Here is a 63,542-nt window from a genome sequence, read left to right on the forward strand (position 1 = left end):
GCTAATCTCATGTATGGACTGACTATGGACTGACTCAGTTTGCTCACTATCTAGCCAAATTTTATAGTTGTCTGTAAAGCTGCTGTCTTGCCTGCAAATCCCAGAGCAATGGGATAGGTGCCAGTGCCCCATATGTAATATCCAAGAGTGTGTGTTCTTCTGCTTCCTTTTCCAAGTGATTGTATGTAGTCTCCAAGAAGTGCTTTACACAACAGCATCAGTACAAATATTTTATTGAATACATGTTCCGCTAAAGTCATTCAGCCTTTTAAAGAAACAACCTATTTTACATTCCGTAATCCACAGTTAATAATATATAGCGGAGGGACCTTTTATTTACGTCTTCTGTAGAGATTCAAATCAGTGATCCTCTCTGCAGACTCTGGAAAACAAATTGATACTCCGGTTAGAAAGGAAGTAACGAGGAGACAACACCAAAAATCAGATAACTCCTAAAGCTCACTGGACTACTCAATGAATGAATATTTAAAATCAACTAATGAAGCAGCAAAATTAAAGGATGACGATGTAGAGAAGACATTTAATCCCCCTGTGGATATTGTGATAATTTTCAAGGTATAATTTACAAGAAACAATGTTTTATATAAAACCAACAGTCTATACAAATGTTGCAAAACAGAATATATTTCAGGAAAGAGACTTATGGGTGGTGACTTCTTAAATGAATATTCCTCCTTTTAGTAGGTAGGCTCCCCTTACCCTACCTGTGGGGCCGGCCCCATCTCTGAGCCCCCATCCTCTCTGGTATCCTGTAAGATAAATCAGTGTTCAAGTGGAAGTGATGAGATGACAGGGGCAGAAGATCCAGCTTGCGGCCTACTCTACTCTAAATCTGGCCCTTCTGTGTGAGGGCAAGAGTCCCAAAGACGGGATCCCCACAACTAAGGTCAGAAGGGACAAGGTGTGTGGGTTACTTTTATAAATTTCCCACCCAATCGGTGTAATTGTACTGTAAGCCTCTGTCCATGGGCACATTTCGAATGGGTGGCCAAAATGTCTGCATCCAATTGCATGGCGTATGATCCAAGCAACTGGGCAACATACGTCAACACACTGACAGAATTGGGGATCCTCGTTCACAGGATCCCACCCACTGCTATATGTCATGTTGACCAGCACCAGTGGTGAAACTACCACCAATGCGGTGCTAATGTCAATCCTCCCGCTTTGCTCTTCTGAACATGCGTGGAGACCTGCATGTGTGCAGTGAGACCCCGTTTGAGGCTGCACTGCTCTTGCGTTAATCGCCATGCACGCACAGAACAGCAGAGGAGGGACCGGTATATGTGTATAGAAGCCCCACATGGCAGCGGCCTCGGGAAGTTAGACCGACATCGCTGGCCCTGCAACAAATTTTGGTATGGGGCACGTGCAATGATGTGAAGCCAACTCCGTCTAAAAAAATAAAAAATGGCTATCCAAATCCCTGTATAGGCAGCATTTGATACCTGTATACAAACTACAATACAGGACCAGCAGTTATTACGCGAATGCTTCTTAACAGGATCGTTGTTTGCAAAGGACACTGTGATGTAGGAAAACAGATATTTTTAACTATTTGCAAGTTCATCCTTTGAGGAAATGGCCAAAACGGTTAAACATGTTTTTTATTTATCCAAGCTCTAAGTCTCACTCATTGCTCATTGGTTACTCTTTCTATAAGATACTCCCAAATAAAAGCCCTATCGCTGTCCACATAAGTGGGTTTGCAGATTGGGGAACATCTGGCTGCTTTGCAGTTTGTTAGTGTGGCCAGCAGATGACCCACAGGCCGATTATGATCATCCTCCGGTGGCTTTTTCCAACGCGCCCTATAATAATCTGATAGATATCATTGCACCATTACGTGGATATTTAACAGTGATCACATGATGTGATCACATGATCACATCAATGACATCAGCAATATCATGTCAACAAAAACTGTTTACTATCGTTTGCTTTTTTTCAAATTGCTTATTCTCACTATATACGTATATGAAGCACATTTCTAATAATAGAAGTCGTCCTGCATAAGTAAAATCCCCTGGGGATTTTTTTTTATGTTCTTTGAATTTGACTACAGTACATATGTTGTCATATGTTCTGGCTGACATTACATTGTGAACAAATAACGTGTGCCCTTTGCTTGTTAGAGTTAATTTAAGCATGTGATGACTTTTCTCAGTATTAATTAGCAAATTAGGCTCTGAATGAAGATAATTATTTGTATACACTTTACAAGCATGTTATTGTCTTCAAAAGGGCAATCCTTCATTGAATGTGACTTATTTCGGGCGTTGTTTTGATCATGTTGGAAAATCCAATATTCTGAGGCTTTTGTTATAACAACAGATGGTCTTTCCCAGCAGCATTGTCTGTTATATAAAGAAAATACTTCTCCCTCTCTCTTTCGAAATCTTGGATGTTTTTCTACATCAAGAAAAAAAAAAAAGGCCACTCAGAATACTGATTCTTATAGTAATTTCATGGAATGGATCTCTCCTCCTTATTAGGTTGTACTAGACACATTCTCTATACAGAATAGGCTTTAAACAAGATATCAAAGGGCATTAACAAGAGCAAAATTACCCTGTCTTCTTGGATGCATGGGTAATGTATTTTTCTGTCGTAATAGCCCACCCGGAAAGAAGAAAGGTTTTAACATTTAGGTTTGCAATTTCCTCTCCTTGCCTACTTGTTGTGCTCTTGACATACATGGGGTGATATTATTTTAAAGGAGAATTATTCCACCCTGGGAAACCCTTATGATTCTAGAACTCTTTGTTGTATAGTAGGATAGTGAAATACAGATCATGGAATAGGTGAAATTTAGGATGGGCATTGGTCAAAAGTAGTTTATTAAGGCATCAAAATAAATCTGCATCTTCCTGACGTTCTAAGTCTCCTTGTAAGTTCACGTACATTATGTATCTGTTAGATTTAAAGGATTGCAACATTTACAATGGGAGTTATAGAAGAAAAAGATGTTAATGACTTTTGGTTTTAACAAAAATGAAAGTAATGGCTAAAGCCACTTCCCAAAAAATCTGTGCTTATTCCAGCTAAAGACAATGGATATTGCAAGATAAATAATAATGACATTAATAATAATAATAATAATAATAATAATAATTTATCCTCTCTAATCTAAAATGCCAAAATACCCCATGCATCATTCATCATAAAGCTTGCAACGTAATGCAATCATTTGTAATGCAATCCTCCCCTGCTCTCACCTCGCCCCCCCTTCGTTCTATTCTCAATGCGGCTACGAGACTTATCTTTCTTTCTCACCACTCCTCCTCTGCCTCCCCTCTCTGCCTTACACTGGCTCCCCTTCCCTTACAGAATCCTTTTTAAACTTCTTACCATCACTTACAAGGCTCTCTCCCACTCTACTGTCCCCTATATCTCCAACCTCCTCTCCATCCACACTCCCGCCCGGTCCCTGCGTTCAGCCAATGACCGTCGCCTCTCCTCCACTCTGATCACCTCATCCAACTCCAGAATTCAAGACTTCTCCCGAGCTGCCCCCCTGCACTGGAATGACCTCCCACGCTCCATCTGTTTGTCCCCTAACTTGTGCTCCTTCAAACGGGCACTCAAAACTCATCTCTTTCACAAAGCCTACCAGCCTTCCACTTAACCCTCTCTCCATGCTCTCTCTCTTCACCTCGCTCCTCCTCAGAGCAAGTGCTCCCCTCCTCTGATTCCCTTTGTGCCGGCCGTCTGTCTCCCCTCCCTTTAGGATGTAAGGTGTTATGAGCAGGGCCCTCCTCCCTCTCTACCTTCTCGTCTGCTCCAACTTCAATATATTTGCCTTGCCTGGAGCCTCTGAAGTCTTGGTACTACTCGTTTATTGTTCTGAACTGTTATTCCCTGTACTGTCCATTGTTTGTACTGTGTACGGCGCTGTGGAAACCTTGTGGCGTCTTATAAATAAATGATAATAATAATTTGTATTAAATGAAAAGTAAGGCTAGGAAATGATATCCCCCAAAACCGAGACTCCCCTTCTTATGGACAATTGGGAGACTATGAAGCCTTTAGCAAATTCTTTGTACTCAAACTAATAAATTAAATGTCACATTAGGCAAAACAAACAACAACGCATATTTAGTATTATACAATAGAAATGCTACTTGGTACGTCAAAATCCCTTGAAATCTGAGTGTGTCTTGTATGTTAAACAATAATAAAGGTCTAAAAAGCTTATTGTTGTTTATGATGTGCTAATATCTATTGTCAGTATTTTCCTGGGGAAGAGAAAATTGTTTTAATTTGAAAATGCATCGTAAACAATTAGGAAATATATCTATAATTATTATCAACAGGATTCAGATTTTATAGTGTTTTTTTAGTGACATTGAGTTAAATGCCCACCGCGACTTTTAGCAGCGATTGACTTGGAGAAGTTTGAGAGGGTGTGTGTTCCAGGCCAGAGGAGGCGGGTTGAGAGCTGGCAAAGGCAGTATGTGATTGGTGGCCACAACTATCAATTATATGCCCTCCTCGCCAGCATAGACTACACATAGGCGGATTGCTCTCAAAAGCAGATAATCATTTTTAATATAGGGATACTCTGCAATCCCTTTAATGGGTAACCTCACTCAAAAATGATGTTCCTTTATTAAAATCATTATGCTTGGAGCTGCATCTTACTGAAATAACTGATAATTGTGCCTGAAATAACATGTACATAAAGAAAAAAACACCCTTTTGCTGCTATCGTACAGTTTATCTGTGAACAAACTTCATTAACATCATGGAAACAAACTGTGCAATGTTTTGTTTTTTTCATGGTTACAAATGTAGCTTAGGAAAGTCAGCTATTCACAACCTATATGTCAAATGACAGCAATGGTATGTTTTTGAGTTACTAACAGGCAATATCAGGCAGAAGTCAGATTTCAATTATGAGGAGTCATTTCAGTAAATAATAATACAAAGCATAGTGTTTTAAGCAGGTGAAATAATTTGTTGAATGGAATTAGCTTTTCCCAGCTCCTTGCAGATTCTATAGGAATATCAGTATTCAAAATAAAGATAGCCCAAATAAATTGCAAAACAAGGAATATTACACAAAGTTTATTTACTAGGAGCCTTGCTCTGGGCTCACTGAAGGCTCCACACCGGCCCTTTTTAAAGCAGTTTCTTCAATAATAAGGCAGGTAAAACAAATAAAAATGTTGGCCTAGTGGTTAGCACTTTTGCCTCACAGCACTGGGGTCATGAGTTTGAATCCCGACCATGGCCTTATCTGTGTGGAGTTTGTGTGATCTCCCTGTGCTTGCGTGGGTTTCCTCCGGGTGCTCTGGTTTCCTCCCACACTCCAAAAACATACTGGTAGGTTAATTGGCTGCTATCAAAATTGACCCTAGTCTCTGTGTCTGTGTGTGTATGTTAGGAAATTTAGACTGTAAGCTCCAATGGGGCAGGGACTGATGTGAATGAGTTCTCTGTACAGCGCTGCGGAATTAGTGGCGCTATATAAATAACATGATGATGATGATTATTTTATTATCTATTGGGAAATATGTTATTATAAATAAAAAATATTACTTTAGTGCATTTTGTAATTTGTTAGGTTGTTACAAAAATATAACATATCTTAACTCTAAATACATCTACATTCCAAACGTTGTATCCTTTTGCATACCATTTAAATGTTTTTTAAACTTAACAAAGCACTTACCAGAACTTAGTGATCTCTTACCCATCAGCCCGATAAAGGTACCATGTTTATACCCTAAGATACAAAACACGGGTTAAACATCTTGCAGTGTGAATATAGACAATATTTTCAGCATCTTCAACAGTATATTTTTAGACGTGTACTGTGTCTAATGATTATCTACCGGTCAATCACTCGACTATTTCCTGACAATTTGGCTGACCTATATTTTCAAATATTATGCACAATATGAACACTACAAATCTGGACAATATTAATAATAATAATAATAATAATAATAATATAATAATAAATAGATAAATGGCTATAATGTAGGAATTTCACATTTTGTGTCCTGATGATGTGCTGTATATTATTCAAAATATTTTTAACTGGTAAAACCATATTTTTTCAAGAGCCTAAATTACAAACTTAATTACATAATTATATTGTGTACAAATAGGATAGTGCAACATAGCTTTTAAATAATATTATTATCTAAGAATGTTTCAGTCATTAATCTGCAGCTCAACTTGTACAGGACATGGCTGTTAAACGGGACACTAACTCTACTCATCCTCTTGAGAAAAGTCCAGTTTCAATTTAGTTACATGCAAACATAAGGCCGCTGGCTGCTCACTATTATACGGTCCATGAAACACAGACGTGACTTCTAAAGCTGGGTACACACTACACAGTTTTTGTCCAATAATCGGCTAAATCAGCCGACATACGACCGCTCGTTCAAAAGTCGGATCAGTGCGTGCAGTGACACGATGGTCGAAAGTCTGCCCAAATGCACGATTATCTCCTCATTTGGTTTGTCGTACCGTTTAATATTTTCGTTCCAATCTCGTTTCCGCTGTGTAGTGTGTATAAACTTCCGACCGATCCACAACAGTGAGTACGAAATTACAGTCATTGCTCACAACAACATGGATGTAAAAAGTCGCTAAAGGGACGTCCGCTCTTTCCTTTATCGTCCTAAACAAGGCTAGTGTGTATGCAGTCCATGGACCGAGCGATCGGACCATCGATCACATGTAAAATCGCTCGGCATAAAAAGTTGGTCGAAATTTCTGTAGTGTGTTCCCAGCTTAATATGCAGTAGAAAGTGTATTATTTGTTATAATAGATAACTTAATTTTAAAAAACGATCACGTTGCTTATACGTGTCGATCTTCATATCCAGGTGTGGTTATCGTCACTGACCATGATGCATTCTGTTGCTTTCACACTAGAAGTGACATAGCTGATCACCAAATCTGAGTATATTGTACAACCGTAACATCATTACTCTCCAAATACAGATCATACTTGCCCACTTTTTGGAGATCATAAAGGGGAAGTCCAAGGAACTAGTGCGGAAGGAGCGACGACTTGATGTTTGTCATCACAGCCCTTCATCCCTCTGCACAATGACGCGATTTACGTCATCATGGAGTGCGGAGGCATTAAGATGCAATTCGCATTGAATCGCGCCATCAAGGCTCATCCCGCCTATTTCATGGTACAGTAAAGCAGATTTTGGGAGGATGGCCTACCCTGTCGGAAGTCCGGGAAGACTCCCCGAATTTCAGGATTCTCCTGGACATTTCAGGAGAATAGACAAGTATGTTTTAAGTCGTGACGTCACCACTCACCAAATATAAGCATATAATTTACTGGTTGTTTTACATATATTGTGGGGCAGCACGGTGGCTAAGTGGTTAGCACTTCTGCCTTACAGCACTGGGGTCATGAGTTCAATCTCGGACCATGGCCTTATCTGTAAGGAGTTTGTATCTTCTCCCTGTGTTGGCGTGGGTTTCCTCCGGGTGCTCCAGTTTCCTCCCACACTCCAAAAACATACTGGTAGGTTAATCGGCTGCTAACAAATTGACCCTAGTCTGTGTGTCTGTCTGTGTGTGTGTTAGGGAATTTAGACTGTAAGCCCCAATGGGACAGGGACTGATGTGAGTAAGTTCTCTGTACAGCGCTGCGGAATTAGTGGCGCTATATAAATAAATGATGATGATGATGATGATTCCTGTCCCCTGTGAATCATGTATGTATAATGGATGCAGTTCAAATTTCTTGGACTGTACCAGCTTACTGCTCATCTTATGTAATTACTATGATGGAATAAGAAAGTCAATAGAGTTAACAGTGAATGTTTCACCGGCTTGCAGCTGCCATCATTCCACATTGAATGACTTGTCCAGCTGGTACTGTGCCAGTCTGCCATTTCCTGCCGGAGAGATATGTCTGCTAAATGCTGCCCAGCTGTCGTTTCTCCCATACCTGTTCCGCTCGCTAAACATTTACTAATTATAATCTTTATCTTCAGCTGAAACTTCCTCACATCGGTTCAATAATTAGAGCTACAGGGAAATTTTGTTACCCACGTCAGTATCCACCCATGTTGACCCAACAGGTGAAAATCACCAACATCTGTCTAATGAGGATTTGGGAAAGCAATGCCCCCCTATCACTATGGCCAAGATCTTGTATTATGTAATGTATTCTGTTGTGCTACAGAGATGAATATAGTGTTCTATATATAAGTCCTGCCAAATGTACCTGATCTAATGTGAAGATAACAAATATTTTCTTATAGGACAAAATATAAAATAAATACTATACAGCCTCCTTTATAGACATTGGTTATTCTTCCGAATGTGTGTGATAAATCAGGAGTCTTATTATTCTTCATTTTGAATTACATACTGCGTTTATGGAAATATTAATACAGTGATATAAAATAATGTATCTGTGTTATAGGACTTTCTCGTTATTACCTTTTCTCCTCCCAGAGCTCTCTTGTCAATTGTATGAGTGTGTGATAATCCCATTATAGACAGTACAGTAGTACAAAGGTATGACCTAGTGTCAAGGGGTAGCTACTATATAACTAGGGCTGGGGTATAATGTCATAGGAGGGGTGGTCACACGTACAGAGGAATAATTTAAGACTAGCATTTGGTTGCACTAAGCACTTTTTTGGAGGTTAGAGTGCCCTTAAAGGAAGAGTGCGCTTAGAATAACAAACTGACTAATGTACATGAAGGGGTTGTTCACTTTTGTACAAAGTGGGAGATTTATACCAGGGACACCCCATAAGTACTCAACCCATTCGATCTTCTTCATTAGAATTCCACAGGGTTCTGCTAAAGAGGATTGGACAGATTGTTGCACTGTACTTGCCGCTGTGTGCTATGAAAATAAGCAGGCTTCCAGCTTTATCTCCTGACATCAGATAATAGTATATTGTAGTATATACGAGTAATAATAGTAGTAAAAGTGGACAACTATTTTATTATAACTACTGAAATAACTAATGTTTTTATTGTCTCTAGAATGAAATGTTGGGAAGCTCTTGTGCTCATAAACCTGAAGCTTCATGTTATATGTTATGCTAAATGCATTGCAATTAAATAAAAATCAGTATTTTTCTGGACCAATTAACACATAATTCTTGTTGTGCCTTTGAATTAGAATAGGTTGCCAGGTAGAAATAAAATAACTCCAGACTTGTTTTTTTTTTTTATTTAAATCTCATATTTTATAGTAAATTGATTTGCAAACTGTACTGTTTTATTTGCTGCCTTGTGGTTGAAATAAAGAATGTCTAATTTGTTTCTAATTTATCTGTTACAGAATCCATCTGACCTCTATCAAGTGAGTCGAAAAAGATAGTGCTCTGTGCTCTCCAGTGCCCAACTACTCCTATTCACTTTGATAGATCGTGTACACAGAAATAGAAAATGTGATAAGAGAAAACGACCCTTACTTACCCTTTTTAGATGATTGTTTAGTGTCTAGGAATAGAAAAAACAGTCCTTTAGAGAACATACTTATGGCTATCATAACAAGTCATTTACATTACAGGAAGGTGCAGCCATATTTTTTTAATTCATGCAGTGTCTGGTAAGAGTGTCACCAAATACTTTTATTTTTATCGTCACTAACTGTTTTCTTACCAGACTGAAGAACTATTCGCACTGCCTAATAGCTGTTTGTATTCTTGCTTTACACTGAGTGCCTGTGAGAGATCAGTGCAGGAATAACGCTACCAACCAATGCTCTCAGCGGGACCTGGTGGTGGGAGATGGATTCACGTCTCAAGTAGGACAAAAGCATCGGAGGTCAGAGCTTCAGGTTAGTATATTTGGCACCGCATATGACTCTGACATTAGTCTTAGCACCAGATATGGCTCTGTATATTAGTCTTAGCACCAGATATGGCTCTGTATATTAGTCTTAGCACCAGCTATAGCTCTGTATATTAGTCTGAGCACCAGATATGATTCTGTATATTAGTCTTAGCACCAGATATGTCTCTGTATAGTAGTCTTAGCACCAGATATAGCTCTGTATATTAGTCTTAGCACCGGATATGATTCTGTATATTAGTCTTAGCACCAGATATGGCTCTGTATATTAGTCTTAGCACCAGATATGTCTCTGTATATTAGTCTTAGCACCAGATATGTCTCTGTATAGTAGTCTTAGCACCAGATATAGCTCTGTATATTAGTCTTAGCACCGGATATGATTCTGTATATTAGTCTTAGCACCAGATATGGCTCTGTATATTAGTCTTAGCACCAGATATGGCTCTGTATATTAGTCTTAGCACCAGATATGGCTCTGTATATTAGTCTTAGCACCAGATATGGCTCTGTATATTAGTCTTAGCACCAGATATAGCTCTGTATATTAGTCTTAGCACCAGATATGATTCTGTATATTAGTCTTAGCACCAGATATGTCTCTGTATAGTAGTCTTAGCACCAGATATAGCTCTGTATATTAGTCTTAGCACCAGATATGATTCTGTATATTAGTCTTAGCACCAGATATGTCTCTGTATTAGTCTTAGCACCAGATATGATTCTGTATATTAGTCTTAGCACCAGATCTGTCTCTGTATAGTAGTCTTAGCACCAGATATGGCTCTGCACATTAAACTTTTCAAGGTATTGCTATGAGCACACTTTGACAAGGTAAGCAGGCTTACTCTTACTTGCTACACATTTACCACATTTTTTCCCTGTGTTCAAACAATGGATATTTTTTTGAAAGTATAAAATATTTAACAGACAAAGGGGTATATTTACTAAACTGCGGGTTTGAAAAAGTAAAGATGTTGCCTATAGCAACCAATCAGATTCTAGCTATCATTTTGTAGAGTGCACTAAATAAATGACAGCTAGAATCTGATTGGTTGCTATAGGCAACATCTCTACTTTTTCAAACCCGCAGTTTAGTAAATCTAGCCCAAAGTGTTTACACTGTTAAATAGTATTCTATTCTCTCAGCATATATAGTTATTGTCCATGTTGAACAAAAACTGAATTTGTAAAACAATTTAAAGTGCACACACAGCAAAAGCGGCCATTTTGTAGGGACATTGCTGCTTCCTGGTCCCATTCATATGACTTCAACCCACAAAATGGCTGCCTCTATTGTGTGTAGGCAACAAGTGATCTTTAACAATACACTTTAAAGGACTGAATAATAGGTACATCTTAGATTTAAAATTCTTAATGTAGCTATTTTAACATACAACACAAAATGAAAACGTGCACACACCCTGATTATATTGAGAGGTAATATGTAATAAAAGCTGTATACACCACTGTTACTATTAATAATATTAAATTAAATACATACACATTTAGACATATTTATTTCTTACCAATGTTTCTCTTTCCCATAGTTCCATAAAATTGATCAGGTTTCAGTTTTCTTGCAATTCTCAGCATATATCTGTCATACGTCGGCTCCTCCAGATCTGCCTGAAGAAAAGGGAATTTCAAAAAATGTTAATGTATCTGTTCATTTCTAACGCTTATAGCTATCGGGCTGATCAATATCATCATTTAATGTTATTATAATATTCAGCAGCAGTGACTGTCTTAAAATACTTATACATGTGACTGTAACCCCCCCCCCCTCCAACAGTCCCTATTTTAGCATTCATGATGATTTCCTGTGGTGAAAGGAGATGTGATATATAACTGGTCCAAGACTGTTATAATTTGGGGGTTCCGCTAGGTGGATGAGGGCATGTTATGGGAGGATTCAGAAATAGCAAATGTTGTCCCTATTTTTATTCTGGGAGGTAATTCATGTGCAAAATGAGTGGGTAAAAAGATATATTTATTAACAATGGGCCTGATTCATTAAGGAAAGTTAAGCAAAAAATTGAGTTTTCTTACTCAAGTTTTCTGGACAAAACCATGTTACAATGCAAGGGGTGCAAATTAGTTTATTATTTTGCACATAAGGGAAATACTGTCTGTTTTTTTTCATGTCGCACACAAATACTTGATAGCTTATTTGTACACTGAAATTTAAAGTTGATCTAGGACATGCCCTACCCCAAATATAAATCTGCCATCACATTTTAAATTTACCTCCCCCTCCAATGCAACATGGTTTGACCTTACTTAATTTTGCTTAACTTTCCTTAATAAATCAGGCACAATGTGTTGTAGCTCAACCGCTGCTATATTCTAAGTTATATAATTATTACTGATTTCTTTTTGCTTGCAGTTGAGGTCTTAGAACGCTGCCACAGCAGTAACACTGAGCGAATTTCCCTTTGTCAGGAGAACGCAGGACTCTTCTGAGTCACATTGACAACCATTAGGAGCTGTAATGGCTCATTCTACTCTTGTCGCTATACAGCCGAACATTAATTCACTGCGGAGCTTTTTTGTTTATCGCTGCCATAGTGAAATTGACTTTAACTTTATCCCATTTATCGTGCCAGCTGCAGTTAGGTTTCCTGGTATAAATTTCAGACATCCATTGTCTTAAAATGACACTTAGAGGTTCTGAGCTTGATGAGAAAATTCTATTCTATGACACTATGCTATTGACTTATGAAGCACAATATACATTATATGCAGGGCCTGATTATCCAATAGGCTGACTAGCCTGCAGCCTAGGGTGTGAGGCATTTGAGGGGGTGCAAAAATGTTGGGGGTGCCAAATTGTGACATGGAGAGGTATAAAGTGAAATTCATTTTCAAATATAAAAGAATAGTCGTTCTCCAAACTAAAAAGGAAACATGAAAGCATTATGTAGTGAGGTTTTAATCTTGACGTATACCCATGGTAAAGGATGAAGACAACGAGCCATCTTTGGGTGGGAGCTTGAGGATAAGCGAGTAGGAGAGACAGGGATGACGGCAAGCACAGGCATGACAGCCCCCTCACATACTCACCCTGAGTATCGCACATTCATACCTCCGGTCCGCTATACAATTCTGATTTTATTGAAAGCGAAATGAGTGGCAAAGGTTGCCTTTTTAAAAGCCAAGTGAAGCTGTAGATAAACATTGATGTGTGTGTGTGTTTGTGTGTGTGTGTGCGTGTGTCATACTTGCCAACTGTCCCGGACTGTCCGGGAGACTCCCGCATTTCGGGTGGGTCTCCCGGACTCCCGGGAGAGTTTGACAGTCTCCCGCATCTGTCCACTTCCTAGTGAAATGGGCAGAGTTCGGTCCAAAGTGCCGCGATTCTCCGGGAATCCCGGCATTTGGCCCCGTCTCCTCTTTTCCAAACCTGCAGCTTGATACATTTACCTCATAAAGCCAGGCATATGTACAGACATACATACAGACAGACATGATCTCCATATGATGGTGAGGAGCAAACAATTTAATATGAGGGGCAATGGGGCTAAAGACAGGTATGAGCTTTAAATCTAACTTATATATATTTTAGGTCTGGTGCTTCAAACAGCATAAAATTAAAAAAGCGTTATTTGGAGACTCTGAACTCCCAAGCACTGAGGGTAATAAATCCCAGACCTGTACTCTATTATTACATAACCTTTCCTTCCCTTCAGACACAGCTTCACTGCCACATTGACTGTACAATGTCATTTTGGTTCCCATTCGAGTTTGCACTGCCATTTAAGTGCCTCTGGCTTAGTAGAATAAGGTAATGTCCATTGTCACATTTTCTCCCCCCTCCTAGTTTTACTAGTTACTCCTCTGAATTACTGTGACCCCATTCCATTGGGTCCTCACACAGCACAGAATTTCTATCTCTAATCTATTCCTTTTCTGCTTCCAGAATCTCCAATCGAGCTCTATCATGTCCCTGTATGTCTATCTGCCTCCTGATGACATATCACTGCTCACTGTTACAGATGTAAGGGAGCCAAACATTCCTATCCCGATCCTCAGCTCCAAGTAAGCAGGAGCTCTATCGTTTTAAAAACCAGAGATCCCGCTAGTATGATAGTTACACCCCACATTACAATCTTGAAAATATACCTGTCATCCTAGTATAAATCCATGCTGAAACTTAATAAAGATTGTTTACATGTTGTTTATTTCATTAGGTATTAATTATGAAAATGTGTCGTGTTTTAACTTCTCCAATACTTCTGGCATTGTTACAGTGGCAAGAGCCATTCTTATTTCTCTAAACCAGGGGTCAGTGAACTTTTTTACCTTTTACCCCCAAATATATTTAGATACGCTGACGTTACCCCCTTGATATGAAAGGAAGGAAATCATATATTATTAATTATTGGAATTCAATTTTGTATTGAATCTATTCAAATTTTCTTCGAAAGCTTCAACTTCAAAACTTCAGGTTTTGGAGAAATGATTTTGCTTCATTTTTGATACGAGAGCATCAATATTGGGGCATTTTGATGTCAGAGCTATTTGGATACAGTCTTCAGCGTCCAATCGATTTCTCTGCTTTGTTTTTATGTTCATTTGAGTGGAAAATCCTTGTTCGCAAAGGTAGGTTGTTGCAAAAGGCAGCAACTTTTTGACTGCCTCCTCATGTGCAATTTTGAATGCCTTTGCAGCTGTTGACATCCAAAAATATGACAGATCTGCTTTGTTTTCAAATGCATTAGGTGCTTCATTATTGCATCGAAGCTCAAGAAGTACCTCTGCCAACCCTTGAGGCTCTTCTGGTACAACAGCAATTTCACATTTAAAGGGGTCTACAATCCAACTGACAGCATGTGAATCGGCAGCATTACCCCCAGGAATTTCATTTTTACCCCATTTGGGGTAATTTACCCCTGTTCCCTGACCACTGCTCTAAACAAAGGAGCCTGTTCCCCATTTTCATTTGCACAGTTTAACAATGGGGCACCTTCAAATCAGACACGGTGAAAAGATGAAACACTTCATAACTAAAACATAAATATTTCTGAAGTAAGCCTGCGACATTTAGTGAGTTTTTTATGTACTATTGTATCATAACATTCTAAGTTACCTTAATAGGTAATAGGTGCACTTTAAGGGACACGTATCTTCCTGTCCTGATCTGACATCATGACATGCAGAGGTGTAACTGTACACATGGCCTGCTAGAGGGGTTCCCGAATTTACCTGATGGTAATCTTGGGCCTGATTCCTTAAGGATCTTAAATGAAGAGGTATCTTATTTCAGTCTCCTGGACAAAACCATGTTACAATGCAAGGGGTGCAAACTAGTTTTCTGTTTTGCACATAAGTTAAATACTGACTGTTTTTTCATGCAGTATGTATACAGTAGTATGATAACTTTGTGTGAGTGGAGAATGGTCTGTGGCACTCAACAGGGATATGCAATATAAACAGATTTATTTCTTTCCTTATCTTTCTATACTTCATCTTCTTTGCACTTTACTCAGATCCTTTCCCTGCTGTCCTTCTCCTAGCTGCTGTCTTACAGTGCTGGACAGCTCACGGAAACAATGTCTTTTGGCTCCATATGTTCCTACACTTCTCTCCCTGTCACACGCCTCCCCTCTGCCATTAGTTGGAGGTTGTGCACATGAGGAACGTCCAATATATGAGCTGCAGCCTTGAATTAAGCTGACTGAGGTGGCTTAGTAAGCACGACCGCTTCCGTGAGCAGCCCCTTCAGGGCGTTTTGGCGTATAACATGCGCATGTGCACATACCACTAGCTTCAGAACTAGTGCTTTGTGCGCTTGCGCAAAAGTAAGAAAGCGTATTATGTGCTAAAAAAGCAATTTGGGTTCAACTCACCATGAATCCGCCAGAGCGCAACAGGAGGGAAAAATAGGATTTAAAGAATTACACCAGTCCTGTTGTCACACAACACATCTAGCTCCTGGAGCGCATGCTCCATCTGCTCTGCCCACGCTACACCCCTGGTTCTATTCATAGAAACATTGTGCTTCCTAAATTGCATTCTTCTGTCTGTTCAACTGGCCACAAATTACTCTAACAGAACATAGGCTCTTCTGCTGGTGGTCTTCTGCTGATGGTCTTCTGCTAGTGGTCGTCTTGTGGTTGTCTTCTGCTGATGGTTGTCTGTTGATGGTCCTCTGCTGGTGGTCTTCTGCTGATGGTCTTCTGCTGATGGCCTTCTGCTGCTGGTCTTCTGCTGGTGGTCTTCTGCTGGTGGTCTTCTGCTGATGGTCATCTGCTGATGGTCATCTGCTGATGGTCGTCTGCTGGTGGTCTTCTGCTGATGGTCGTCTGCTGATGGTCTTCTGCTGATGGTTGTCTGCTGCTGGTCTTCTGCTGATGGTTGTCTGTTGATGGTCCTCTGCTGGTGGTCTTCTGTTGATGGCCTTCTGCTGGTGGTCTTCTGCTGGTGGTCTTCTGCTGATGGTTGTCTGCTGATAGTCGTCTGCTGATGGTCTTCTGCTGGTGGTCTTCTGTTGATGGCCTTCTGCTGGTGGTCTTCTGCTGGTGGTCTTCTGCTGATGGTCTTCTGCTGATGGTCGTCTGCTGATGGTCTTCTGCTGGTGGTCTTCTGCTGATGGTCTTCTGCTGATGGTCGTCTGTTGATGGTCCTCTGCTGGTGGTCTTCTGCTGATGGTCTTCTACTGATGGTCTTCTGCTGATGGTTGTCTGCCTCATGGTTGTCTGCTGATGGTCATCTGCTGATGGTCTTCTGCTGGTGGTCTTATGCTGATGGCATTAGCCATTCAATCCTATGGGGAGAGGGATCTTTTGATCCCTCTCCAGCAGAGTTGCTGCACTCTCCTGCGTTGTTTCCCGCAAACGGCACAGTAATGGCTCCGGGTCTGAAAAATACATCACCGGGACAGCCTCCTATCAGATGCCCGGTCCCAACATGACTTGTTTATTAACTGCTACGTAATGTCATCTGGCATCATTGCGATGAAAGATGATAATTAATGGGGCAAAAACACATTAATTATTAAATAGGCCCCATAGGGTTTTATCAATGCTGGAACCTGCCTACCCTCCTATTTTTGCAGGCAAAGCAGCTGCCTAACCTGCTCATACATTATCCTTGGCCCCAGTGGTCATATTTACAATGAAAAGTATGCATATACAATAGCAAAATGCAAAATATAACTAGTTGGTATTGTGTGGTTATCATTGCTCAGTCTAGTGCTGAAATTTCACCTACTAACATAAAAATACTATTTACAAAGAGCCAGACTTACATAATATATATAAGTATCACAGAATAATTTGTATTTGCAGATACACTTATATGATGTGCACATTCTTCATACTATCTGATCACAAAGCATTTTCTTACATTTTACAGTGATTTCTGGGAATATTTCAACCTCTGAAGCCAAAACCAGAATAAAGCTTTCTTTAAGTTTCCTTCCACTATTGTGAAATCTCTCAGCGCACAACAGAATGAGCTTAGTTTAAGCATATTCATCTTAGACAAAGAACACTGCAAAATGAAATAAACATTAGTATAATTTAGGCCTAATGGATTTCTCATCCACTATCTCCTACTCTTCCTGCTCCCTTGATAATTTCTGTCAATTGCATCGTCTGGAAACGATTCTTCATGGTAATCAGGACCTCATTATGGCTGTGGTCTTGTCTACCCAGCCTCTGATTTCTGTTATTCGTCTCACAAGTGCACAAAGTTAGTGTTGAGACTGGTAAGAGTTAAAACAAAGGAAGATTTTTCTTATAGTGGACTTTACCAGGTCCTCTGATGTTATTTGTTTGAACAAGGCATTAAAGAGCAAGCGATAAAAATGGGGTTCCTCCGGAATCCTGTTTACCAGAGAGAGAGAACAGTTTAATCAGCTCGCTAAGCTCATTCTCCTGCTCATACTTCAGGATGCACAGCAAGAGAGCTAAAAAACTAGGGACGGTGGGGGGCAAGTACCACTATTGAACACACTTAGGAGGTAAATTTACGAAACTGTGGGTTTGAAAAAGTGGAGATGTTGCCAATAGCAACCAATCAGATCCTAGCTGTCATTTTGTAGACTGTACTAAATAAACGATAACTATAATCTGATTGGTTGCTATCGGCAACATCTCCACTTTTTCTTTCAGAGGCTTTAGTAAATCTACCACTTAGGGGTATATTTACTAAACTGCGGGTATGAAAAATTGGAGTTGGTGCCTATAGCAACCAATCAGATTCTAGTTATCATTTATTTAGTACAGTTTACAAAATGACAGCTAGGATCTGATTGGTTGCTATAGGCAATATCTTCACTTTTTTAAACCCACAGTTTAGTAAATATACCCCTCAATCTTAATTCATCAGCAGACGACCCCATTGGCAGAAGAACCTATTGCCTTCTTTTTTCATGTCCTGTTAGAGTACTTTGTGGCCACCTGAACAGACAGAAGGATTCAAGTTGACCAGGTAACGGGCATAGTGCTGTTTAAAAGCATCGACATGGAAGCCCAGTGAGCTGTCAGACAGTCGGCTTTCTCTACACCTCACAGCTGTCCTGCTTTGCAGGTTAGAGGAAGCCTGTCTAGGTGAGAGCATAGCGCTGAATGAGAATATTACCAAGAGAACTGGTTTATACACAAGGCAATATGCTGTAAATAAATAAATAAAAAAAAAACATCATTAGACCTGGTTACAGCTCCTCATGTGTTCTGTTGGTCTAAGCCTTATAACGTGGACAATAGAAAACTATCTATCCGTCCATCATATGAGGCTTTGCTTATCATGAAGAAAAGGAAGTTTGGCATTCATATGACCAGGTGTTGCTATAGAACAACAGTATATTTTTTTTGTTTGTTTTGCACTCATCGAGCAACGTATATTTTTGATGACACTTAGGGGTAAATTTATCAAAAGGAAAAGTGAAGGCTTTGCCCATAGCAACCAGATTCTAGCTATCGTTTACATTCTAGTGAACAATGGGTAGAATCTGAATGTAGCAGGGACTGATGTTAGCTCTGGGGCCCAGATGAAAACAGTATGGGGTACACATTATGTCCTAAGTAGTATGCTTGTTTGTTTTTTTGCATTTTTTCTTTGGGGGGGGGGGGGCGCACTGGATTTTAGAGAGCACCGGAGACAGACAGAGTTAAATGTACAGGTCCCCGACCAGGCTCTTCCAGTTTTCCTGGAGCAATTTATTTCCCACTTAATAGCTATTAAAATTAGAGATGCCAGCTCAGTATCTTCACGCTTTTTCGGATTTGAAAAGGAAGCAAAACGTCATTGTGACTCCGACGGATCTCGGATCTTGCGATTTTTGGATTCCATTTTAAGATCCAAAATAATGGGAGGCAGGGTAGACCCCCATTTTTCTTTTCTGCCACTGCTGTGTGCCAATGTGCCCTAGATGTGGTAGGAACTGCAGTGTGTTTGTGTCATTGCTCTGTCATTTTATCATCCAGCCAGGTCGCTGCAGTATTTGTCCAGAAGTGTTTGAAAATAATATTGTGATCTGTGAGGTGGTCAAAATTGACTACAAATGGCTTGAAATTAGTGTTATTGAGGTTAATAATAATGGAGGAACAAAAAAAGAGCAAAATGATGTGATTTTAGCATATTTTAGTATTTTTTCTCAAAAATCTAAACCCAAAACCAAAACACACTAGGGCAGTTTTGCCAAAACCAAAACCAAAATCAAAACACGAAGCTAATCCAGATCCAAAACCAAAACCAAATCCAGTTCACGGGGGTCAGTGAGCATCTCTGCAGCACAGTGGCTCAGTGGTTAGCACTTCTGCCTCGTAGCACTGTGGTCAGGGCTGCCAAGAAGAATTCAGGGCCCGGGTACAACAAATTCATGGGGCCCCCCTCATAGTCAAGTAAGCCCCAAAAACCTCAAACCTCAAAAAAATTTAGGTGTATGGTCAAATTTTGGGAGGTGTGGTCATGCATTTGGGGGCGTGGCAAACGTGCCATTGGGGCGTGGCTAACATAAAAACCACTAGGCTCTCAATTCGTCGGAGCGTCACATATGTTCAAGCACTCCTGACTTTCAGGACATCTACCACCACAGTGTAGTATACAAACAATGCAGTGTGTACACAAACAGTTCAGTCTTGGCCTACACCTTACATTGGGCACAACATTCACCAAAAATTGGTATTGTCCCTACTAGAATCACAACATTTCACACACTGTGCTGCTCTCTCCTACCTGTTCTTCTCACTTTCTCGACCTGTGGCTGCTGGTTTCTTTAGTTGTGGCTTGTCCGGATCCAGGAATGTTGAAGGACCTATTTTGAAAAAAAAATGGCTACATTTAGAAAATTACAGCCAGCCCCGGAGTTAAATCAATAGCACCCACGATTAATAATTAGGCCTTTCTCCAGCCCCAACATTAAAATAATACTATTCACATTTAATAAATAAACCTATTTCCCTTCCTGCAAACAGCCCCAGCAATACCTATTTCCCGCAACCATCACTGCCATTAAATAATTCATAGTCACATTTAATAAATAGACCTCATTCTCCCAAACCACCCCATCTTAAATTAATAGTCCCTACTATTAAATTGCCTCACCATCACCCTACAAACAAAATAGCGCCCATTAATTAGCCGCCACCTACCTCACACACACTACATTGCAACAAGCCCCCTGTGCCATCACACACACAATACTGTGCCCCTTCATCATAACTACACTGTACCCCCTTATACTCACACTGCGACCTCCATGCTGCTTTTCCCCCTTCTTTTTTACTTTGTGCCTCTCTCCCACTTTTTTTCCTCCTCTGTTCCTCTCTCCCACTTTTTTTTCCTCCTCTGTTCCTCTCTCCCACTTTTTTTTTCCTCCTCTGTTCCTCTCTCCCACTTTTTTTCCCTCCTCTGTTCCTCTCTCCCCAATTTTTTTTTATTCCCCTGTGGCTCTCTCCTTTTTTTCCTCCTCTGTTCCTCTCTCCCACTTTTTTTTTTATTACTCTGTGGCTCTCTCCTTTTTTTCCTCCTCTGTTTCTCTGTCCCCTTTCTTTATAGTAATGTCCCTCCCTGTTTTCCTCCCCTTGCCTCTCCGTTTCTTTACTTACCTTTTGTCAACTTCTTTCTTTTCTTTTCTGCTCTTCTGTCTCCTCTTCTGTCTTCTTTCTTCATGCTGGCTGCGGCGCTCCTCACTGACTGACAGGCGTGACTTGATGACATCACGCCCGGCAGTCAGTGTGAATGGAGGAGAGGAGGGACACGGCGCCGCGCGATCACGTGAGTATTTATTTTTTTTATTTATTTTTTCTTCCAGCTCCCAAGAAACCCCCCCCCTCCCCTCCCCCCCCCCCCCCCCCGCGGAAAAAATAAATAAAAAAAGTTTAAAAAAAATAGCGCAACAGAGAAAAATAAAATAAATAAATAAATAAATTTAATTAGCAGCGAGGGCCCGGCCCGGGCCCCCTGGCATGGCCGGGCCCGGGTAAACTGTACCCGCTCCCCCCCCCTCTCGGCGGCCCTGACTGTGGTCATGAGTTCGATTCCCGACCATGGCCTTATCTGTGTGGAGTTTGTATGTTCTCCCCATGTTTGCGTGGGTTTCCTCCAGGTGCTCCGGTTTCCTCCCACACTCCAAAAACATACTGGTAGGTTAATTGGCTGCTATCAAAAAATTTACCCTAGTGTGTCTCTCTCCCTCTCTGTCTGTCTGTCTGTCTATGTCTGTGTGTGAGTGTGTGTGTCTATATTAGGGAATTTAGACTGTAAGCTCCAATGGGGCAGAGACTGATGTGAATGAGTTCTCTGTACAGCGCTGCGGAATTAGTGGCGCTATATAAATAAATGATGATGATGATGATGATGATGAAAATGGCTCAGTGCTACCCAAGTAATGTTGCCAGATCTGTTACTGGGAGTAATATATTTCTTTTTTTTTTTAACTGAAGAAGCTACTTTTAGGTAATGAATATGTCAAGAGACAGGGAATTAGTTCCACTGATGCTTACATGGGCTGGATTGTAAGCTTTGGAAATCTAAGTATCTGCTTAGATGTGGAAAATAGATAAAGTAACAAAATACTGAAGAAAAGTTAAATATAGCCTCTCACAGTTATCTTATACGCATTACCTGGAACTCTCTAAACAAGGTGACCCTGAGATGAGACATGATATCCATCTTTCTAAATAGATCAATATGTTGCTGAACCTGTGGGTCTAATGTCAAAGTTAATTGTGTGCTTGAATGAAATTTTTAAAAATGAGACTGTGATGAGGTAAACAGGAATCTCATTTTAGACTAATAAGTAGGAAAACCACCAATATGAAGGAACTAAAAATGACTAGTAAGTGAATAAACAATCAAACGGCACAGAAGAAACTAAGAATAATATCTGAGATATTGTGATGTGTCTCAAAAACATACGTCTTGGGGCTAGATTTACTAAGCTGCGGGTTTGAAAAAGTGGGGATGTTGCCTATAGCAACCAATCAGATTCTAGTTATCATTTATTTAGTACTTTCTACAAAATGACAGCTAGAATTTGATTGGTTGCTATAGTCAACATCTCCACTTTTTCAAACCCGCAGCTTAGTAAATCTAGCCCTTGGGGTTAAAACTTGAGAGGTCAAGGTATGCTTATTATAAGGGTTGCCTAAAACTAAACTGGGAATAACTGTACAACTGTTTGGCACATCCTATTAATGTCGAAATCAACTTGTTTATTATTTGTAAAAGAGAAAGTTTTGATCAAATAAAAAACAATTTTTAACTACACAAATATTATTTGCCCCTCTATGTTTTCTTTATATATATATATATATATATATATATATATATATATATATATATATATATATAGGTCTTTACTGTTATCAGTATTGATAGATTCCATGTAACCTGGATCTAACAGCAGCTGGACTGTCAGTCAATGTTAATGTCAGGTTGTACTGAACCTATCAAGGGAGGTCTGGGACAGATCTCCCTTGCAGCTCCTTGGGACTCTCTACATCCTTTGGGAAATCCCTGATGATGTCCCTATGGTAACATTACAAAATCTCCTGTTAACCTAGCACTCACCTTGAGGGTGACAAAGAGCCATAAGTCATGGTATATTTACATCATGTTACATACATCTAAAAATTATTTCCAGAATACGCACATATCTCACACAAGACACTGCAAAAACATTAATTCATGCACTCATCATCTCCTGCATCGACTATTGTAATTCCCTCCTTACTGGTCATCCCAAAATGAGACTTGAGCCCCTACAATCTAATTTGCACGCAGCGGCTAGATTGATTTTACTTGCAAATCATTTTTCGTCTGCTGAGTCGCTCTGACAGTCTCTACATTGGTTGCCTGTTTTTCAACGAAACCAATATAAAATTCTTCTACTAACATACAAGGCCGTCAACAAAATTGCACCGACATACATTTCCTCACTTGTCGCAAAATATCTCCCAACTCGACACCTCCATTCTGCATAAGATCTGCGTCTCTCTTCCACTCTCATCGCGTCCTCTTATTCTCGGTTACAGGACTTTTTTCGGGCTGCGCCCATTTTATAGAATTCCCTCCCTCGCATCACAAGACTTTCCTCTAGTCTTCAAACCTTCAAGAATTCTCTGAAAACCCTCCTCTTCAGACAAATTTATGATATTCCTCAACCCCCATCTCAATCTCCCTAGGTTACCCTATTTCCATCCTGTACACAGCTAGCACAAGACAACAACCCTCTCACCATTCTATACATTTAAACACCTCTGTTATCTTATTAGATAGATGAGTGTAAGTTATTATTATTTTGGGCTCTGAGTGGCTCCTTACAGGGGCGATTAATAGAACTATAGAAAATAATTTTAAAAATATCCTCTTACTCAAAACCTTATCTCAAATAATATTATTCTGCCTGGTACCTATACAACTGTGTATAATTTAGATCTTGTCATTATTTAATGGTTTACACATCCCAATCCTCTAGTGTAGTTACCACAACATACCAAAGTACTACATGATGCACTATAAATCCACCCCACACACACCCTAACTGCTTTGTGATGTATACATGTTAGGAGTCATGAATACCGTATAGTGTTAACATACTGCAGTCTCACCTGATTGTAGTCACTAGATGGCCAATAGTTCCCTTCCGTCCACTCCATCTCTTCCGCTAGTGCTTGTGTAGCAGCCAGGAAGATCACCAAGCAAGCGACAGCGATGTTCATTGCTAAATGTCCTGATTCTGCTTGTCCCAAGGATACAAGTAACTCTCCTTAAAGAGAAATACAATATGTTATGGACATATCTGCTGCAGCTTGCTTAACATATCCCTCCTGTGTGTTATTCTTATTCAATGAGAACCCTCGCATTATTTTTACATTCAGATTTCTCATTATCCTACAAGTCGGACGTTCACACAATACGGTCAGTGATCAGCGTTGGACTGGGATATGTAACACCTGCCAGTAAATTCTATTAGTACGCTTGAAAGGAAACATATTTCATGTAACATCAATATTTCATGCCATAAATAGAATTTGGACATATGTTTAAAGGGAATTTCCACCTACTGATAACTTTAACTTATTGACTTGTGGGTGTCTTACTGACACATTTACTAAACACATTTTAGCCTTATGGCTTCATTCTGCGATTTCAGCCCTGTCTTGATATAATCAGATGGCGCTTTATATAGCCAGTGGCTTGTACATGAATTTATTATTGGGATACAGTTGTAACAAGTGCAGGAGGTATAATTACGAAATTGAGGGTTTGAAAAAGTGGAGATGTTGCCTATAGCAACCAATCAGATTCCAGCTGTCATTTTGTAGAATGTACTAAATAAATGACAGCTAGAATCTGATTGGTTGCTATAGGTAACTGCTCTGTTGTGTCCGGCAACAAAGATAAATAGCTGTGCTTCATTCTAGAACTGCATAGCTGACAAGTACAGAGGGAATAAAACAATATAAATAAAACTGTGTTTAGTGGAAGCTGCAGGAGGGGAGACAGAGGCCAAAAAATTGAAGTCATAAGGAGGTGGACAGCCCCTGTGATGATTTGTATTGTGTCATCCATCTGCCCCTTTTGGTATCGATACGATAATCCTCTGATTACTTTACTCTCATGTCCAGTTTTTCTTCCCTTTTTGTCAGACCTGTTTCATTATTACCACTTGTTTTCACATTCAGTAATCAAAGCATTTCTAATATGACTTAAACAGGCTATAAAGGGCTCACAAAAACATATTTCAGCAATAAAAATGCCATTCAAATCAAATAAACTGTTCAAATCACAGTATAACATATCTTCCAGCTAAATGCTCAAGAAAATATACCCAGCCAGGAGTAATATTGCATCTAAAGTTGGGTTTCAGGTTAGTAATGCATTTGAATCGTCTTCTATACTCACTACTTTGTAGAGAAGAGCAGATCCCGGTGTACGAGGTGCAAGTGGCTGAATCCTGGTGGCCTCTCACACTTTATAGTCTTAGGGACCATCATAGCAATTAAGGCTGATTGGTTTAAAGCTAATAAACTTGGGAATTTTTCATCCACAACAAGGAACAATGGCAACTTCCGTGTGTTTATCTTGATCAATATTTGATCAACTCCGCTCAGCTTCCAACCTCTTCATGTTTCGGACTTTAAGTTGTTTAACTTATTTCAACAGTGGAGAACTCAAATGACACGTGAATGGAGAGTCGCCGTGTAGTCACGTCTCATACATTCCACCGACTGGCTAAACATGTTCATTGAGCCGTCGATCAAAGCATCAACGTCAACGTTGTGCGCTCTATGCTATTTTACTAATAATTGCAAACATGCAGAAGCTTCCATGGAAATTCTAACTTAGTATATTAAGTTTAATCTGTGGTTAAATTACTGGCAAGGTTCCTTATTTACGTATGACCTTTTGTGTTGACCAAAAACTGTTGATACGGTATGGTAGGATATGATTTGTTTGCGTTTGTAACAATGAGAGCTGAAGAGGAAATTGGATGTGCTTTGTACAGGTACCGTTGACCACACGAAGGACGTTTGATATTCTAGTATACATATTTAATGTGTTACAGGATTACCAGGAAAAATATTAACATTAGAGCAACAGACACTTGAAATTCTATTATTGAGCTTATGAAAGTGTAACCCGAGGCTTGCTGGAAATTGGAAGTGAAGGTAAGTCGATTGAGTCTCGATTGGTGGTCGGTTGAGTCTCGATTGGTGGTCGGTTGAGTCTCGATTGGTGGTCGGTTGAGTCTCGATTGGTGGTTGGTTGAGTCTCGATTGGTGGTTGGTTGAGTCTCGATTGGTGGTCGGTTGAGTCTCGATTGGTGGTTGGTTGAGTCTCGATTGGTGGTCGGTTGAGTCTCGATTGGTGGTTGGTTGAGTCTCGATTGGTGGTTGGTTGAGTCTCGATTGGTGGTTGGTTGAGTCTCGATTGGTGGTTGGTTGAGTCTCGATTGGTGGTCGGTTGAGTCTCGATTGGTGGTCGGTTGAGTCTCGATTGGTGGTCTTTCAACGTCCATAGGGTGGGACAGTCAGATGATTGAGCCTGTGAGGGGGCGGCCTCTGGAATTTCTGTCTGCTTCGACCCTTTGTAATGACACACAATCAGGAGGTATATAAAAGCGCAAATGCGATACAAACAAGGGGATAAGGAGAAGGTGAATCATCATCATCATCATCAGTTATTTATATAGCGCCACTGATTCCGCAGCGCTGTACAGAGAACTCACTCACATCAGTCCCTGCCCCATTGGAGCTTACAGTCTAAATTCCCTAACACACACACATATACAGACATACAGACAGACTAAGGTCAATTTGTTCGCAGCCAATTAACCTACCAGTATGTTTTTGGAGTATGGGAGGAAACCGGAGCACCCGGAAGAAACCCACGCAAACACGGGGACAACATACAAACTCCTCACAGATAAGGCCAAGATCGGGAATTGAACTCATGACCCCAGTGCTGTAAGGCAGAAGTGCTAACCACTTAGCCACTGTGCTGACTAGGGTCAATTTGTTAGCAGCCAATTAACCTACCAGTATGTTTTTGGAGTGTGGGAGGAAACCGGAGCACCCGGAGGAAACCCACGCAAACACGGGGACAACATACAAACTCCTCACAGATAAGGCCATGGTCAGGAATTGAACAATGTGGGTGATGGATGCAGGAAGGTGGGACAAGGCAATAACAATCTCAGATCAACAACACAGTATAGCAATGGTGAAGGCTGCCGGAATGGGGAAGACGGTCCCTAACTCTACTCAACCCAACAGCGTTGAAGACAGAACCATTCACTTATGACCTCACACTCTCACTGTTGACTGTTGTGGCCCTCAGCCTCGGCCGCAGCAGATGACACACTCTCTCTACGTCCTCAACATTGCGTATACGCACTTGGACTACCCAGAATGCCATCTCTTCCCACAGTGCCTCTCCTCTTGCTGGCTGGTCTTCAAGAGAATAAGAAGGCTGCCAGGCTCTTTCTATTATGTTCCTCTTGGGGACCACCCTGCCCAGAGGATGATGGAAATTGTATTTCCTTCTGTAACATGATCTTAGCTTGGCTTGTTGTACTGTGTCCACTATGGGAGAGCGTGCCTAGGTCATAAAAGCATAAGTAATAATCATTTATTTACCAGCAAATATGTTCATTCTAAGAAGTGTATTAAACATTATAAACCTTACATAAGTAATTTTAGAAATCATTAGTGAACATACAGAGACCATGCTTAATGATTGCATGGCTAATTAATGTTATTTCTTGACTAGCCCTCTCTTTTCATATTTAACAGCAAAGGGAGTGGATTAAATCAGACACCTAAATTTCAGTACCCACCTTTCCCTTTCTAATGAAGGGATCAAGGACCTCTTATCTCTTCTTACTGTGTGTGTGACTCAGTGATGTCTGGTTGATGCACTTGCTATGTGTATGACATTAAAGTAACCAGGTGGGCCGTTCACGATCATGGAAAGTTGTGCAGATGCCGTTTTTAAAATTTTTGGTAGAAATGCGCCTACTTGTTTGCTAGGTGTTTAGACAGGTACATGCTCTCATTTAATTTATATTTGGAAGCAACTAGATAGCACAAAATGCCTACGATTGAAAGTATTATCCAGAGTCCGATCACCAACCCCCCCAGTTATTTGGAATTGTAGGTGATTTTTGGTGTTTCTGCACGGTACCTATGGAGTACCTCCATTCTGCTTAGCAACAACAAACCATGCACTCACTCATAATAACGGGTACACAGATGCAAAAATAAGTGCATAACATCACAAAAGAACAGCAAAAGTATTAAGCACATCTGCTATTTCCGTGTTTGAAAATAAAAAGCCCTTTGGGTAGGTTTACCAAACCTTATAAAAAGGAAAAGTGGAGATGTTGTCCTTAGCAACCAATCAGATTCTAGCTGTCTTTATCTAGTACATTCTAGAACAATGATAGCTTGGGTCTGATTTGTTGCTATGGGCAACACCTCCACTTTTTGAAGATTAGAAACATCTACCCCCTTGTCTAAACAACCTTTCCTACAACAACAATTATAATAATAATAATAATAATACAATCATGTTGTAATAACAGCTTCTGGTTGATCATTAAGCCGCTGACATCAGTTGTTGTCATGAGAAATGAAAATGATGTCCAGAAAACACATATTGCTTTATGGGTTGGAGGAAATAAAAAGTAATTAAGCAGAAGCCTGAGTTTCTGAGATAAATAACATAATATAAATATTAATTAAAAAAATACTTAACTCTTTCGTATCTGGATATTTGTTGACACATATTTGTTATAGGCCAATATGGTTATATCAGTAAGGTTAGGAGCAAAGCAAAGAAAATGAGCAACTTTGCACCTAAACAAACCATGTTATAATGCAAGAGGTACAAATTTACTTATTTTTTTGCACGCAAGGAAAATACTGGCTGTTTTTTCATGTAGCACATAAATACTTGACTTAATTATTACACTGAAATTAAAGTTGATCTCTGACATGCCTTATCCCAACTATAAATCTGTCCCCCAATTTTAAATTTACCTCCCCCTCTAGTGCAATATGGATTTGCCCAGGTGCAAAGTTGCTCCTTTTATTTGCTTTGCTCCTAACTCAAAGTCAGACCCATAATCTTCTTTTCTACCTGTTTTAATGATTTGTCCATTTCTTTTTCTGCATGTTATATGTAAATCATTCAGAAGAAGAAGGCTGTGCGCCCCTCATGTGTACACGTGGGTGCAGAAGTCATGTGATTAATCGTCATTCATCAAGGAACGCCCTCGGTCTGTCAGATGCCATCTATCGCACCCCCGCAGAGGTTGCTTGCGCTTGCAGTTCCACGCGACAGCTGATGTCATAGCGCAGTCGTTAATAAGCGATGCAGACTGTACAGATTGAACGTTTTGAAGGCTGAAGTGTCTTCAAGCCTCTGTCTATACTCTACACAGCAATCCAGAATCTCATTTACTAATTAAATATCAGTTTTAAAATATTTCTGCCATGCATGAATGAAACACTTAATTCAACACAAGCATAAACCTTTTCCTCATTACTCTCTTCCTTCCTATGTGCCCCTAATATGATTTACAAGCTATTCACCAGGAAACCTACGGTCTTTTTTGGCAAGAAAACAAAACTTAATGTGGGCACTAAATGTCCTTATGCATTTTATGATATAGAAAATTATTTTAATGAGGTATGTTTATGTCCATAGCATTCAACTCATATATTCATGCTCACTATTTAATTGAAAGAATGGTGCCCCATGGGAGTTATATTTTAATTAATGTTAACATATGATAAATTATCTTTCTTTTGCCATACAGACCTTATTCAAAGATAAATAAACCTCCATCCACTCAAATACCAGCAATGAGGGGATTTAAATCCTGTTTTGGGACTTATGTCTGCCAGCTGCAACACAATTTTTCAGTGGAATGTTGTCAATTCATTGATTGGACGAATGCTGCAGCTCAGCCAATCAGCTGCCTCGAGAGCCTTCCGCTGCATTCCGTTTCACATAAAATCTTTCCCTTGCACAAAAATCCCCCATCTATGTGGGTTTTCTTTAAGTGTTATTTGTACTGTTTTTATTTCCCTCGGTGTTATAACATTTACAAATGAAGAAGACAAATATAATTAAAACATTGTATTGCTGTAGTCACTTCCTACCCCAGTTTATTTGTCACCAGCCAATTAGAATGCAGTAAGAAAGAAGTCACTCTGACGACTAGGAACTAGGACCAGGGGCTGAGAAAGTGGGAAAAGGTGTTTGCTGAGTAAGCTTTGGGGGAGTCAGGTACTGGGTCTTATCAATAGAGATTTTAATAAAGTATTCTTTAGAAATGTAATGTTTTTAATATGCTGTATGTGTCCTATTCATTTGCATTAATGTTTGGACAGGATACATCTCTGTCTTGCAATGTTATAACATAACATATTAGCACACAATGTGAATGATGTAGAGTTGGATGGAAATCGGGCATAATTTGCGTCATACTTGCCAACTTCGGCAAGTATGGGGGGCGAGGCTTGGCGTTTCAGGTCATTGTGGCCCCGCCCCCTAGATTGAGATCACATTTCTAACTAAAGAAGTGGACCACATGTCCTGTGTATGGTCCTTGGGGTAAAAAGTTCCCATGAAAGCTCTCTGTATTGACCCCTAATGTATTTGTACATAGTAATCATATCTCCCCCTTAGACGCCTCTTTTCTAAAGTAAACATGCCTAAACTGGCTAACCTTTCCTCATAACTTAATGACTCCATACCCTTTATCAATTTTGTCGCCCTTCTCTGAACCCTTTCTAGTTCCAAATTATCTTTTTTATAGAGTGGTGCCCAGAATTGTACTGCATATTCAAGATGAGGTCTTACCAATGATTTATACAGTGGCAAAATCACACTGTCTTCCCTTGCATCTATGCCCCTTTTTATGCATGCCAATACTTTGTTTGCCCTTGCAGCTGCTGCTTGACATTGAGCACTATTGCTAAGTCTACTGTCTACGAGCACTCCCAAATCCTTTTCCATTATAGATTCTCCTAAATTAATTCCATTTAATTTATAGATTGCGTTCTTGTTATTGATCCCTGAATGCATAACCTTACATTTATCTGTGTTAAACCTCATATTCCATTTGGCCACCCAATCCTCCAGTTTATTTAAGTCCCTCTGTAGAGAAGCTACATCTTGCTCTGATTTTATTACCTTACAGCGTTTAGTGTCATCTGCAAAAATAGAAACTTTACTCTCTAAACCATCACCAAGGTCATTAATAAATATATTAAAAAGGAATGGTCCCAGCACGGAACCTTGATGTACTCCGCTTAAAACTTTTGACCAATTAGAAAATGTTCCATTTATCACAACTCTTTGTTCCCTATTCTCTAACCAGTTTTCGATCCAAGTACAAATTTTGATTCCTAGACCCAGTTCCCTTATTTTGTAAACCAACCTCTTGTGTGGCACTGTATCAAAGGCCTTTGCAAAATCTAAGTAGTCCACATCTACTGTCCTGCCCTGGTCTAAGTTCCCACTAACTTCCTCGTAGAAACTAATTAGATTAGATTAGTTTGACATGACCTATCCCTCACAAATCCATGTTGATTCCCACTTATAATTTGATTGCGTACCAAGTAATCCTGAATACTGTCCCTTAAAATACCTTCCAGTAGTTTCCCCACTATTGATGTCAGGCTTACAGGTCTATAATTCTCTGGTTGTGATTTCGTCCCCTTTTTAAACAACGGCACCACATCTGCTATTCGCCAATCCTTTGGTACTGAGCCTGATGAGATTGAATCTCTGAAAATTAAGAATAGCGGTCTAGCTATTTCCGAGTTTAACTCCATAAGGACCCTTGGGTGTATGCCATCTGGACCTGGAGCTTTATTTATCTTCATTAATAATAGTGCCCCTTTCATGGGTGTAAATAATAATAGTGCTCCCTTGATGATTGTAATTGATAATATCATACTTGCCAACCTTTGAACAGTGAATTCCAGGAGAAACCAGGGCAGGGGCATGGTTGGAGGGTGGGAGGGGGCGGGGCCTGCGGTCAATCGCGTCATTTTGGCCCCATCCCCGGGACAAAAACGTCATGTTGCGGGGGATGGGGCAAAAATTACGTTATTCACCGTGAAACGCGCCATTTTGGCGAGTAAATTGCAGTATGCGGGATACTTGCCTGCTCTCCCGGGAGTCTGGGAAACCTACCCGGATTTCGGGAGAGTTGTCAAATATGAACAATACAAGTTAACCCGTGCATGATACTCATGCATTCTAGTCAAATCAAGCTACTTAAGGTCTTAAAAAGGTTCTTGTCATGCATTTGGGCCTAGCCCAGGCCTCCTCAGGGGAAGAGCGTTACTTCCCGACGCAAGCGCCCTTTTAAATGTGTGTTCATGAGGTAAAATTAACTGACTTCACTATTCTAATTTTTTTGTCAAATAATGTCAGTATACCAAATTTCAGGTCAATTGGATGAGCCATTTCTGAGAAAATAGTTTTTTACACACACACACACACTAACACACGCCGCTAGGCTTTTACTTTTATATATTAGATAATGCTAAGAATTTAGTAGGTCAGTGTATAACTCCACCCAGCAGGTGGCGATGCAGCTTGTTTTTTTTTTTTCACACACAGACTAACACGCGCCTCTAGGCTTTTATATTATAGATGCTTACATTAGGGCTACTTTCTTCTTCTCTCTTCTGTTCCTACGCCAGAAGCAGAGAGGACATGATATAATAACACGTGTCCGAGATCAGGTGCTACCAGGGTTGTTAAGGCAGCAGTATCCGCTGCCTCAACATCCCAGAGCCGCCTGTCCTCAAACAGGTGCTGCCACGCAGTCCACCTATTGTCTGGAGGGCCCCTGGGACAGTGGGGGCCCGTGACATGTGATCCCTGTGTTCTCTCTCTTAATCCGGCTCTGGTGAGATCTATTCAGTAACTGTTTAGTGTGAGTCACACTATTAATATCGCACAACACATCACATATCCTTAGCCCAACACCACCGATACCTCTTCTGAAAATCAGGAAGATGAATTTTAAAAGAACTTCCTGAGAGGATTGTTATTGATTTTTATCAGACACATTTCATGTTGTTTATTTTCAGGCAATTAATGTGAGTGAGCACATTAGGCATTTCCATTAGGCTAAAAGACAAAACACAAGGGCCTGTCAAAGGGTTTGTGATTTGCATATATTAAATTGTCTATGCGCTTATATAAGTCGTGCAGCATTAAGCTACAATGCTGGATAGGCACATGTTTCAGAGTGTATAGGCAAAGAGCGTTTTTTATTATTTACAGAAAGTACTTTGTTTTTTTTGCACCATAGTTGAGTAAATATCTTTTCAATTTATTGCCATTATAGTAAAGTAAAAAAAAAAGGGAAAATATTAATAAATGTTTTAATGCTACTTTCACAAAGTCCACTCAGAAAAGTTTATTCTGTGAATTTGATTGTTTACAGAGATACCAAATATGTATACTGCACCTAACTTGATTCCTGGGGTAAATGTATCAAGCTGCGAGCTTCATGCGGGTTTGAAACTTGGAGATGTTGCCTATAGTAACCAATCAGATTCTAGCTGTCATTTATTTAGTACATTTTACATAATGGCAGCTAGAATCTGATTGGAAACCTCAAACTCGAATCGATGTCTGTTGACGATTGTATCTGAAACATGATCGTGGCCATCGAACTGGTGAAATTCAACCTTACAATCTGGTTCAAAATTTTCCAGCACTTATAATTGTAACACAAGAGGATAACGAGCTGTAGGAGATCATTTTCCTTGTAAAAATTTTTATTTTTTGTTGGTTTATTCAACATTTTTTTGTATCACTACTGTATACAGTTAGATTTTTCCCATTTAAAGCAATGTTTTATTTCTAGTAAAGTTTAAGGGCCTGAATCATTAAGGATCGGAACGCAACTTGCGTTTAAACAAAACGCACGCAACTTGCACGCGCGTCCGCTGTGGTTCTATGTTACTTGCTACATGCAGACAGATACAACAGACTGCAGGATACACACTATGTACAAAATAAAGTCACAGCGGAACGCATGAAAAACATTTTTTTGTAATAATTTTATTTTAGCATGAAATACATTTATCAGGATGCGCTTAAGACGTACTGTATATAAAATTAATTTGACAGTTCCTCTTAATTGCAAACACATGTTTAGATATACAGTTTATCAATTGCCACTTACACCTGCCCTGTAGCTGGAAAAAAAATGATATGGCTAAAAAATACGTTCCTGAGAGATGCCAGAGCTTGAATCGTCCTTACTGTACATTCCCTATGTTAGTCCTCCCCATCACCTCAACATTCTGCCCTTCAAATTATAGACAGTCGGAAGTATAATTTACGTGTGAACACGACTTGCACGCAGTTGCGTTCTCTGGCGTAAGTCTCATATTTGCACACGTGCAAAGAGAGTTTACACAAGATACGGCACACAAACGGATTTATTAATGAACGAGGCCCTAAGTGTATTTTTTATGCTGTTTCCCCTTTCAGCAAACTTTTTACGCAAATATGATATATTCATCTTTTGTCTATTCATAAAATGTGACATAACATTATGAATCACCACATTAGCCAAAATATGGAACAGTTCGTTGTGTCTTACAAATGTTCCCCATTAAACACATTATAGGAGAATTGTCAATGAGCCATGATTAATCTAAGTATCTTGTGCTGTGTGCACTTTTCTAGTGAATGTTTTGTCATTAACAAGGTTTGAGATCTTTGTCTTGCGTATTAAATCTCCATATTAGTTGTGTATTCATTGAACCACATAGAACCCCTTAGGAGCCTGTTAAGTAATGTTCAAAATTTAGTTTAAAAGGGAGCAGAATTCATGACTGGATGATACATGGAAGTAAATGTCCTTCGCATCTATACCTTGTACTGCAGATTAATGATTAGCAGTGAAACATTCATGTAAATAAGCATCGAGATCTTGTCTCTTTGACCCCTTAAATGTCAGGAAAGTTCAGGTTATGGAATTTTGCCTTTTTCTGAAGAAGACGGATGTATGTCTATATATCATACTTGCCAACTCTCCCTGAATGTCAGGGAGACTCCCTGAAATAGGGGTGATCTCCCTCACTCCCTGAAGAGTCTGGCATTCTCCCTGATGCTGAGCCAGTACAAGACGTGGTTGGCTTCGCCATCTGTGGCATGATGACACAGTTCAGAAATTGTGTCCTATGTCCATGTATTGATGCCTATGGAGATGGCCATTGTCATGGAGACCAAGATTTAATCAAAGACTGACAGGTAAGACAACATGACTTCAGTAATGGAGACAGAAATGTAAAAGACACTTCAGTCTCTAGAGATTCATTAGCTGCTTTTCCTTAATGCATAGTTGCCTACTCTCCTGGAATGTCCGGGAGGCTCCCGCATTTCTAGGAGACCTCCTGGTCACCCGGGAGAACAGGGCAATCTCCCGGTTCTCACCCCGCAATAGATAAGGGGTGGGGCTTAATTATGCAAATATTGCATCATCTTAGCCCCACTCCCTGCTGTAATTGCCCAAAATTGTGACAATCCTTTAGGGTCGGGGCCAAAATGATGCGAATTATCAAGCCCCGCCCCGGCATGCCCACCTCCTCCGGGATCTCCCTGAAGCCAACAAGGAAAAGTTGGCAAGTATGCTATATATGTAGGTCATTTTATATAGAGACACATTTCACACACAAACATGTTATATTGGGGGAGAAGGGACTAAAGTGCTCACCACTAACGCTAAGCCAGCCACATATCACATGACTTGTAGTGATATTGGACAATTGTCCTTATATCGCAACGTTATCCCTCCTGGAGATGTTGGTAAATGTGTCGTAAGATGACCACAGATAGTCTTTACTGGTCGCTAAGTAATCATGTTCCATATGCAATAACCAGGTCACGCGATGGTGGGAGAGATCCTTGGGCGTGCGTGGGGGCACAGGCGGTACATCTGATGGCTGCAGTACTGACTGCACATTACAGAGGAGCCGCGCCAGCTTCTGTCTATATTCAAGTAGCTGTAATAATACAAGGTGCCCAAAATGGAGCTGCTGCGCCTGCCCAGCCGCAGCGACTCCTCCCACGTTCCTTTGTGGAACTGAAGACGTCTGGACTCTGTGTGCTGACTCCAGTGCCACTGCCTACATATGTTTTATTAATATATGTGATTAATCATCATGAGTGTGTATATATGTTTTATTATATATGTTTTACAGTCATTACTGTGTGCTATAATATGGTCTAAGGGCACTACTGTGTGCTCAGAGGTGGATAGGGGAGCATGAACACCATCCAATCAGGTGCTAGATAATACTATCCATCTAAATGCATCTGTAATTATAATTATGCATTTTACGGACATTTAACCCGCTTTTAAGAATCCACTCCTATATATATATATATATATATATATATATATATATATATATCTACAATATTCATTGAGTCATATGCATACTTTGCTGTCAGATATATATGGAACAATGTTCCCCTTACAGTAAATTATAAGGATATTCTAAGCCACAGAGTAGTTCTGTGAACATATAAAGTAGAGACAGGGGCGAACGGAGGATTGTTGGGGGGGGGGTTTCCCCCCCGACCCCAAAAAAAAAACACCCCCCGCGAGAGCTGCTGCGCATGCGCAGCACCTTCGTTTCTTCAGCGCTGTCCTATACAGCAGCCGCGGCGCTGTCTAAGAAGCATCCGCGGCGGTGCTGTATACACTACAGCACCGCCGCGGACGCTTCTTTGACAGCGCCGCGGCTGCTGTATAGGACAGTGCAGCTATACCGGCCACTTAGTTAGCGCAGGGGGGGGTTTCTGGAGACTCAGAAACCCCCCTGCGTGCGCCACTGAGAGATGAGCGGTTCGGATTTGAGATATTGGGGTTCCAAGTAGATACAAAACACGACTCGGTTATTCGTGCCAAAATCGGATCTGAAAGAAATTTTTTTTAAAAAAAAGGTGTGTACCCCCTCCCAAACATACTAAAGGAAATGTCCTTAACGCAGGTGGCTGTGTGCTTTCTGACAGTCACTAACGTAATAAATGATCTGTTCTATCTCTTCCACTGAGACTGTTGCATTTTTAACCAACGTGGTTCCCAGCTGACTGTGTTTGGATCACTGAAGTTGTAATTTACGGACTCCATACATAGAATGTGGATGTCACTTACTTAATGCAGTCTCATGTGACCACTAGTAGCAAGACATGTCCTATTTCACAAGTTGATTAAATTGTAGTTAATAAATCACCTCTTTGTGGCTGTCTTTTTAAAGCAAGTAGCAGAAATGGCCTTGAACTCTGTTACATGTTTTATGACAGACTTACTTGAGCTGAAATTACCAGTAGTATCGCTAAATATTCCTGTGTCATGGTACAAAGCCTGATCACATAGTGCCCCTGAGTTAGGAAGCCTTTGATAATTACTAATACTTCCAAGTCTGCAAAACATACTTGCTGATTTTGTACACCTAGGGGCCTATTTGTTATAGCTAATTTTCATTTAAATTCCCTGAAAATGCCTGTTTTTGGGGAATAGACGCAAATTATAGTATTTCCAAATCTATCAACAGTGCATAGATATCATAGATATCTGCTGCTTTGCATTTTCTTGGAAATACTTAGCAGTCACCATAGATGTCTATGGAGACTGCTATATACTGCAATTTAACAAGTAATGAAAATGTATTTACACATACAGCAATGTACACCAGCTCAGGCACATAAAGCTCACGTTGGCGTACATTACTGTATGTGTAAATTTTCAGCTCTGCTCTATGGGGAGAGCATTACAGTAGTTGGATCTGCGGATCCCTCACCGCATCTTACTCATACTTTGCCAACTGTCCCTGAATGTCAGGGAGACTCCCTGAAATAGGGGTGATCTCCCTCACTCCCTGAAGAGTCTGGCATTCTCCTGGATGCTGAGCCAGTACAAGACGTGGTTGGCTTTGCCATCTGTGGCAGGATGACACAGACAATTCAGAAATTGTGTCCTATCTCCATGTATTGATGCCTATGGAGGTGGCCATTTTCATGAAGACCAAGATGTAATCAAAGACTGACAGGTAAGACAACATGACTTCAGTAATGGAGACAGAAATGTAAAAGACACTTCAGTCTCTAGAGATTCATTAGCTGCTTTTCTTTAACGCATAGTTGCCTACTCTCCCGCCATTTCCTGGGAGACCTCCCAGGCTCCCGGGAGAGCAGGGCAACCTCCCAGTTCTCATCCCCGCAATAGATAAGAGGCGGGGCTTAATGATGCAAATATTGCACCATCTTAGCCCCGCCCCCTTCTGTAATTGGCCAAAATTGTGACAATCCTTTAGGGTCGGGGCCAAAATGATGCGATTCGTCAAGCCCGGCCCCGCACACGCACCTCCTCCGGGATCTCCCTGAAGCCAACGAGGAAAAGTTGGCAAGTATAATCTTACTGCTCTCCCCTCTTATCTTTGCATTAAGGATTGCAAGGGATCGTGTTAAAAACGTGGTCATTAATAAACATGGCTCTGAATGAGGGACTGAAAATTACATCCAGTATACAGACGAATAGAAGTAGCAGTTTGTTGTTTTCCCATTCAGAAAGAATAAGAGCAGAAAGTGAAAACTGAATTTAAAATACAGAAAAATAGGAGTTGTACTATGTATATATCACATACTTACCAACTTCCTGAAGCTGGTTTCCGGGAGAGGTGGGCGTGAGGGGGCGGGGCTCCAAAATTTGCAAAACGCTGCGATTCCTGGTGAATCGCGGCATTTTGGACCCAATTCTGTCCACTTCACTAGGAAGTCGGCGGATGCGCGAGATTGCCACACTCTTCCGGGAGTCCGTGACACTCACCCAAAAAGCGGGAGTTGGCAAGTATGATATATCAATAGAGAAAGATTAAGAGGAGACACTCAGATGTGGAACTTTGTTTATGCATAAAAATGAATACTTATACTTGCAAGAGAAGTCTAACTGCACAGGGATAAATCTTTACAAACTTTTTCCGGCTCTTCGAATTGCTGACAACGGAAACATTTGCTATACAAACATAATAACTTACTGTAGAAACTTATACTTACGGCTTGGATAATATAGTACAGTCATTGCATCCAGTCTGAGGACATGTGTTTTATGCAGTATAAGTACAGTCTATCCGCCAGGGCACAGTACTTGATTGCTATTAAGTGTAATGGTAGGTTTCAGACAAGTCAATCACCTCCAGCATACATGTTCATTTTCAATCTCCTACAATGATAATTTCTCAGGACTTGTCAAGGACAGATCATTATTAGAATACTGATTCTGCTTTTGACACTGGTAAGACAGATAGCTGTTTTAGCCGCTTCATCATTTAGATAGATATATCTATGCTGGTACATAAAAGCAATCCATTTCCTAGGCTAAAAACGGCAACTAACTTAAAGAGCAAAACTAAGAGTAATCAGTTGTAATATTTTTAAAGAAAACAATGAAAGTAAGTTTTTTTTAATCTTCTTAAAACAGTTGTTCTTTCTTGAACATCCCAACGAAATAAACTAGAGAAGAGTGAAACTTTCTAAAAATATTTAGCGGAATATTCACCTAATTCTGCATTTGGCTGTGGAATTTCATTTGTTTTGTCCGGAAGAATTTGACCTTTAAATGTTCTGCGCGGAATTAACTACATCAATTATGTTCTGTATGATGACGTATGACGTATGACATTTCACATGCATGAAACACACTATTGAAGGCTCAACTGCTCTAAGAAGGCAGTGGGTTTAGCAAGAGAAGATATCTTTGACGGCCTTTTTCATTGAATTAATGGCCTGGACCAATCAGTACTTCCGGCACAACACGGCTGACCGCTAGTGTCGGAAATTGCAGAGTCGGCACTAACGGTCGGGGTGCCTCCAGTCGGCTGGGTACCCTGGAGCTCCTTTGGGGAGAACTTTCAAGAATCTAGCAGTGCATAGAGAACGCACTTGGTGGCATTTAAAAATTAAGTAACAACATACATAGCCCCCGTAATAAATACTGGAGAGGGGATTAACCTTTATTTTCAAGTTGTCTGGCAGCCTGTTCTTGCTACACGCCCAATTTGTTTTATATTTCAACAGATGCAAAATACATTTTGCTTCTTAAATTTACTGTGATAACAATAAATAACATCTCATTGGTTACTGCATATTGTAAATAAGTGAGATGGTAAAAACTGAAACCCATTTGTTAATCGATTATAATAACATCTTTTGGACAATTATTTTATGGCATCCCAAATTGACTATTGTATTTGTTTATTAAGTGAGATGGTGAGATCTCCTCCCATTTTCCATATATCTATCAAATAAGATGTCATCAATCATCGCTTTGTCATCACTATTATGTCTAGGTTAGGTAGACACTGGTCCGATGATTGCACGAAAAACCTCCAATCAGTGACATCCGACCATTTGGTCAGATATCGTGTGAGTGTGTATAGTGACACGATGATGTAAAGTCGCCCCAAAGTGTCGATCATCTTTTCATTCGTTTGGTCGTACTGTTTAATATTTTCCGACCAATCACCGATCATGTAGTGTGTATGCACGAATGCTTACGATCTCCATAGAGTTTACAGGGTCGGGCTCTTCTCAGCCGATGCTAGTGATGAATGTCCCGGTGAATAAATGTAGAGAGTGCTGTAGAAGGAATAATTCATTTGTTCGTTCTGAGACAGAATGTTTAGTTTCAGAGTCACAGAAGCTAACGGAATTGGCTAGGACATGTGGATAGCTATAACAAGGCACTTTTAATCAGTGTGACAATAATTATTGAAGGAATATTGTGCTGTCATTCTCTGAAGACTAGAGGACAGATGAAGGGCCAGATGAAGAGCACAGATCTGAAGGCAAATTGTGTCAGTGTGTATTTAAAATCATTCACAAGTGTGGTTTGTCTACACTAGCAATACCAGTAAGTAAACGTATTGTTTTTTGACCAAATGCTGCTGTTGTTGGTGCCTCTGAATTTGTGTCATCATCAACAGGGTCACTACATCATGCCATTATATCCTTCGGACTCTCTGGTGCTGCTCCTGCTAAGGGAAAAGGGAGCTGATCTATTGCAATGTCACTGATGAGTTACGCAACTTTTTCCACAGAACGTGTGTGGCTCATTTCAGCATGACTATTTGCTTCCTCATTAACCGCATCATCACTAGATGGATGGATTTCTGCTACGACTGCTCAAAGTACCAACTCAACAGCTGCATTAATTTGAGCATGACTGGTGAAATCTTAGTCAATGACTTCTTTCAACAGCCTGTCACGGGCACTAGGAGTCTTTACCCAGGATATCACCAGATGATGTACTTACCAGAGTAATATAGCTGGTACTATGGTTCTCTGGTAGCAGGGTGACAACGGAACAGGAGAATCAGCAGATGGTGAGAGAATGCTCAAAGAAAGTCTATGACTAGCAGCAACTGGTAATGAGTAGATGAATGTACACGAGGAACCAGATGGACAAGTAAACGTGAGGAGAGTCAGTGGTCTGCGTACAGCAAGTTGTACCACTATTATAGTGAGGAGGAATGTCCAGGAGTAGCGAGGAGGTAGTGAGAGTCAGTGGTCTGCGTATAGCAAGTTGTACCACTGTCTATAGTGAAGGAATGGATTCCAGGTGCAAGTAGGTAACGGGGAAGTCAGTGGTCTGCGTATAGCAAGTTGTACCACTGCTTATGTGAGAGGATACTAGAAACTGGTGTCACAGAGAAACAGGAGTCAGTGGTCTGCGTCAGCAAGTTGTACCACTGCTATATATATGTGAGGAGGGACACGAGGAGATGAATGTAATGCAGAGGATACACGGGGCACACGGAACTTGATCCCACGATGATATCCACAATACAATAATAACTGACAAGCACTGCTTGAAGTATACAAAGTCACTAGAGCGATCCAGGTAATAGGACACAAAGTCAATAGTCACAATAGCTTCAGTAGATAGAAGACTCCGGAGATGAACACAACACAGTCCAGATGGATATGCAATACAAAAGCAAAGTCAATGGAAGGTATGCATACCGCGGTTCAGGAGAGCAGGCTGTCAGTGAGACGTGCAGGGATACCTGAACGGCTGAACGCCGGCAGGAGGAGAGACCACCGGAGGATGGAAGCGGTAATCAGGTTGGTGCAGCGCACGGCAGGTAACCAGTATCAACGGAGCAATACTCAGGAAGCAGTAGTAAGTAAAACTGGAAACATGATGAACACGGGAGAGTTGAGGCTGTCTGGTATCCGGCAGTAGTAGCGGAGGCAGCGGAGGGAAGACACGCTGAACACGGGAGAGTAGAGGCGGTCTGGAATCCGATAGTAGAAGCAGATAGAAATCAGTGGAGAGCTGACACGATGAACACAGGAGAGTTGAGGCGGACAGGAATCCGGCAGCAGTAGCAGATAGGAATCAGCTGAGTGCAGGCACGATAAACACAGGAGAGTTGAGGCGGACTGGAATCCGGCAGCAGTAGCAGATAGGAATCGGCTGAGTGCAGGCACGATGAACACAGGAGAGTTGAAGTGGTCTGGAAACCACAAACGTAGTAGACAGGAATCAGCTGGAGCTGAATACACGAGGAAACACAGGAACACCTTCAGAGGCTCATGGGGAATGAGACTCCAAGATCCGGCAACCAGGTAATGATCACAGGTGGTTTAAATAGGGAGGGTTGCCTGATCATCCAATCAATTAAAAGCAACAGGTACTGCAGGTTTAATAAGGGCTGCACATGCGCAGACCCTCAGGATGGCGGACGGCCACGGTTCCTGAACACAGGAGAAATGGCACTCACAGTCCGGTGAGTGACACAGCCATGATTTAGGTCTATTTTTTACCACAATAATTTTCTGTTTCAACACGTTTAATATTAATATTGATAGAAAAAACAAAATGATATATAGGAAGACGGTGCTGAACCAGTGAACAATAACTGAGCAATATCTCCAATTAATACACAACAGTGAAAGTTGCAGAACAAGGACAGAACAATTCCCACTATAATCTCAAGTATGTTAGTCCCTAATCCTGCTGTCTAGCCAAATTTTTTGCAAGTCACAATCTTTGGCTGCGAAACTGTCACCTTCGTAGACCTACACAGGTATACAGTAAAAAAGCAGGTATCACAAACAGTATTTGTGCTATAATGCTTTAGTGACTGAGGCCCATTGTTTTTAAATTGAGCAATATTTCAGTACTGTGTTCATGTAACAATTCATCGCTAATAACACTAGAAAACACGTCTTTGAAAAAATATGACATACAAATAGGTTGTTGCATCTAGAAGAACTCATTGACAAACTTGACAATTGTAGTGTCATTTCAAACACAGAAACCTCTGGAACTTGTCACTGGCATAGTATGGAGCAGTGCGTCTGTCAGATGGCCATGTACACACGTCACGGATCCTGGTCTTACTGCTTCTTCATGCCTTGCGGTTTTACCTCATCCAAAGAATGCTGTGATTCACTGACACGTCTACAGGGAAATCACTCAAATCTGGTTACATTCATCTCCTAGTGAGGTTACGAAGAGGCATAAACCTATCAAGTGTAACATCTGCCAAGCATTCTTGTTGGCGATCTGGATTATGGGGAAACTTTCGAAAAATTAAAGATTCATTACTTTGATCGTTCTTTTATTTGAAGGGAGATTCCTATGGGAAATCACTTTACCCAATGATAAAGTGATAGCTTAACTAGTGATGATTAGGACATAAGAGTAAATACATGGAAACCTTTGGTTTATAAAAAGTCCTTAAGCATATGCTCAACATTTTACCTGTCAGGAAGAAAAAAATGATGTATAAGTAGGTAATATTCAATTGACTTATACTTTAAATGCTGCCAGGGGCATTGCGCCCCCTTCTGTCAGGCGAGGTGACACTTGTACATCTCAGGCAATAAAATGTGCCATGGGCAGAACTACTATCAGCGGCCTGCCTGTTTGCTGTTCATTTTTTGTGTGTGTGGGGGCCATATCAGCGGCCATTGGTACCAGCTGTGGGGATGTTGTGTGAGATTGAGCATCTCCGACGGTTCCCTGCTGCTACGCCATTTGTGTCTTCACCCGGTGCACAGACAAACAAACAAATAGTTACCGAGAACCACTCTGGTAGAACAGTGTGTCTGCACATTGTACACATTCCAGGGGGAAAAAGGCAGAAATTCTAGAGGGGACACGCCGCCAGTGAGCATGACAAGCATGCAAAGCATGTGGCCATCTTTTTAGACAGTTCTAGACCGCTCTTCAGCCCTTCCCATCATCTTCAAATACACGGGTAATGCTGTGTGCACTACTGTTAGATCCCCCTGTGAATTGATGTGACAGAGAAAAGCGCAACATACAAAGTCCAGACTGAGCAGGGCAGTCATCCAAAATCGAGACTGCCCCACTAGAATCAGGACAGATGGCAGCTTTCACTACCTGTTGCTGGTCATGTCTTAAGTTCAGTTGCTGCTTGTCTTGATCCTGGAATGTTGGGGTCCTGTTTGGAAAAAGGACAAATAGATGAAATATGGAAAGCCTAGCAATGAGTAAACACTCTAGGCCTCCCTGACCCCATCCAGCACCAATGTTAAATCAATAATACCTCCACCCACATTACATTAAGAGCCCCCCACTCAAGCTCACTTAACTCAACTGACCAGCAGGGTAAATATGCCCAGAAACTGACCAGCAGGATGTAATATGCCCAGTAACTGACCAGCAGGATACAATATGTCCAGTAACTGAGCAGCAGGATGTAATATGTCCAATAACTGACCAGCAGGATACAATATGCCCAGAAACTAGCCAGCAGAATGTAATATGACCACTAACTGACCAGCAGGATGTAATATGCCCCGTAATTTCCCAACTACTGCTCTCTACATTGACATCAGATAAGAAAACACAAGTAGAAGATACAAAGATACAAAACAGTAATTTTTAATCAGACATTTTATAATTTATGCTTAAAACAACCTTAATATTAAGCCTGGTATAATAATCAAGCTCTAAAACTTTAAAATTGAAGCAGAGTCTTTTTTGTGAAAAAGCATATTTTATTGTAAATTTTCCAACTGTATAACTTATGTCAATGAGCCTTAAAGCAGAGTGAAATAACGTAGTGTAACTTGGTGTCACTAGAATTGTCATGCCCAAAATTAATATCTTAGCAAGCATCAGTTTTCTAGATTCATCTGGATTAACAAAATGAACAGAAATGGACACTAATAATTGCTTTATAGCATTTAACAGTAAAATGAACACAAGTGATAGTACCTCGAAGCTAAGCAAATATTATGTCATGTGGAAGTCCCTATTTTCAGCTTCCTAATGTTGGGAGCCCTAAGCGTAACAAAATAAAGTAGAAACATACTGATCACTATGAGACAGAAAGCAAAGCTTACATCCTTTCCTAGTTATAGAATATTGGAGCTCAATGCACAATGGTATTGAACTTTTCTCATTGTAGCAGAAATACTATCTTCTTCATTGCATTTAATGTTTGTATTTATGTAGTCAGTAACTACATTTACATCAAACTTTACATTGTTACTCCTTATTAATTCAGCTGCTTATGTAATTTAATGCAAGCAAACGCAAGTTCACATCAAAATGAGACCAGTATCACATTAAGACGGTCGTAGTTATTTTATGTGTACTTACACATAAAATAACTACGACCGTATGTGAGCAGCATGTGAGATGAGTGCTATAATCAACCACTAATGGTCACATCTTTATGTTTTAATATTCTCGTCATGTCATTTTAGAACACTCAGTTTTTCATTTACGTTTCTGCCAGCACTCCGCAATTGAAAGTGCGGCGTATGAACCGCCATTATAAGAATAATCTGCAATCTCACATGAACAGGTTGGAAACTGATCTATTATGATGTTCGTATGAGCTTTACAAATACAACAAAGTGCCCTGTAACAATGTAATTTCTCCTCTCCTTGTTTGCACAATACAATATTATAAAATATAATTTCCTCTCTGCTTGTTATGAATAGAAGGTGATAGTAAGACATTCTGTCATTGTGTTTCACGGAAATAAAAGCTATGAATGATTTAACATTTCAAATGATCAGAGACGTCATAGACAGAGTGAAATAAAATAAGAGAGATAGAACTAAGGATGATGGGGCCTGAAAGATTAAAAAAATACATTTTCTGTTTTCAATTCTATCCCGTTTACAGCACCAAAAACAACCTAATCTGATTGTACTCATTAGTTAGTCTTCACTGAGTCTTCAGCAAAATCTTTAGCGCAGACCTAGGTAAACAGACCTTTCAACTTCCCTGGTGGAGTGCAGTCCGTTCTTGACCTAGTAAACCAGAGGAAGATCAGTGAAACAGGTCAAATAAGACAGCTCCCAATTTAAACAACAAAGCAAAATAAAACAACATCATAGGCCAAAGGAAAAAAGTAGAGAACAAATGAAAAAAACAAACAAATAAAAGTAAATAAAAAATCATAATAAACAAATATCTCAATTGATTCAACTTCATATCTTTCCCCAATTCTTCAATGATAGAAGAACCCCCAAGATAGTTTGCCCGGTGTACCTAAAGATTAATATTGACTTTCTGGGGTCCAGGTTAATAGCCCCATTCATTTTAAAAAGATGTAATCAGAAATAAATAACTGTTTGCAGTAATAATTTATTTTGTCCAGGCACTTCTCTCTGTTCACACCATTCTTGAGATTTGCCAAAACACGGGGGAGGCTATTGGCAGCAGGCACCAGTGATACTACCAGCTATGATGGGATTATCACTGGCAGTAATCCCGTTAAACACCAGTTTTCTTTATGACTAATATAATGATATGTCTTCTTGGACCTGTTGTAAGAACAATTAATTATCCCTCTATCTGTTGTACCATCTTTAATCCCATAGGTCCCTTTAGATTTCAGTATCATCTCTATGCGGATGATACACAAATCTATCTATCCTCTCCTGATCTTTCACCATCTGTGTTGTCTCGCGTTACTGAATGTCTTTCACTCAATCTTTCAAAAACTGAATTAATTATATTCCCACCCAAAAACAGAAGCTTCCTGCCTGACATTTCTATTTCTGTTGATAATATGACCATAAATCCCACCCCGCAAGCTCGCTGCCTAGGTGAAATCCTTGACTCACAACTATCATTTTTTCACCTGATCGACTTTATATCTAAATCATGTTACCTACATCTAAAGAACAGTTCCAGAATACGCACATATCTCACACAAGACACTGCAAAAACCTTAATTCATGCACTCATCATCTCCCGCATCGACTATTGCAATTCCCTCATTACTGGTCTTCCCAATGTCAGACTTGAACCCCTGCAATCTATTTTGCACGCAGTGGCTAGATTGATTTTCTTTGAAAACTGTTCTTCCTCTGCTGAGCCACTCTGTAAGTCTCTATATTGGTTGCCTGTATTTCAACTAATCCAATATAAAAATTTTCTACTAACATACAAGGCCCTCAACAAAATTGCACCAACATACATCTCCTCACTTGTCTCAAAATATCTCCCAACTCCACACCTCCGTTCTGCACAAGATCTGCGTCTCTCTTAAACTCTCATCACATCCTCCCATTCCCGGTTACAGGACTTTTTCGGGCTGCACTCACTTTGTGGAATTCTCTCCCTCGTACCACAAGACTTTCCTCTAGTCTTCAAACCTTCAAGCGTTCTCTGAAAACGCACCTCTTCAGGCAAGCTTATGATATTCCTCAACCACCATCTTAATCTCCCTAGGCTACCCTATTACCACCCTCTACACAGCTAACACAAGACAACAACCCTCTGACCAACATTGCTGTGTGACTGATCACACAGCCCACTCAATGCTTTTACCTTTGCATTCTAGCTGGTCCATTGTGCAATATGATGTAGCACGTGACCTTGTGTTTCAAACTCCCATTGTCCCATAGATTGTAAGCTTGCGAGCAGGTTCCTATTACCTCTCTGTCTGTATGTATTACCCAGTATTGTTTTATTAATGTTTGTTCCCAGTTGCAAAGCGCTACGGAATCTGCTGGCGCTATATAAATAAACGTTGATGATGATAGGTTACTGCATTAAACTTTTGTAAGTTTAGTTTTTTGGTATATTTTAAGTATTTTCTAGTTTTAAAACTAAAGTACTTAAGACTTGATATCAGATATTTTGAGGATTGTCTTTTGAAACTGTGGAAGAGAGTATGTCATTATAAGATGTATTACTTTCTACTTATTCAAGAAGATTTAAATCAATGTTTCTGCATCTATAGCCGAATTGCCCATTAAGTCTGCTTATCTCTATGTAAGAAAGGAACTGGTGATATAATTCTACCGTATTGGCTGTCTTACTAAAGGGACAACTTCACTAATACAAGATGAGAAGACAGAATGGATAAGAGCAGCATTGAAATGAGGGTGATTAGGATAAGTGACTGTTAAACACATACAAGATAATGAAGCATCGGGAAGAATTCTTTTTGACTAAAAGACATTTAACCATTTTCAAGAAAGGCTGCGAGGGCTGAGTTAGTAAAGAGGGGGCTCAACGTGCAGCTAAATAATCTTAAAAATAAGTTATTATCAATGATAAAAATATTTAAAAACAAATAGTAATTTTTAAAAAAAATTACTTAATAAATTATATGCAACATAGGATAAACACTGGTCTATAGGGCTCTGAGACAGAACCTTCAACATGATCCTCTACAGCTGGTACAAAATGTTCTGCTCTTGAATTTAACACTTCATGTACTATTGCAGCTTCCTGTGCTAAATTAATTATTTAAAATCAATTAATTATTTCAGAGCAGGTATCTCCAATTAATGGGAACATCAGAACCAAAGCATTCTCTATCGCATGGTTTCTAAAACCCTATCCGCAGGGAGCCCTAACCGGGCATGTTTTCCATATCTCCTTGTTGGAGCACAGGTGTATTTATTAATGTCTGACACAATGTAACAGATCCACAGTTGGTCCTTATTATGTCACATGTGACCTGGAAATCCTGCACTGTTAGGGGGCCATGAGGACTGGGTTTGGGAATCCCTTCTTTATTGGGTAGAAGGGTCATGTTGGAGGGCTTGGTGTTGAGCAGTAAGTCCAGGGCAAATGGAAAAAATGTTTGCACACTAAAATAACCATAACCTAAAGGTATCTAGAGATCAATTCTTAGAAAAAACATGATGGTTAACAGTAAATCAATAACAAGATAGGAAGAAGAGATTGAATTTGAAAGAGTTCTGTCTTAATTAAGCATTCACAACTGCATAACTTAATGCAACTACATGAACAATGTAGTATGTTGCAACTCAGTTATTACAGTATACCATACCTGCCTACTCTCCTGGAATTTCCGGGAGGCTCCAGAATTTCGGGAAGTGCTCCAGGACTCCCAGAAGTGTAGGCAACCTCCCGGACACTCAATGCCGCAAATTACATTTTTTTTTTATAATGGGGTGGTTCTACGCCCTCCTACACTTGTCAAATGACCTGTCCTCTGGAGATTTCTGAGGACAGATCTTAAAAGTTGGCAAGTATGCAGTATACTATATATCACAATTATTTCTATAGCACTGCTGATGTGTATTCATTGATTGTGCTCAAAACCTCTTTTTGGAATGACAGTGCTGTTAATATTTTTATCTTGTAGTAATTGCTGTTTTTTTTTACTGAAATCCCAGCCAGAGAGCATGTCTTTGTCCCATAGTGTTTTTCAGGATGTACTTTGTGCTGATGCCCAGCCTCCTCCCACAAATGAATTAATTTGTATTAATATTCATCTTAAAACTAATTGTGCCCTGTGCTTTGTGTTATGGAATGTTAATAAGTAGTGCAAAATCCAGATGTTCTGGGGAGCATGGTTATTAAAGTAAAACGGGGAGTAAAGCGTATATTTTTTACTGTGTGGATGTACAGAATTTTCCAAGTCCGAAAGGACTTGAACTTTGCACCAGCTGAAAATCTCAATATTTGGGGGCTCGTCCTACACTTTTAGTGGCATCCATCTGCTTCTCCATGTTTCCCTTTGCCAGAGAAATGACACTCTGAGTAATGTCATTAAAAGCTTCAGTAAAAACAGTTGTGATGTCTGCTCCATACCTTCCAACTGTCCCAATGTCAGCAAGAGAGTCCTTATTTTAGGACTCTGTCCCGCCCGGGGACATGGTGGGAATGTTGGGAGATAGGAGGTATGTGATGAGCAGCCTAGCAGCCCTCTGTGGGTGTGGCCCCACCCCCATCTCAAAACTAACACGCCTCTATTTGCAGTGACCACGCCCCTCTCCCTATTGTTGGTCCAGATACTTTCCTGATTCCTTAAGCCATAAATGTGGTTAACTTAAACCAGAGGATTATTTTAGGAGCAGTATGGAAATATTTTATTTACTGAAAAGGCGTAGTACTAATGTGGTGGCAGGATTGACTTTCATGGGACGTTTAGACTTTTGCACAGTGCAGCTCTCCATGTTTTTATCTCCCCCACAAATCTAGGTGCACCTCTAGTTTGCAGAGGTGTTTCTGGAAGAAGAGAATAGGCATGTACCTTGATGCTTGTGGACCATCTGCAGGGCTCATCGGGTGCTCTTTGTAAATGACCTTCACAGTATGACTGAGCTTTTCAGATTGTTTAGGAAATTAAAATCTGCCACAACCACAGTTTACACTTACACCTACAACACCTACAACATCAACACACACAACTACAACGCGATAGAAGCTGGAGTCGTGGAATGTTCCAGGTCAGATTTTGCTACCACTACACACCGATGCCGGAGGAAGCGCCCGGCGACTGAATCCCATCTACTGTTAAGGTATATATTTGCTTTGTCAACTGAATGTTATTTGATCCTTTTCATTTTTATAGTCCACTGTTTTACATTTCTCTGCATTACGGCTGTTTGTCAAGTTCGTTATGAATCTCGCTCTTAAACTATTTACAGAGTATTCTGCAATAAAATTCAGCACACAGAGAAAAGTAATATACTCCACTTAGTATTACGCAGATGAAAATTAATAATCATTCCTTGTCGGCACTTTATGCTTGGCGAGGGTAGTGGTTGGTGGTTGACTCATTTTGTATTATATAGGGATTATAAAGCTTACATGATTAATGGTTCTTCAGGTTAATTTCAGTCACATTTAGTCCCTGGGCTGCAATATTTTTCATAAATAGTATGTGACATTTCATTTGTGTGGATGATTCCCTGCTGCTAAAAGCATTGCTTTAAATGATACATGTGTATTGCAAAGAATATAAAATCTTTCCTTTTTTTTATCCCAAGCCTCCAGCCTCTAGGGAATACTGAAACCTTTAATTTAATTTCCGCTACTTGTCATTCAGTTTATAAACTGTAAATTACACTGCATTCGTTATAATCCCTGCCTTAAAGAGAAAGTATACATACAGGCTGAGAAGGTTGGCTAAACCTTCATGCCATCGTTAGATCTGTGGTCACAGAACAGTGGCTGAAACGGAGCCTCCTAAAACCACACTTTGAAAAAAACCCAAAGGGCGGCTCCACGACATATGCAAACTATGACGCTGAGACGACAAAAATGTGACGTATCAGTGCCAGACAAAAGACATACATGAAGCAAACACAATATCCAGGGAATTCCCACCCTGAAAGGATGAAGAGTAGGATGCAGATCTGAACGGTCTTTATAGCGCATCTTAGAATGTAAGCTCTCAGCAGGGACGGATATAAATGAATAAGTATCCTCTGAATGTACAGCACTCAGCAATATGTTGGTGCTATATAATAATGGCTGATACCTGATCATTATTTTGCACCACCAATACCACTGCAAAATCATACTTTCCTACTGTCCCAGAACGTCTGGGGTCCCATGAATATCGGGGAGTTCCCCTGGAGCGCCGGGAGAATAGGCCATGCTCCTGGACACTGCCTCTCCCTTTCGTGAAAGATGGATGGGCATGGCCTTGATGATGCAATTTGCGTCGTCAGGCCTCGCCTCACAGAGTGTCATTACGCAGAAGGGAGCCCCCACCCAACTTGCCATTTCAACCTCCTCTCTGTGAGATCCCAGAGGTCCAAAAGATAGATGTTACAAAATGAGTTAGGTAAGTATTTTACAAAATGAGTTAGGTAAGTATGTAACAAAATTAGTTAATTAAGTATGTTACAAAATTAATTAGGTAAGTATGTTACAAACTTAACTCTGACATTACATGCTGACCGCCCTTACTCTCACACCCTGTGGCATCTTCTGCGATTGGATAGTAGAGCTTCTCCGACCAGCAAAACTTTAATCAAAACCAGTGTAACCTGAGTGTGGGTCCTGGTCACAGGTCTGTTGAAAACCCTGCAACACATCTAGCTGTACCCTCCTCTGCAAAACATGTGAAATTCTTATTTTATAGTAAATGCTTTTATTTATTTTGAAGTTTAATAGATTTTGCTCCTCTCCCCTTGTGTAGACTGAAATAACTGGTTCACATGTAAATGAAAAGCATGTCATTAAGCTGATAAAGTCCAAATTTACATGACAAGTTGAAATCTTCAAACGACATTTTGTAAAGTTTGAATGTACAATTCAAAGAGTTGTAAAGAACAAAGTATTCATTAATAGGATTACCTCCAAATGGTAAATAATTGCATTCAGCTTTCCCTGAAATTATGGAGCCTGTGAATTGTATTCAGTGTTTTACTGTCCTGAGCAATGATTCACATGTTGCAAAGCGGTAAATGACTCCAAATCATCTATTGTTTAACACTGCGATAACAATTAAACCACAACATGTAATTGTCCTTAAGTTGTATTTCATGATGATATTATGGTTTCTCATTGTTTGGATTGCATGGGGATTAAAGATTTTACAAGCTCTATATCAGGGGTCAGGGAACTTTTTTACCTTTTACCCCCAAATATATTTAGATACGCCGACGTTACCCCCTTGATTTGAATGGAAGGAAATTATATATTATTAATTATTGAAATTCAAAATTTTATCGAATCCATTCAAAATTTCTTTGAAAGCTTCAACTTCAAAACTTCAGGTTTTGAAGAAATGATGTTACTTCATTTTTGATACGAGAGCATCAATATTGGGGCATTTTGATTTCAGAGCAATTTGGATACAGTCTTCAGCGTCCAGTCGATTTCTCTGTTTTGTTTTTAGGTTCGTTAGAGTGGAAAATCCTTGTTCGCAAAGGTAGGTTGTTGCAATAGGCAGCAACGTTTTGACTGCCTCCTCATGTGCAATTTTGAATGCCTTTGCAGCTGTTGACATCCAAAAATGTGACAGATCTGCTTTGTTTTCAAATGCAATACGTGCTTCATTATTGCATCGAAGCTCAAGAAGTGCCTCTGTGACCCTTGAGGCTCTTCTGGTACAACAGCAATTTCCCATGTAAAGGGGTCTACAATCCAACTGACAGCGTGTGAATTGGCAGCATTACCCCCAGGAATTTCATTTTTACCCCATTTGGGGTAATTTACCCCTGTTCCCTGACCACTGCTCTATATAATAAGGGTGAACAAGAGGCCCCTATCTGAAGTGACCACAAAGCCATTATAGGCTAGGTGAATGTTTAATTATTTCCTGTATAACGCAACAGCGCGATCGCACACTGAATAGATCACATGTACATACAATGGCAATAAAAGAAATCAAACAGATACGAAATGTGTGTAAACTCTTTAACTCAAATAAAACCATTCTTGACTCCCTGTGCAAGATTCCGATACATTAATCTGAGGTAGACGTTCAAGATTGGTTTAAAAGAAAACAAACAATTTTTGAATAGCATTATTTCTGACTGTACACTTCTAGACTTCTAGGACTTGGGGGAAGATTATGTTTCAGCAGGACAATAACCCAAGCACACAGGAAAGGTTACATTGGCGTGACTTAAATACAAAAATAATCAATGTCCTGGAGTACCCAAATTCAGACCTCGATCCCATGAAGAATATATGGTAGAGTTTCCCAAATCCAGTCATCAGGGAGCACTTACATGGCAGGATTTCCCGATCACAGGTGTAATATTTATATCACCTGTGGATCTGTTACAATGTATCAGTCAGTAATGACTACACCTGTGCTCCAGCAAGGAGATATGGAAAACCTGCACTGTTAGGGCTTCCTGAGGACTGGGTTTGGTAAACGCTGATGTATGGAATGATTTGAAAATTGTTGTTCACCAACTGTCCCTATCTAACATCACGGAGCTCAAGCAACATTGCCAAGCTGGCACCTGGTAGAGACCCCTGATAGACTCACCGCTATAATTGTAGCTCCAGAAGATTCTATTAAGCATCAAAACAAAGTTTTATTTGGAATTTTATAGGGTATTTTGTTTGGATCAGCAGTAAGAATTCCAGACTATTCTCTTTCCAATCCATATGCAATGAAAATAAAGAAAATAAAATGTGAATTATGACAGAGTATGATACTTTTTATAGTCACTGTAAATAAAATGCAGTGTATGTTTATTTATTTTATTCCATCCGATATAAAATGATGATGGTTTAGACCAGGCCTGGCCAACTTGTGGCTCTCCAGAAGTTTGTGAAACTACAAGTCCCAGCATCCTTTGCAGGCAGATAGCTAGCCGATAGCTGGCAGGGCATGATGGGACTTGTAGTTTCACAACATCTGGAGAACCACATGATTGGCCAGGCCTGGTTTTGACTATTCTTACATTGGAAATGGCTCCTCATAACTGGTACTTATCACTCAGCTCTGATAATTTAATTTAGTCAGAAAATATTTGTCAGTATCTTGTCCTTGAGCTGCCATCAGAGTAGTTATCCTCACAATACGGAGATTGCATTGATAATTTCCATGTCTTGTTTCCCCAGCCCACTATAGATTATAATTTTGATATTAAACTTTACTAACATTTACAATTGAAACTGGGGCCCTCTGTAAATATGCGCATTTCTGAAACTGACTAACATTGAACCTGTTGTATATATATTAAAGTCATGTCAGGGGAATGAATACATTTAAAATAATGAAGTATAGCAGATGAGCTGCAGGTGTATGTATGTAATTGAAAATCTGACTTCCATGTCCTTTTATTTGATAATAAACATTGTCTCCTTACCCTCAGCCTCACGTTGACATATATATATATTTGCCTCCAGCTTTATGCAGAAGGCAAATGTTTGCAAGTTGCCCTCTGTGTTGTGGCAGGAATCACGTTGCGATTCAAACTGCTTCGATAATACTCAAAGGTAGAGATTAGCGGAATTTTCAAAACTGTTCAGCGGAACGTTCACCTCATTCCGCATTTCCTATGGAATTTTTCACACTTCTCCAGCAGAATTTGATCTACAGTAATCTGAGTGGAATTCACACCATCATTATTATACCCAAACCACACTACAGACCAGAATGAATTGACACCGTTGTCATCCCAGTTTTATGTATAGATTATAAATGATGTAAAGTGAGGTATTTACATATACATTGCGGAATGCCATTCCATCGGAATTGCGAAACAAAAGCAGGAGTCCAAATGTATTGTCAGAACGTTGAACCTCCAAAAGTTGTGTAACATTTTGCTGATATCTCGCTCCTCTCTTCCCAATGTGACCAATGTTAATATTCCCAGCAGGATTTCTGGGTTCTTTTTCAGCAACTGTGCCAGGAGGCCAGGGGGCACTGGGTATATTTTAAGAAACCTTGGAATGACCAGAACTGAATATCCCTATACTTAATGTCTGGGCTTCTAGTGTGACTACGGATTTGATCAGCTAGATTAGTTTATTATTGAACATTGTACAATATATAGAGTTGTAATGACTGTTTTGCACCCAAAAAATCCAAATGGCTGTTGAGTACCTTGACATGTGTCTATGATCATTGGCAGACTGCATTGTAATGTCCCCTTCCCCAGTGATCCAGTTGTTTAGTCTGACTGTCATAAAACTGATCTGAGCCATTTTATGAACCTCTGGATCTCCCTCTGTTGGCCAGCATAAGAGGATATGAGAGGTGACCTGTATACACTTCTGCCCAATTTCTATCTACTTATTAACTCTTTAGTAATGTATTAAAGAAGTACAAACACTTGCTCTTGTGCACCAGCAGGCTTCTGTCAGGATCTGCCTTCAGCATTGCATCAGCATGCTGCTTTGTATTGGCAGCTCCTGCCTCTGGAACTATATTGGACTTTATACTATTGGATGTGCTTTGCAGTACTCCCGTTTCACCAGAGGTACTGCTACTAATCCTTGTCTCTTTCACTAGCAGGAGTTAACCTGCTGTACTAGCTAATCATCTACACCTGTTCACTCATTATTTATACCTGCCTCTCCCAGTTACCTTTGCTGGTCATTTATGTTGCTGTTCTGGATATTGTTGTGCTCATCTGTTTCTCCTAATCACCTCCTTTTCCCTGGAACTACTACAATCTGTCTGCCGACAACTCTGTACCCAATTTCTTTCCACTCAGTCAGTTCTTCTGCATCAGCCTTATCCTTTGTTGTTACTTGTTTTCAGTCTCACCCAGAGATCCATTGTTTTGTTTCTGCTATATTTAGTTTGTACCATTTTCAGCACCTTCTGGATCACATCTGTTCAATAAATATTTATGCTTTCACAATATTCCCGGCTCTAAAGCTGTCATTCCCAGTTCTTAGCATAGAAGTGTGACAGCTTCCAACCCCATTGCACAGACTTCTAACCACATTGGACAATCCTCCAGCTCCTATGCATAGACCCCACTGATACTGCACAAAGTTCTAGCTCCAAGGCACAGATCCCCACTGATATTGCACAGACTCCAGTCCCATTGTACAGACCCTTATTCACATTGCACAAACTTCTAGCTCCAAGGCACAGATAGCCACTGATATTGCACAGACTCCAGTCCCATTGTATAGACCCTTATTCCCATTGCACAAACTTCTAGCTCCAAGGCACAGATCCCCACTTATATTGCACAGACTCCAGTCCCATTGTATAGACCCTTATTCACATTGCACAAACTTCTAGCTCCAAGGCACAGATCCCCACTTATATTGCACAGACTCCAGTCCCATTGTACAGACCCTTATCCATATTGCACAAACCCCCAACATCTGGAGAGTAGAGTATAAATCAGTAGGTGCTTTCATTCTAGTGACATACACTTAAAAAACTCTTTAAAAAAAACAAAAATAAACAAAAAGCATGCAGTTTATTGCTGTTTCTGTGTATTCAGGAAAATAATCTAAAACTGAAAGTGTGAATCATAAACTTTTACATGCTTGGGAGCTTACAGTTCCTCATGCAGCTATAGACCAGAATAATTTTAAATGTATTCCACCTTCAATAACCTTGAATAAAATATTGCATTCACCAGCTGAAGTTTATAGGCTATTAGTGAAATAAATTCCCACCAGTTGTAGCTTTCTGTGACTTTATTAGCATCTGTGGCAGTCAATGTGTTGCTTTTTTTTGCATCACTTGCTAATATACTTGGCCTCCCTCCATGACATTGGCTGACCGATGAACAAATAAAGAATCTCTTTATATCATGACGTGATTACCGGCCTCATTTTTACACATATATTGCACTAAAAGCAAAGTTGAAAAAAAGGTTTTTAAAATATTTTCTGAGGAACAGAATATTCACAATGACAAAGTGATTGCTAAGTTGACATAAAAGCAGAATGTTACTTGATTAATTTTATTAACATAATAAATCTCTGGATCACGTCCGTAGGACTCTTGCAAATGCATTTACATAATACATTTTGTACATCTTTAACTGTACATAAAATAGATTATATCCAGCCTAGAGCCAAAAGTGAAGGTTACTTATCCTGCTGCTTCTATAGAAGCTGCAAATGATTGCTTGTTCGTAATAAAAATGGAGAGAACCTGTTTGCATCAAAAACTACGGTCAATCTAAAAGAAGCTGTACTCAACAGCAACCAATCAGATTATTTTATTGCTTTGTAGCAGTGTTACCCCTGGAGTGGTTCCACAAAGAAGAGGAGCCACACAGGGGACATTGCTGGAACGAGATGACAAAAAAAAGATTCTACTTACCAGACCTCCCTGTCAGCCAATGAATGGCCAGGACGACGAACCAGTCATGGCTCACTGCCGGCCATTTCAATTTAGCCCCGCAGCCAGCCAATCACGGCAGGGGGTTGAAGATATGCTGAATTTGTGCAAAGATAAAACCACAAATTCAATAGATTTTGAGTCACTATAAAGCTGAGTGTTATAAAGATTAGTATAGTCAGAGACTATTGATAAGGCACAGCTCACGTCACAATGAATTGATTTGCTCATTTCTCCTTTATAGCTATATAGGTATCTGAAGCTTGTACCATCTTGGAGGTATAGGAAATCAGAATGTTTTCATGAATTCCCCTTGTTATATTTCCCTTACCACTAAGTCCCACTACCAAGTTTTTGTGCAGTGAGAGGATTATCGGAACTCAATAAGATTGACAGGAGACCTCTGGGAGGAGATAAAAGGATTATGGGGGAGAAAAAGCAAATAATGGAACTTGGTAATTAATGATGAACTACTCAAGTAGATTTACTAGTACTAGCACAGAAACTGGGTCCTCTATTACGAATAATTTTATACCATCACCCCTCATATTTATACTAGATAAGTACAAAGAGAAAATACACATTACATTTAAAGGTAGTGTTCCTTTAAAATAAAGGCAGCCACATTTTTTCCTAACTACATATTGAACACAAATGAAGGTCAAACTAGCAGATTATTAGGGAAAATTTTAAATTCATGAGGAGAGCAGGCCAATGCTTAGCATTGACAACATCACTTGGGCAAGACATTTGCTTTTAATTCTCACCTTTGGGACTATGGGCCTTGAACACACCCCAAATTATACCATCCCTGCTCCAAATATGTCCTACTCACCTTTCGCTACAAGGGAACACACAAATGAGCAGGAGATGCAGGTAGCCAATCAGAGAATTAAAATGTTAAAAGCAGCACAGAGTGTTTCAATCAAGTTTGAAGTGGGAGGGGCTAGATGAACAACATCTAAGAGTATTGATGTGAGACTCCTTTCAAATAGAGGTGGGGAGATTGAGGTGTCCAATGCACCTTTATACAAAAAAGACATCATACATTTAACTGTTTTTCTTTGTTCCATTAATAAGTGTTAGGACTTCACTCGCAAACTGTACCGCAGATGTTTCGGTCATTATTAAAGCATAAAATTTGACAGCAGATAAGAACCACTTGGCCCATCTAGTCTGCTCATTGTTTAACCTATGGTAACCTCCAACCCTATTTAATCCTTATTACTATTTAAGGATATCCTTATGTCTAACCCAAGCATGTTTAAATTGCATAACTGTATTAGCCTCTACCACCTCTGATGAGAGGCTATTCCACTTATCCACTACCCTTTCTGTGAAGTAATTTTTCCTCACCTTTGCACTGAACCTACTTCCCCCAGTGTCAGTACATGTCCTTGTGTTCTAATACTTCTCTTCCTTTGAATAATGTTTCCCTCCTGCACCTTGTTAGAACCCTTGATATATTTAAAAGTTTCTATCATGTTTCCTCGTTCCCTTCTCTGCTCCAAACTATACATATTAAGATCTTTTAGTCTATTTGGGTAAGTTTTGTTATGCAGACCATGCACCTTTTGGTTGCCCTTCATCTGAGTGTTACAGATAACAGGAATTCAAAGGAAATCTGAATATGCTGTATATAGCCAGCCAATTATATACAGTACTCTCACAATATATTTTACAATAAAAAAAAATTATGTCAACATTTATGGTTCTTACAAGAAAAACTTCATCAAGAACCTAGTCAATTGAAACCGGCCACTCCGTTATGAGTACAATGGTCATCTGGTCAACCAAATTATGTCGGAGACTTCATATTGGTCAACTCAAGTGACAAGGCCAGCATGATCTTTATCCACATTCAGCAGAACCCATTTCATTAACACTTAACTTGCTTATGTTACTCAGTTGCCCGGGTCTGGTAATTTTATGCAGGAGTGTGAACTACTGCACACTAGAAAGTATGGCACTAGAGCAGCAGGTGAGCACATGGCCAAAGTAAGGCAGGGACATCATTGTACGACCAGTTCATAAAATTAAGCTACGTGTCCATTCCCTGGTCCACGTCTATAACCATCTCTGGACAGCAGAGGTAGAGAGAAAGGAAGACAAGTCCACAGTACTGGTCGAGTAGAGTTGGGTGGTGGTTGGAATGAACTGATTACTGGTCAAAAGGGTGCTTGGTAAAAGATAGTGGCGAAAGAATACCAGGTTTTGGTCCAAGGGTTCTAGTTCCTGGTCAGAAGGTGCTTGGCCAACGAATTATAGCTACTGATCAAAGAGTGGAGTGTGCTGTCCAAGTTGTCCTGGTAACTGGTTAAAAGATCCCGAGTGCTGGACAAAAAGTCCTTTTCAAAGGATACCTTGTACTGATAAACGGATGCAGCTCTGTATTCTGGTCAAATGTGTGTTATTATGGAGGTTATATTCAAGAGGAACATGACATAGCTAAAGAAAAAGTATTGTTAAACATCAACATATTTTGTGCAGCGCGGTGGCTTAGTGGTTAGCACTTCTGCCTCACAGCACTGGGGTCATGAGTTCAATTCCCAACCATAGCGTTATCTGTGTGGAGTTTGTATGTTCTCCTCGTGTTTGCGTGGGTTTCCTCCTGGTGCTCCGGTATCCTCCCACACTCCGAAAAAAACATACTGGTAGGTTAATTGGCTGCTAACAAATTGACCCTAGTCTGTGTGTCTGTCTGTGTGTGTGTCTGTGTTAGGGAATTTAGACTGTAAGCTCCAATGGGGTAGGGATTGATGTGAATGAGTTCTCTGTACAGCGCTGTGGAATTAGTGGCGCTATAAAAATAAATGATGATGATGATGTTAGAAGTTTTTTTTTATTTTTTGACTTTCAGCCATACATTTATATTATAAGTGAAAGGTTATTGTTATTTTTCATTACTTGCAATGCAAGTTATGCAACACTACAATAAAGTAATTAATATTCCAGGAGGAATCTATAAAGGTCATATCCTACAACATGTTAAGAGGAACCTGGCATCATAAGGGTAAAATGTTTTTACCCTTCATCAGAAATGCAGTTAAGCCATCCATGTTTTATTTATCTCTTAACATGTACGTTCGAATATAGGCCATGTAACACATTTACATATATTCATTTAATTAAATAATAATGTGGTTTGCATAAACTTCTATGGTTTTCCAACTTAGATATTTTCTGTGATGAAACTGCGTGCCTGAAGGACTATCACATGATAATGGTGAAGTGAGTGTGGAATGAACATTTAAATTATATGTTTTAAGCAGTAATAATAAATATGTGTTTTAGATGAAGTAAGTCTTCTACAGATTTTCTACCAATATCATAATTTTGCATGTGCCGAAGAAATATCGCCTTGTTATGTTAGAAAAATCAGATTTGACATGCAGTGTCTGTTAATGGTGGACACTCTGTTGTTCCCAATGTTTTCACTTGCAATAAATGTCATAAATGTCATTCCCATACACATTTTTTTAAAAAGTGTGATTTTTTCACACTAACAGGTAACAGTCCTTAGGGTCTTATGGAGAATTATTTACTAACATTCATTTAGCTGGACATTTACAGTAAACCATGGCAACCAATCAGCTATTAGCTTTGCTCTTAAAGAGGACCAGTCAGCTACAAACAGGAGACAGCCATTTTGTCTGTTGAACCAATATGAATGAGAATTAAGGGCTAGATTTACTAAGAATCAAGTTTGGTGGAGGTTTTAAACCAGCGGTTTAGGTGTCCAAACTGCCACATTTACTATAGGGCGGTATGAGGCTGCGATTTAAAATGGATGGCGTTGGTTAAAACCGCCATCAATACCGCCATCCAAAAGACGGGACAGGACAGTTTTAATACCTGTTTCTGAATAACTTGATAGGTCAAACTTGCTGTATGAGCTATTTTGCCCTTCAGAACATAAGAGAAAACATCACTGACACTTAATTTATTTTGTCAATCAGTAGTTATTGAGTAAGGGGCAAAATTAATTTAATATTAACTTATGGGGGAAATTTTTTCCCCCAATATGTTTGGCCGCAGGATTTTTCCCCCTTTGATTTATGTCTATCTTAAGGTCATTTCTACAAGGGCCCTGGGCATTTCAGCGAACGTTCCCTTTGAGGCCAGAAGGGCTGTAGTCTCTCTAAAGCCGTAAGTTGGCGCCGGGGATACAGGGCTGTCCCTATGTCTGGTTGTATAGTAATAGCTTGTTAGTTGCATTGCTTTCTTCACCACCATCATTTATCCAATTAAAACCATACATGCCCACTCCTCCTACCCCATGAGACATGGGGTAGGAGGAGAGCGTGGTGACATTTCGCGTCACCATAGCCCCGCCACCACTATAAAAAGCTGAAATTCACGGCATTGAATGGAGGGGCGGAGCTTAATGACTTGATTCACGATTAAGCCACACCCCCTCCAATCACTGCTGTGAATTTCGCCAAATTTCGGGAGCCTCCCGGGAATTCCGGGAGAGTAAGCAGGTATGATTAAAACTGTGACCTTAGTGCGCCAATATATAAATCTGTATCCATGTCTTATTTCAGGTATTAGGTAGTTATCTTTATTATATAAGGGGTAGAAGGTGAATGAACAGGGGGATAATATCAGCCATTTGGCATTCAATCCAGCTTTGCTAACAAATTTGAACCAAGTCTAATGGTTGATTTGACAGTATTGTAGTGTTAACTGGGACTAAAGATTTATCATACCTAGTGCATAAAACCAGGGATCCGCAGTGTGCATGAAGGGAGTAGCAGTTCTCAAACCAGCTTAAATAATTTAGTGAAACACATTTTAACACCTGCACTGCTAGAACAATCCAGCCTTGGATATATAGGGGAATAATGCACTCCCTACTGGTAATTATAGGGGTATTAGAAGTCACTAGAAAGTTTGTAGCCCTTTAAAACACTGAATGAAATCTCTTCCTCCCCACAAATTGCTGTGAGAGCAGCGAGGGATAGGGAGAATTACAATCCCTTTAAAAAAGATCTGGGGGAGCTCAATTTTTTGAATCCGATTATTAATAGACTGTAAGCTTGCGAGCAGGGTTCTCTTACCTCTCTGTCTGTATGTATTACTCAGTATTGTTTTATTAATGTTTGTTCACAATTGTAAAGCGCTACGGAATTTGCTGGCGCTGTATATATAAATGTTGATGATGATGATTAATATTATTATTATTACTATTATCGTAGATTTGTAAGGCTCCACAGTGCTCTGCAGCGAGGACATACAAGGAAGACAAAATAAACGCAGACATGAAAACAAAGAGTATGTAGGACCCTGCTCATTAGAGAGCTTACATTCCAATTGGGAGAGGGCACAGCTGGAACAAGAGGAGCGAGCGTGGCTCAGAGTGGAGTTTGGGACAGACGTGAAGGTGCTTTATTGTGAGTAATATCATCAGGGATAAGGTAAGCTTTAAAAAAGAGATTGGTTTCTAGAGAATGTCTAAAGATTTGAAGGCTGTGGGAAAGTCTGATTGAGCGTGGTAAGGAATTCCATAAGTGGGGAGCAGCACGGGAGAAGTCTTGTAGGTGGGAGTTAGAGGTGGTTACCAGAGACGAGACAAGGTGCAGGTCAGAGGTAGATCTAAGAGGGCGGGAGGGAGAGCATTTTGATATGAGATTTGAGATGTATGAAGGGGTGATGTTGTTGAGGGCTTTGTAGGTAAGGGTGAT

General features: G+C 40.0%; 1 protein-coding gene across 1 annotated transcript; it reads right to left on the minus strand.

Annotated features, from left to right (window-relative positions):
* Positions 1-273: 273 nt before the first annotated feature.
* Positions 274-24,046, minus strand: LOC142157612 (protachykinin-1-like). The gene is made up of 5 exons (XM_075211212.1): positions 23,895-24,046; positions 11,361-11,460; positions 9,454-9,477; positions 5,699-5,752; positions 274-382 (listed from the first exon to the last, which is right to left on the minus strand). Exons 1-5 carry the CDS (start codon positions 24,003-24,005, stop codon positions 333-335), a joined length of 339 nt encoding a protein of 112 aa, XP_075067313.1. The 5' UTR covers positions 24,006-24,046; the 3' UTR covers positions 274-332.
* Between the last annotated feature and the right edge of the window lie 39,496 nt (positions 24,047-63,542).

Source organism: Mixophyes fleayi, chromosome 5 (assembly GCF_038048845.1).
Source record: "Mixophyes fleayi isolate aMixFle1 chromosome 5, aMixFle1.hap1, whole genome shotgun sequence".
Lineage (NCBI taxonomy): Eukaryota > Metazoa > Chordata > Amphibia > Anura > Limnodynastidae > Mixophyes > Mixophyes fleayi.

Excerpts from the sequence above, each read along its gene's own strand:
- LOC142157612 (XM_075211212.1), bottom strand. The coding sequence starts at position 24,005 with ATGAACATCGCTGTCGCTTGCTTGGTGATCTTCCTGGCTGCTACACAA. Across the intron at positions 11,461-23,894 it reads CATCTAGTGACTACAATCAG|GCAGATCTGGAGGAGCCGAC; the intron begins GTGAGACTGCAG and ends CCTTTTCTTCAG. Across the intron at positions 383-5,698 it reads TAAGAGATCACTAAGTTCTG|AGTCTGCAGAGAGGATCACT; the intron begins GTAAGTGCTTTG and ends TTTGTTTTCCAG.